The sequence below is a fragment of the Indicator indicator genome, chromosome Z (assembly GCF_027791375.1).
Source record: "Indicator indicator isolate 239-I01 chromosome Z, UM_Iind_1.1, whole genome shotgun sequence".
In the NCBI taxonomy this organism is placed as follows: domain Eukaryota; kingdom Metazoa; phylum Chordata; class Aves; order Piciformes; family Indicatoridae; genus Indicator; species Indicator indicator.
Genome location: NC_072053.1, coordinates 57,204,787 through 57,276,875, shown reverse-complemented (window position 1 = coordinate 57,276,875; position 72,089 = coordinate 57,204,787). Strand labels below are relative to the sequence as shown.

Genomic DNA, 72,089 nt, shown 5'->3' with positions numbered 1-72,089 from the left:
GGGCTCCCGGAGACAGGGAGACCGAGAGAGAGGGGAAGAGGTGACCCGGCACGACTCGGCATCTCTTGAGAGAGTGCCTGACAGGACGGTGTGGCTAGGGCAGCGTTCCTGGAGAAGCTGCAAGAGGTTCAAACACGGCAAAACCTGAGGAGGTTCTCAGACTGCGAGCTGCAGGCAACAGCCTTCTTGTCATTGGAACCCAGCGAGTGGGGCGCGGTCAGAGAGCTGGGATCAAGTGGCGATTGGTACAGGCAGGCTAACAGGCACATGGAGAGCAAATAGAGACTAAGTGTGCCCCAGGGGCTCTTTTTAAATTAGCTCAGTTAGAACCCCAGTGAGTGGGGTGTGAGGTATCCCAGGGGCTCCTTTTGAATTATCTCAGTAGTTGGCATGAGCAGGGCGAGTGGGCAGGAGAGAAGGTGCTTCAGTTTTACTGAAGGCATGATGGTGGCTACTCAGAGGAGGAAGACTGTGCCCTCTGCACCCACCAAAATGGATATTGGCCATAGGTTGTGAGGAATGCTACAGCCTTTCACAGGAAACGGGGCAACACTGACTCTGTGTGTGTGGTGTGAGCAGGTTTTTGACCTGCTCATCTGGTTGGCAGCGCTCCAGGATGAAGTGATGGAATTCAGGGAAGAGGTGAGTAGGTTAAGAAGCATGAGGGAGAGGGAAATTGATAACTTTCACAAACTGATCTTTATGAATACAGAACAGGAGTCTACTCTTAGTGGGGCAGAGGATTTGATATCCTCTCATCAGCAAGCCTCCCAGCCCTCCTGCAATAACTGTAGTAACGCACATGTGCAGGGCCAATGGGAACAGGTCGCTACCTGTAGGACCTAGTCTGGGGACTGGGTCCCCAGACACTGCTTTACTAGTAGAAGGAAATGTTTTAATTCTGGTGGGTCATAAACCCTGGGAACAGAATGCAGCTGTGTAGAAAGAAAAACACAGGTAAGTGACTCCTAAAAGTCACTGCGACCTGTGGGGTTACACAGTTACCTGATAACGGGAACTCGGCGAAATGTTAGGACAGTGAAATGCAGAGTTATAGAATCCTTTATCTCCTGTCTGGCATTTGTTTAAGCCTTGGTAAAATATATGAATTTGCGTGATACTCTTTCTCTGTAGCCAATCATGAGTTTACAACTGTCACCTGGACATACTAATGACCAATTACGAGCTGCCTTCTGTGATTATGTTAACCTATATAAAGGAAAAGCTGTATACAATAAACTGACACCTAGCTTGCATCAAGCTTTGTCCCGTCTCTGCATCGCGGTAACTACCCAATGAAACAAATTACCCAAATGGAGCAAATATGCTCCTTTAAGAAGCACACCATCCGCAGTGCCCTTGCAGAACAGGTAGGAGGCTCTGCAGGAAGAACTGGTTGTGAGCAAGGACAAGGGCTCACAAAGGTCAAAAGTGCCACAAGGGGCAGAAGTGCCACCAAGGCCAACTCGCCTCAGGCCAGCCACAAAAACTGACCCTGAAAAGAAAAATCAAAGGGTCATTGTTGTAGGTGACTCCATGCTGAGAGGAGCAGAAGGACCTGATATGCAGACCAAATTCACTTCATAGAGAGGTCTGCTGTCTCCCTGGTGCCTGGGTAAAGGATGTCATAGGTAGACTTCCCACACCTGTGAGTCCTTCAGACTATTACCCACTTCTGGTTCTTCAGGTGGGTAGTGATGATGCAGCAGTGAGAGGCTTGCACTAAATTAAAAGAGACTCCAGGACCTTGGGGCAAGTGCTAAAGGGGAAAGAGCTAATCAGGAGCTCAAGTTGTGTTCTTCTTCATCCCTCTGACATCAACAATGGATGAGGGAACATTTAGGAAGAGCCAAAGGGTAAATTCACGGGTCTGGGACTGGTGTCATTGACAGAGGTTTGGATTTTATGATCACAGCACAATTTACAGGGCACCAGAGCTGCAAGCAACCAATGGGATGCACCTGTCCCAGTGGGGGAAAAGGATTCTAGGGCAGGAGTTGGCAGGGCTCATTGATAGGGCTTTAAACTAGATTTGAAGGGGGAAGGGGTTGTTAATCTCATGCTTGCCTGTGACAAACATTGGGGCATCTCACCAGAGGCAAAGGGATGGAGTGCTAGCAAGGGCTCTCAACTTGTTGCCCTCAGGCAAGCCAAGGACAAAGCACAGGGACACTCCAAGGGAACCAAGGGGGATTCACCTAAGAGGGTGTCACAGCCAGCCCAGCTGAAGTGCCTCTATGCTAATGCACACAGCTTGGGCAACAAACAGGATGAACTAAGGGCCACTGTGCTGCTGGAATGCTATGACATAGTGGCTATTACTGAAACTTGGTAGGATGACTCCCATGACTGGAGTGCAGGGATAGATGGGTACAAGTTCTTTAGGAAAGACAGGCAGGGTAGAAGGGGAGGAGGTATTGCTCTCTATATCACTGACCAGCTGGAATCAGTGGAATTCCACCTGGGGAGGGATGGTGAGCTGATTGAGAGTATATGGGTGAAGATTAAAAGGAAGACAGGGGAAGGAGATGTTACTGTAGGGGTCTGCTACAGGCCACCTGATCAGCAGAACCTAGCAGATGAGGCCCTCCACAGGCAAATAGAAGTGGCTTCATGTTCACAAGTCCTGGTCCTCATGGGGTATTTCAACCACCCTGACATCTGCTGGAGGGATAACACAGCTAGGTAGCAGCATTCCAGGATGTTCCTGGAATGCATAGATGACAACTTCCTCCTCCAAACGGTGGAGGAACCAACAAGAAAGGTGCTATGCTGGAGCTTGTTCTCACCAAAAGAGAAGGGCTGGTGACCAATGTGAGGCTCAGGGATAACCTTGGCTGCAGTGACTATGAAGCAATAGAGTTTAAGATCCTCAGGGCAACTAGGAGGACATATCCCAGGCTTACAACCCTGGACTTTAGGCACACAGCCTTTGATCACTTCAGGGATCTGTTGGCTGAAGTACCATGGTACAAAGCCCTAGAGGGAAGAGGGGCCCAGGACAGCTGGTCAGTGTTCAAGGATCACCTTCTCCATGGCCAGGAGCAAAGTATACACAGAAAGAGGAAAGCAGGAAAGAATGCCAAGAGACCTGTCTGGATGAGCAAGGAGCCCCTGAACAACTGCCACACAAAAAGAAACTCTACAAGGAGTGGAAGAAAGGTCTTGAGAATGGGGGATATAAGGAAGCTGCCTGAGCAGCAGGAGACCTGGTTAGAAAAGCTAAAGCTCCATTAGAATTAAATCTAGCCAGGGAGATCAAGGGGAAGAGTAAAAATTTCAATAGGTATATTAATCATAAAAATAATACTAGGGAAGGTGTGTGCCCCCTCAGAAAGGAAACAGAGGAGCTGGTGACAAGTGACATGGAGAAGGATGAGGTTCTCAATGACTTCTTTACCTCAGTCTTCACTGCCAAGGGCTCCAACCACACTCCCAGAATAATGGAAGATAGTGGCAGAGACTGGAAGAAGGAACTGCCCATTGTGAGTGAAGATCAGGTTTGTGACCATCTGAAGAACGTGAAAGTGTTCAAGTCCATGGGACCTGATAAGATACACCCACGGGTGCTGAAGGAACTGGCAGATGAGGTTGATAATCTACTCTCTATTGAATCGCAAAAGTAATGGCAGTCTGGGGAAGTCCCCACTGACTGCAAAAAGGGAAACAGAACCCCCATTTTCAAAAAGGGAAAGAAGAATGACCCAGGGAACTATAGGCCTCTTTGCCTGATAAGATCATGGAGCAGATCCTCCTAGAGGCACTGCTGAGGCAGAAGAATAATGAAGAGGTGATTGGGTGTAGTCAGCACAGCTTCAGCAAGGGCAAATCCTGCCTGACAAACCTGGTGGCCTTCTATGACAAGGTCACAACATTAATAGATGAAGGCTGAGCAACTGATGTCATTTACCTGGACCTGAGCAAAGCCTTCGACACTGTCCTGCACCACATCCTGGTCTCCAAGCTGGTGCAGTCTGAGTTTGATTGATGGACCATTCAGTGGATAAAGAACTGGCTTCATGACCACACCCAAAGAGTGGCTGTCAATGGGTCCATGTCCAAGTGGAGGCCAGTGACAAGTGGAGTCTCTCAGGGATCATTCCTGGGACCAGCCTTGTTCAACATCTTTGTTGGTGACATGGACAGTGGCATTGAGTGCACCCTCAGCAAGTTTGCTGATGACACCAAGCTGTGTGGTGTAGCAGACACACTGGAGGGAAGGGATGGTAGCCAGAGGGACCTTGACAGGCTGGAGAGGTGGGCCCATGACAACCTCATGAGGTTCAACAAGACCGAGTACAAGGTCCTGCATCTGGGTTGGGGCAATCCCAAGTACTGATACAGGCTGGGCAGTGACTGGCTTGAAAGCAGCCCTGAGGAGAGGGACTTAGGGGTGCTGGTGGATGAGAAGCTCAATATGAGCCACCAGTGTGCGCTTGAGCCCAGAAAGCCAATCACATCTTGGGCTGCATCAAGAGAAGCAAAGCCAGCAGGTTGAGGGAGGTGATTCTCCCCTTCTACTTCACTCTGGTGAGACCCTGCCTGGAGTACTGCGTCCGAGTCTGGAGCCCCTATTACAGGAAGGATCTGGACATGCTGGAACTTGTTCAGAGAAGGGCCACAAGGATGATTAGAGGGCTGGAGCACCTTGCCTATGAGGACAGATTGAGAGAGTTGGGACTACTCAGTCTGGAGAAGAGAAGGCTCTGAGGAGACCTTATTGTGGCCTTCAGTATCTGAAGGGGGGCTACAAGAAAGCTGGGGAGGGACTTTTTAGGATGTCAGATAATGATAGGACTAGGGGGAATGGAACAAAAGTAGAAATGGGTAGATTCAGATTGGATATTAGGAAGATCATCTTCACCATGAGGGTGGCAAAACACAGGAACAAGTTGCCCAGGGCAGTGGTGGAAGCCCCATCCCTGAAGGTTTTTAAGGCCATGCTGGATGTGGCTCTGAGCAACCTTGGTCTAGTGTGAGGTGTCCCTGCCCATGGCAGTGAGGTTGGAAGTAGATGATCCTTGAGATCCCTTCCAACCCTAACAATTCTATGATTCTATGATACAGGATAGCATGGTAAGAAAGAGACACAAAAGAAAGAAATAAAAGCAAAAAACATTGAAACTTGCTAGCTCATGTGTAATATAATCAGTGCTCCAGGCACTGCAATTCCATACACTTCGGATGGTAGAGCAAATATTTCCATAGGATATATACAAGTTAAAGCAGCAGAAGGCTCTGAAAGCCTGTCCAGGCCATTAATTAACATACCCTTCACTTTCTCCTTTTGTATAGCTGGCTGGCACTGTTCTGGGTAGGAAAGGATGAGATCCAATAAGCATTTTCAACAAGCAATCTCTTATAACTTGCCATATAGGCATGAAGATGGATTTTTAAGTGAAAAGATATTAAATGTACAGTTTCATAGAGTTTATAAGTCTTAAGCAGTCTGTAGGAAATGCTTACCTGTACAATACAAATGACACTGACATGACACATATATGTCCAGTGAAGCCATAAGGCAAAAACAGATGAAGCTTGTTGGGATGAGGGCTTGTTGGAGGGACTTTTAAACAAGGGCTTGTAGTGATAGGACAAGGGACAATGGAGTTAATTTGGAAGATGGTAGATTTAGACTGGATATTAGGAAGAGATTCTTCACAGTGAGCCTGGTAAGACACTGGAACTGGTTGCTCAGTGAAGTTGTGGATAGTCTCTCCCTGGAAGTGTTCAAGGTCAGGTTGGATGGGGCCTTGAGCAATGTGGTCTAGGGAAAGGTGTCTCTGCCCACGGCAGCAGAGTTGGAACTAGACAATCTTTAAGGTCCCTTTCAGCCCAAAGGATTCTATGATTCTAATACTCTATGATTTGCACTGTGTATTTATTATAATCTACGTTAAAAACAGAAGAAAGAAACCTAATTAAGATAAACCTTGGTTAGGCAAAACAATATGGAATGCAATCCCTGAAGAAGTCAGATTAGAAACTGACCTTGGAGAATCCCATTGTGTGTAAATACTAGCCAGCCAGAAAAAAATCAGACCCCAAAGGAACCATCAAGGGAAAGAACGCACAGAATGAAGGAAACATATAAATGGATTATAGAGTTAAATATATTGCAATCATTGATACAACTAGATGAAATAGTTGTTACTTTATTCACTTTCACAGTACACATCAATAAATGTAAACAGGTAGATTACTTTTCACAGCATACACTGTTCCACAGTGAAAAAAGTAAAAGAAAACTTCACTTAGTCTCAACCCATACGTTAACCAATGAGCTGTGAGGAGAGACAAGTGCACAAAGAAATAATCAGACAAGACCCCACAATCCCACAATTTTACCATATGCAATCTGCCAACTAATGTAATCACTGGATATTCATAGCACTCCTTAGAGCTGCCATATTTGGTACAGAATGTGAATGTTCTTTCATGACTGTTCCTGGCTCTACCTCCTCTGCGTAATCTCCAAACACAAAACAAGTACCTATTTTCCAAGTAGGAAAATCACCAGATTGTTACAAATAATAAGTAATAATTATTATATATAACAATTTTACTAACATTTGTAACACACCCTTAGGTCCCATCTTAATATGCATTCTTGGCATAAACAAGCAATAGTATATAAGGCAAGGAGGAAAGAATGGCATTACAAAGTCTTATACATTAGGTGGATTTGAGAGATTGCAATGAATATATTTTATTTTAATCAGGAAATACTTAAACTTATTAATGTCTAACTAAGCAAGAAATCTGTTATAAAATGTGAAGTACTAGGGTTACATTCTTTGCATTGTTCCCTGGATTCAAAGTTATAGCATATACTGGAAACATAGCAAAAGTATGTAACTTTCTCCTTGCAGAACTGAAAGCCTGATCCAACCATACTTTGCATCTAACTTTATCCTGGCTACTGTGTATTGATTTGCCAGATATTTTTAGATAGTCTCAATATAAGTGCTGCAGTATTTCTGCCTTCCAGAGAGGTACAACAGGGAAGCAATTCAGACATCTAATATAGCAGCAGCATGGCAACAAGTAACAAGATTTATGCCTGCAGTACTGGAAAAATCCTGCAATAAAATTCTGCTCAAATTCACACTGTTTCCTCTTTTCTTTTTAGCTCATTGTAATTGAGTAGACTTTTTTTTTTTTTGGTGATGAGACCTCTAACTAGGTGCATCCCTTTAAAAAGGCTAGAATCATCCAACATTAGATCCTGCATTTCGGTGCCTTTGAAAAGTGTGAGGTTTGTAAGACTTCCTGCAGAATCCAATTTAGTCTTCTACTGTCACTAGCAATTACCATTAATCCTATTCATTCTCAGAGCTTTTGATGGATGAAGGAAGCTTGTCACAAGGACTCTGACACAAGGAAAGACTCTAGTTTCAGTGGTAGCTTCAGTTGCTTTAAGTAATTTTACAGGCATGTAAAAAAAAAAAAGTAGATATCCTCTGCTATAGAAACACATCCTTTTCTGGCAAAACTTGAACAGTCTTCAGTTGTGAAAAAGACAGCCTGCATCTATTCCTGCCAATCTTGTTAGCAGCCTCTATTCTAGCTAAATTGGCTTTGAATGATTTAATTAATCCAAAGATTTCAGGTTATCATTCACAATATTAATTCTGATGAGTCAAGTACAATTTTAAAGAATAAAAGGATTATATTATTTACAGGGAAATAAGAAAGGAAGTTGACACTACTGAAAAACTTGTCATGTATAATGGCATAATTCCAGCCCAATAACATGCGTTTTTCTGACTTCATCTTGAAAAGAGATACTTGGCCTATAGTTTCATTAGATTATTACACTCACTATAGATTCATAATGGGTAAGACCAACACAGAAAAAGCACACTGCCAGTACTCAGCCTTGTTTTGTATTGTGCCCCCCCATTTAATTTTCCCACTGGATACCTTTCTTCATTGACAAATAAGAAACAGGCCCTGTGGAAAAAAATGCTAAGCTGACCTGTTACCGGGCTTAAAGCTGTAACACTTTTCTGCAAATAAGCAAGCTGCCAATGCAGCTACATTTCAGCTGCTAGTAGGGGCTCCTAATACAAGTTTTGGCAGAGCACACTGATGACACTGACTCTTGTCTTAGGGGTTTGTAGATAGTCTCCAGAGAGAGTTCTCTAACCTTCTCGTTTTCATAAGGAATCTCTGGTTTTGCTGTGAGCATAAAGGAAACATTAAGATTGGAATTCACTGTTGTTTTGATATATTTTATCTAATCGCTGTAAAATCCCAAAGACATTCTCATTGCCATCATATTGACATACCCAGAATACATAACTGTCCTATGCCTTTAGTTTTATGTTAATTTTAAAACTATTAGAGAAATAATTAAAAGCTAAGACAGTTAATACACTGTTTTTTGCACTGAGAAAGAAACATCACAGAGAATTTCTGTAAGTTGAAAACTCCGGTACAAAGTGACTGTATTTTAGAACTCTGAAATTACATTTAACTTAAGAGAATGAAAGATGCCACAGTCTCAGCCTTAGTTTCTCTGCCTCATGAACTTTAGATTTTCATGTAGTCACATTATTTTCAATTACATACAAAAATATCCTAGCCAAGGAAAAAAAAAAACAACCAAGCAAAACAACAAACAAACCCCAACAAACTATACACAAGGGGTTGCTGAATAGAATAAAACCTTGTGCTGCTGTCATGCATTAACCTTGCCTGGCAGTCAGATACTCACCCTGCTATTCCCTCAGCCTCCCTCCTCAACAGAACAGGGGCAGAAAGTATGATGAAAGTTATCAGTTGAGATAAATGAAGGGAAGTTATTTACCAACTGCCATCACAAGCTAGACAGACTTGACTTTGGGACAATTCATTTATGGACAACTAATTTACTGACAAAAATAAGGTAGGATGAAGACAAAGATAAAAATCAAAAAATACCTTCCTTTTGCTCCTCTTCTTCCCAGGATTAGCTTCAATTCTGAATCTTTTACCTCCTCCACTGCAGAGCAGTGCAGGAAGCTGGGGAATGGGTGTTGTGATCAGTTCATAACACTCCAATTGCTGCTCCTTCCTTCTCACACTTTCCCCCAGCTCCAGCACAGGATTTCTCTTGGTACAGCTTTTCACAAACTGTGCCAGCAAGGACCCTTTCCACAAGATGTATTCTGTCAAGAATTGACTCCTCCAGTGTAGGCCCCACATAGGCTGCACTTACTGCCAGAAAGCCTGCTACAGCAAAGTCGTCTTCTCCCCATAGACCACAGGTCTGGTCAAGAGCCTGCTCCAGCATGAGCTCTCCATGGGCTGTAACTTCCTTCAGGGCAGGTCCACCTGCTCTGACATGGGGTCCTCCACAGGCTGCAGGTAGACATCTGCTCTACCATTTATAGGCTGCGCAGGAGCTGCTTCACTATGGTCTTTTTCACAGGCTGCAGCAGAAATCCTGCTCTGGCACCTGGAGCACCTCCTCCCTCTCCTTCACTGACCTTAGTTTCTGCAGGGCTGTTTATTTCATTCTTCTCACTCATTTCACACAGCTACTCTGCAGCATTTTGTACCCTTTCTCTAATACATTTTCCTGAAATGCCACTGACTTGGCTAATGGGCTCATCTGCGTCCTGCAGTAGGTCTGGGAGCAGCTGCTGGCCTCTTCTCACAGAGGCCACAGCGCCTACAGCCATGTCACTGCAAACAACTTCCCATGTATACCTGGTACTGCTATTTTAAATACTTGCACCCCAAGAACAACTTTACCCCAAGACTTGGTCATCTGAAACAATTCAGAAGAGGAATTATTTGAACTCAGGTTCATAGATAGAATGGTTTGGGTTGGAACGGACCTTGAGGATCATCTTGTTCCAACCCCACTGCCACAGATAAGGACACTTTCCACTAGACCAGGTGGCTCATGGCCTCATCCAGTATGGCCATGAACACCTCCAGAGAGGGGGCACCCATGACTTCCCTGGCCAACCTGTTCCAGTGTCTCACCACCCTCAGTGTAAAGAATTTCTTCCTAATATCCAGTCTAAATCTGCCCTCCACAAGCTTCTATTCCCTCTTGTCCTACCATAACAAGCCCTTGTGGAAATGTCCCTTCCCAGCTTTCTTGTTGGTCCCCTTCAGGCACTGGAAGGCTCCTATAATGTCTCCCAGGAGCTTTAGGCTGAGCAGCCCCAACTCTCACAGCCTGTGCCCATGGGGCAGGTTCTCCACCCCTCTGATCATCTTTGTGGCCCTTCTTTGGACCCGCTCCATCACCTCCATATCACTCTTATGCTGGGGGCACCAGAACTGGATGAAGTACTCAGGTACAGTCTCATGAGAGCAGAATAGTGGCACAGAATCTGCTCACTTTGTCCTGCTGGTTATACTTCTTTTGATGTGGCCCAGGACACAGTTGGCCTTCTGGGCTGCAAGCACACACTGATCATTCATTTCGAGTTTATCATTAACCAACATCTCCAAGTCCTTTCTCTTCAAGCCTGCTCTCAAGCCACTCTTCGCCCAGCCTGTATTTGTGCTTGGGGCTGCCATGACATAGGTATAGGACCTTGCACTTGGCCTTGTTAACTTCAGGAGGTTGACCTGGGCCCACCTCTCAATCCTGCCCAAGTTCCTCTGGATGGTATCCTTTCCCTCCAGTGTGTCAGCCACACCACACAGTTTGGTGTCATTTGCAAACTTGCTGAGGTTTGCTCAAGTCCCGCTGTCCATATTGCTGATGACAGCACTGGTCCCAGTGGCAACTCCTGAGGGACGCTGTTTGTCACTGCATTTGGACATTGTGCCATTAAACGCAACTTTGAGTGCAGCTATCCAAACAATTCCTTATCCAGTGGCTGGTCTACCCTCAAGGCCGTACTTTTTCAATTTGGTGATGAGGTTGTCATTCAGGACAGTATCAAACACGGTACACAAGTCCAGTTGGTCTTCCCTTATCACTGATGCTCTGTCTCAGAAAGCACCGAGTTCATCAGGCATGATTTGCCCTTGGTGAAGCCACGTTGGTTACCACCAATCACCTCTTCTTCATTTTCTGTATGCCTTAGCAAGGCCTTCAAGAGGATCTGCTTCATGATCTTGCCAGACACAGAGGTGAGACTGACTGGCCTGCAGATTCTGGGGTCTTCCTTTTTTCTCTTTTTGAAGATGGGTGTTATGTTTCTCCTTTTCCAGTCAACAGGAACATCACCACAGTGCCATGACTTCAAACTCAAACATCTTTGTCTTCTTTGTATTCAAGAAATTGGAAGGCTGTCAACACTGAAAACCTGCTGCTTCAGGGATGGTTCTGGGGCTAAGCCACAAGGACATGTCAGTGCAAATGGGACACAGTGAAGATGCAGAACGTCAGGACCAGGATGCAAGGACCTGGAAGCTCTATGGGTCTTCTGCAACTAGAAAGGCAGATTTGTTCTCTGCATAGATAAAAGGTTTAAGTTGCGAAGACGGTTCAAGGCTATATTCCATGTCCACAGTGAAACCACATCATGTACTACATCTCCAATTGGCTGTTGTACAAAGCCTTCCAATGAGCTGGACTTGAACCCTGAAAACAAGTTAACACAATGGGACACAACTAGCCCAGTAACAGAGCATCAAGACAGTCTTTCTTACCTGTTGTTCATCACCTTACAAAGGGCACCATAGCATGAGACAGGACCAACCTTCATGTAGCCCAGTGATTAAAGGATTATTGCTTAATATCCTTATGGAAGAAAGCCTAGTAAAAAGCTCAGTTGTTGCTGTGCCTTGCTGAAGCCTGCTGTCCTACTGCTATCCCCAAGAGCAGGATTTCAGTTGGTTGGCCAGGTGCCTTCTTCACTCAAGCGAACCATTTCCTCTGGCATTTATTCAGCACCTTTATCCTGTCAAGTAGCCAGTCAAGATTTGTGATGAATTCCAGTTAAAAACAATACAACACAAGCCAAAACAAACCCTGAAATGGCATTAATTACTCCTAAAATGCTTGCCAGTGATATAATCAGTTCACAGAACAGATTATCTACAGAATTCAAATTTGTCTTCAGCAGCATAATGTGTAATTTCCTTTGTCATTTATTGACACAAGTGGACAAAGTCATCAGCATCACTTGTCTTTGCAATCTCGACCCTACATTGAATGCAAAAAAAGGTTTTAACTCCACAGAGCAGCATCTCAGCACAAAGAATGAAATAAAAAATGGTTTTCAGATATGTGATCATGTGTATCACAGGCTTTCTGCATTGAGATTTTTAACACTGTTTAAGCACTTCCTTCAACACGACTATATACTATATAAGTCTCAAACAATTCATATCACCCTTTACACACTTCCAGGTTATCTGCAAGAGTATAAATGGTTGGTAATAATTAGTACCAGTTGTAGGTAGTTGTAATTTTGTAATCTGGAAGTAGTATGTGCTGAACTAAAAAGTCAGATTTTGGAGCACATATGTCAACTATGCAGTTGCCTGCATGATTTTATTATGTTGTAAATATAGGAATTTCCATGTATTAAATGAATTCTGTGGATAACAAAATGCTGTAAATCTTCCGCCATGTACACTGCTAGCCTTGTAAAAGCAGGTTAAAGATCAGGGTAATGTTTGGATGTACAGCATGAGAAAGTATTATCCATCCTAGGCAGTAACTAACCTTTTCATCTTTCTACTTCAGTAAAATCCGCTACATTATGTTTACTATAAATATTGAGCATCCTCTTGGCTAGTCTTCCACCCTTTTGAAATGAACTGCTAGTCTCAGTTCATGATCAGTAGATACTGAATCCATTTATTTTTCCCCCCTTACCATCAGAAATTCTGAATCAGTTAGATCATCTACCTCACTTTATTATTCTCTCTGCTAGCTACATGAATAGATAATACACTGAGCCTCACTAAGAATAGCAGAGAACTTTATGTCAAACAGAATGAGTATCCAGAAACAGGGAGAAAATTGTGTGAAAAAACCTGGAGATTAATAAGGCTTCCCAGTAAAACTGTTTCAACCTTCCATAATGAAACCTGCAGTCACATACCAAAAACTTGCTTTTTTACACTTTTGAACATAACCTTTGAATCATTCCTCTCCAATGCTTCTGCTGTTAGCATTGTTTTATTTTGTTCGTACAGCTTAGAAAATTATACCAATGAAGTTCACATTAGTTTTAAGTTAGACCTCTGCTTCTGCAAGTTATAAATGGCTAGGAGTTAGTAAAATGCTGTAAGATCAAATTAATTGGAGCTTTTATGAAAAGCATGACAACCAGTATACCCAGTGCATTACTCCAGTGGTAAAATAAAAATCTTTGCAAGAATTTATGAAGTCATCTCAAAGTCCATTTCAAAGGTGAGTATATACTATGTGCAGCTAGTTAGCATAGGAGGACTATAAATCAGTAGCCCAAAAACCAGCTGAGTGAAATGTGCTAGTATCTTGCTTTTTCTTTCTCAAAGGACTAGCTACCCTGTCACTAAGCTGTCTTCCACACAAAAACAAAGGAAAAAACCTCCACTCCCCTCTTGCTTCCTAGTGGTGGATATGTTTACATGCGACTGCTTTGATGAACATGAATGTGCATTTACATCAGAGTAAAGGTGCATAGATTAATTTATTAACAAAAATGTGCCTTTTAAATGTCAGGTCTGGGTGGAACATTGCAAAAGAAGTCTGCTGAAATCAAAGTAAACATGCACATGTCCACGGTCATTGCCAAAGTCAGCTTTGAATGTATCAGTCTTTAGTGCAGAAATCTGGGGCACAATGTGGCACTGAAACGCATCAAAATGTTCAAAAAAGACTGGTAAAAGTCAAGACTCCATTGAACAAAAGTTAATGTACAGATTAATTGCATGGAGGTGGGATGGATGGAACCAGTGCCAAAGCATACAACTTTTTTAACTGTCAGGCTGCAAAACCATTTATGCAATTTTTGTACAAGTTATGCAAACCACAACTGATTCCAGAAAACCAATGTGCAGAAACCTGTAATTAACAGCTGAGACTTCAGCTGCTTTCTGTTGGGCCAGTGTCTCAGTAAGCTATTAAAATGGGAAGAGCACACCCTAAAAATAAAAAATAATTTAGTAGCCTGGCAGCTTTTCTGGGCTGACAATCCTGAAATGAACTTAAATGGGTAAGGTATTGATACTGGTAGAGAAAAGAGTAAGTATTGTAATACACCACAGCAGTAACTTACTGAAAAAGAAACTACAATTAGATTGGGTGGGGAAAAAAAAAAAAGTGAAAGTATTATCCAGGGCTTGAGAATGAAAGAATCTACTTGTCATTGACCTATTCATACTTCTCCTTTTAGACTTCAATGATCTTAAATTGCAGCAGCTTAATATTCTCCAAAAATCCTAAAGCTTGTAATTTCTGAAAAAGAATGTGCAGTCCACTGAAGTCATCAACTACCTACAAAAAATTTTAAAATTATTGTAATTAAAATAGTAACTAGACCACAAAAAATTAAGAATAATATAAAAAATCAGTTTAAAAATAACTTAGTAGACAGCAGCTTTTTTTCTCTCCTGAAAATATAGCCTGTTTGTATGCACTATGAGGAACGTGACAGATGTGAACGTATTGTACATCTATTATTTAACGCTGCAGCTCCAGGTAAAACAGCTGCGCTCACCCTTCGTAATCTGTGGCACATTCCTGTCTTGATATTTGAGCTGCTTGCAAATGAGGTTATAAGTAACCAGCTTTCCAGGTAGTTTCATTATTGCAGCAATAGAAAACAAAAAAATACTTGTTTTTAGAAGGCTCCTTCCTCTAAAATGAGATGCTACAAAACTGAGGTCAATTTATCAGCTGACACTACAGAAGAGCTGCAAACATTAGTCATTAAATGTTAAATTACAGTAAAAAAAAAATAGACTAACATAGCCATACCTGCTTTTGGGATGACATTCTTGCTAAACAGTCTCTCCCTAATTGGCAGGTGTATACAACATGTATCTTCAGTGGGACTAATTTCTCAGGCAACAGGGTACAATGAACAGCACACTGAACTAATGGAACTGAAGAGGCTTGCATATTCATCCCAATTGCAGGCTGGCATGCTCCAAGATCTTCAGTATACATCTAAAGGAGTTGGTGCCAAAAAAAATGTTTTTTGGTGTACCCATATAACACTTTCCCCTTTATTATCAGAAGTATCTATTAATAAAATAGATAATAAATAATAAAATAGATAAAATAATAAAGGAAAATCTATTCTGTATTGGAAGTTTACCTCTGTAATTTAACAACAAAGTAACTACAAAGTCTTCATGCATTAACTGTAACAGGACTTAAAATGTGCAGCATGGAGATGTTATCTGTTCATCACCTCTAATTTGGATCAACTTTGCTTTTTAATCATCAGTAAAATGTGCTTGACTGAATTTTTGCATTTTATCAATTTAAAGCAAACAAATGTATCATCTAAAAACTGCCAAAGGCTTCTGCTGTCTCCACTGCTGAAATACTTCTTTCTGCTCTGGAAATAGAGACTTCTTCACAGGCCTGCACGATTCCTTGAAAGAGATTTTTTCTGTGTTTGGTAAAACCAATTTAAGCAGCACACTTTACCTTTGCCATGTTCCATCTTACAAACATTTATACTTCCTTTGAAAAAAAAATATTTGGCATTGGAAGCAAGCTAACTTCATAGGGCAAATATATACCAGCATATATGGCTCAGCATTAAAATAGTAAATCCTTTAATTAGAAAATTGAAGAAACTGCTTCTTTAATAATTTGAAATCACATCACTTCATTTTGCTCATGAGAACAAAGTTTACAGTCATAAGTTGCACATAAAGGGTTTATTTTAAATTTTTAAGGATAGAGTTACATCATAATTATAAAAAATTACTTACAGAATTAAGTAACAGATTTAAAGTGTTTATACTTCTAGATGCAGAGAACAGGGAACTGTCTACATTGTTAAAAATAAAATAAAAATAATGAAACCAAGCTCTAAAGATGAAGTCATTACCTAATTTTAAAATGTGAACACGAAGACCTTTGAATTATACACATACCAAGAACCATCCAAATTGCACTAATGATGTAAAATACAAAAAGCACAGCATTTTTAAGGAACCAGAAACTGTTTTTAACATAATTATTTTCCCTGAAGCAACTAGTTAATTCTAACTGAAGATAAAGCCTCCATTTCTAAATAATTAAAGAAGGCTTCTACCTGTTGCAACAAAAAGGGCATTCCCCATAGTCTCCTCCAACATAGTTTAGGGTTTGGCACTCAAAAGAAAGAAGAAAAATGTAGTGTTTTGCTAAACAACAGCAATTTTATTTTTTTTCTTTAACAGAATACATGGTCCCTTCAAATGCTGTATGACACATACAACTGGAAAATTACCTTCTGTTGGCACTATGCTCGCCTCACCGGTGCATTTAATCCTACTAACAACCATTAAAACAGCACAATAAGCAAATTCACAAAAAACTGAACACAAAATAAAAACAGAACAAAACAAAAACCTAAACATTTTAACATGCAACTTTAGTTTGTTACATTGAATGTTCTAACCCTCTAAGCATGCAAAAAAAGATGGTCTGCATTTAAGGTGTTATTTTTTTCCCCTTTTTGAAGTTTTACATGGCAGCCTGACATCACACACGCACACACACAATATACAACAATACTACAGCAGGTAAATGTGAAAGGCAAATAACTTTTATACAAAGATCTATGGCTTGTCCCATCACAAGCCGTCTGAGATTTTGGAAAGTAATGTTGAACCCCTATAACAAGGAACCAACATTTAGTTACCAGGGTAATGCAAGCACTGCATGCAGATCTGAAACATGAGCCTAAAACAAAGCCCAAAGCAGATGGGCAGGGAGTGGAATTAGTCTCAAGCCTCAAAAAGGTGGTTTAAGCTATCAAAAAAAGAAGAAAAAAAAAAAGGAATGAGAGAAAAAAGAAAAAGATGAAAAGAATTACCCACACAACAGACAATGGGGACATCTAAAAACAACCATAAAATTTACAGTTTATAGATTATATTCTAATTAGCAGAATACGTGGTGTATTCACGAGGCTTGCAGAAAACCCACAAATGCAAGCCTAATGCTAAAAACGTTTCAGTAGACCTAAACCTCAGATACTTCAAAACAAACTTTGTATTCCTCAGATGTATAGCCCAGAATTCAGTGTACTATGTTACTCATGTATCTTGTGTGTAATCAATACACTCACTCATTCTTGTGCCACAAATATCAACTGGGGCTCATGGAGCCAGGCTCAGCTTTGAGATTTACATGCAGGACTCTTAAGAGTCAATAGAAAACACATAACAGATCTGCAGGATGAAAACACTGTGTTGCAAATCTGCTCACTTTGTTCAAAAACACAAGGAACATTTATGACTCAGGTACTTAGAACTGCATTGAGAAGCTATTCACTGAAAGACAACAGCCTGCCTTTGGTTGCCAATGGTGAAATACTGGACATAATGCAATATAGTAGCAACAGATAAAGAATTAAGGTACCATATTTATATGGAGAGTGTTTATTACCATTCAACAGCATAATGAGGCACAAGCCTTAAGGCTAAAATATGAAATCAGTCAAACCCCCCCCCCTTACTCCACACCCTCCTCCTCCCCCCCGCTACCCCCCAAAAAAAACCCCAAAACAAAACAAACCCGAAAACAGACAGAAAGGGGCTTAAATCACTGAGTCTTCAATATCAAGAATACCCACAATAGAGGTCATCTGGACCTCTGATGTATCCTTAACAGCACCTCTCCTGCATCCTTTCACTAATGGCATAAGGTTGGATATCAGAGTGTTTGCTCCTTCCACCAAGTGTTGACTGTCTTCACATACAGTATTTCTATGAAGCAGTTATTTGAAATTTGCAGAGCTCTGCCTTAATGTAACATGACAGTTTGCTGATGTGCTGATCACTGTTGCAATTTTGATACTTTTAAAAACTGCCACACTTAAAACCCCCCTAATTTTCATTTACATCTATGTTGCAAGATTAAAACATGAAAGGATTTTGCTGTTGTGGGCTGCTATTTACATCCACAATCTAATGCAGATGACTGAACCACTGAGACTGCCTATAGCTTCCATTAGATAGTACACCACTTGCATGCAGAACTCTAGTGTTCATAGAATGAAACTCACGTTAACAGCATACCTCAAAGCAAGTACAATGTACACCACAAAACGTAACAATAGGTTTAAGCTGTAGATTTGTCTGGACACTCCTTATGTGGAAAAGCCAGAAGAAGGAATAAATTGGGGAAATGCCTTCTTGAACCAAAATGGTTAAAACACACCAAACCAACCAACCAAAAAACCCCCAAAACACACACACACAGAAAAACCCAAAACAAAACCAACCAAAAAAATCCCACCAAACAAATGAAAGGAATGCAACAGACTGAGCAGAAGGCAACAAACGCTTCTCCTTCTCCAAAGTAAGTATTCAATGTAAAAGGACAGCCCCTTCCACCCCCCCGGCATGAGACTGCATTTACCATGTGTAATACTAACAACTGTTAGGCTTCTACGTTCACATACAAACATTCAGGTTGCTAGGTTTTGAAATTCAGTGACAGACTACCAATTGCCAATGTGTAGTCTAAAATCTTCTGAAGTAGCATATATACTGTTAAAGTTGTGGCACCAAGCACTTGGGTTTTGCTAAGAACAAAGAAAGAAAGAAGTACAACATTTAGGATCAAAGGCAGCCTTGTTGCATGTATTTTACTGGTTCCTACAACTTGTAAACGTGGGCCATTAACCTGCATTTTCTACTTGCCTGGTTATATAGATGAAATATTTTTACAGTTTAAAGCCTTTTCACTGAAAGGTGCATAAGTCAAATGTTTGATAACCTACTGCCCTCTGACTAGTAAAAATGCACAAGTGTTTCCATGTACTACAAGTTCTTAGAAAGCTAAATTTGAAATAAAGTGTAGAAACACAGCAGAGTGATATTACTTGGGTTAGGCACTCCTCAATGCTGCACAAACTGTTTAAACTTTTCTGAAGAGTCACCTCTGTCCCAACCCTGAAAACAAGGGCTGCCAGTAGCCAAGAAACTAAATTTAATGTTACAAAAGAAGGCATATAAAACATCAAACTACACTTGCATGTAGCAGTTGAACAAGTGAGTGCAAGGTTGAAGAAAAAGTTAAAATCTATGAAAAAAATTTAGATTGATTACAATACTAGATCAACTTTACACAGCTTGAATTTGCAGCTGTTCTTTGCCTTTAACTCCCTCCTGCCCAAATATATTGGCTTCCTTGAAGAAAAGGAGTTCTCTTACACAAAATATGTCAATGTTTGTTTATATTATCCAAAACAAAACAGTTTTGCTGGCAGAGATTGTGGGTTCGCAGGGACATTTAAGCTTTCATTAAACTGGAAAGCAGTCAAGTCTTTGTGTCTACAAATTTTACATTTAATAGTTCCACAAATTTGGCAAAAAGTTCACAATGATGTCTAGGATGTCTTCACCAAATCGTAGACATAAATATGGAAATCATCATCAAACTTGATGAAATAGACAGATGGTTTGGCTTCAACTTGATGAATGACCATGCCAGTCCTTTTCGAGCCATCTTCTTTGGCATATTCCACTTGTTTGCCTACCAGGCTGTCCACAACTTCACCTGGTTCCCGTTCTGCAGGAGGTGAATCATCTGCAACACAAAACCAGTGTACTTTGGTAGACAGTAATGGAATTTTTCAATATGGAAGACAATGTCAGTCTTTGTCATGGTTTAAACCTGGCTGGCAGCCAACAACCACACAGCTGCTCGCTCACCTCACCCTGTCCTGGAGCATGGGGTTGAGAACTGAGAGGTGTAAAGGTGAGGAGTTTGCAAAGGTTTGAGAAAAAAAATAGTCATTTTAATAATAACCATAGAATCATTATTAATGAATACTAATAACAATACTACGAGATAATAATATAATTAATGTTATTAACAGAACATTAAAGTTTTCGATGCACAATGCAATTGTTCACCACCCCCTGACCAGTGATCAGCTGATCATCCTAGAGGAAAGAAAATCCCCAAACCAGAATCCAAGAAGACCCCTAGCTTCTTGGCTCACTCATTTATATACTGAATATGATATTGTATGACACAAAATATTCTGTTGGCCAATTTTGGTCTGTTCTTGCTGTGCTCCATCTTGGCTTCTTCTGCACACTAGCAAGACATGGGCAGGTGAAAAGCCCTCAATGTCCTAGCAACAATTTAACATTTCAGTATATTATCAGCATTATTCTCATGCCAATTCCCATCCTGAATTCAAAACATAGCACTGTTCTACCTACTACAAAGGAAAATTAGCTCTATCTTGGCTCAAACCAGGACAGTCTTTAAAAGTCATACAAGCCAATCAGTTTTAAATACAGGATACGAAGAAAATTAAGCACCTAACAACTGCCACACTTCTATAAAGTACAGTTGTTGAAAATTTTTCAAGTAATAATTTGAAAATTAAGTCTTGAGTCTTACTAAGTAAAAAACAACACTTTGATTTGTATAACAAGTCAATCTTTTGACAGGCAGGTTTATACACTACCTATAGAAGATGCCTGTGGATAAGTGAATTTAAGCCACCAGCAGAAAAAAGCACTGGATATCTTTAGCAGAATGGCAGTCAACCTAAAACTCCCTCTTCCCAAACACATTTTTCAAAGTTTCAGTGTATGCATGCCACTGCTACAAAAACATCTCTTCTAAAATGTTAGTAAATGCAAATTCCTTATTACAAGGGGCTTTTGACTCCATGTTGCTTTTTGTAAAGACTAACCATACTGCCTTCCTTTCTAGCAAAACCTAGTCAGAGATGTCCATTTATTTTAGGCAATGCCTATCCTAAATTTAAATACAAAGAGGTCTGATTTGCAGCAGGCCAGCTGCCAAGGATTTGGGTTACAAGCCAGTCATGTCACAAATGTGATAAAAATTTTAAAAAATGGACGGGAGAACTAGAAAGCTGACCACATCTTTCTCAGCCAGTCTTCTTTTTGATTAGTAAACTTGTGTTTTGTATTCCAGAGAGGAATTGTCTTACTAATGGTCACACCTGATGTGACTTTTAACTGGAAATCCTATGTGTTTAAATTAATGTCTTTGTTCCAAGTTTGCCTTAAGACAACCTTAATGATTTCACTTATTTTCTTTTCAGTTCTGTGGGTTGTGAAAGAATTCCCAAAACAAGAAGAAAACAACAGGGAATGAATACATTGGTTTGTACTTTCAAGACTTGTCTGCACACTTAAGGTTATTTCAGTTTTTGTTTCAGTTCCTCTACAAATGCACTGCAGTACATAGTTGTAATCCTCTTAATACCAGTTTTATGTACAGTCTTCCTTGGCAAACATTCAAGTTAAACTGTTCCTTTTTCTTAGAAGGAATTTTGAGCTCTTGACAAATTTTAGTATCAGAACCAGGAATACATTCTCCCCTCACCAAAAACAAGCTTAGAAGAAATATAAATGTTGCTGTCCTCACATATGTAAACCCTGTCTTTGAGAAAATAGAGCTCCCCAGAAATTTTAGTTACAACACCGTTCCATCAAATTTAAAGACACAATTCCAGGTATTCTAAAATCTTATTTGGAAAAGATTACTCTTAACATCTCAAATAATTTACTTAAGGACACAATTTCAAAAGATCTGGGAAGCACTCCAATTCATGGAAGGTAGCAACTACTTAGAAATGTTTTGGCAAAAAGGGAAACAGTTGCATGATGAGCATGAAGGAAAAACTGCACAACTGGCTAGTTCTTAAATGGAAAGAAAGCAAACAAACTCTACCACTACACTAACCCCAAAGGTGGAAGAAAGCAAAGCAGACTTAAAATACATCCAAGTCATTTTAATAGTTAAAACAGTAACTAGTCTACTTACTTGAATCAGGCATAATGCGAAGGTCACCTTCTTTATAATCATCTAAAAGCTGGTACATGTACAAGACAGGATCTTTCTCATAGGTAATATAAAACCATGTGTTCATAATAGGAGCTCGAGCCAAAACCATCCCCCTCCATTCATCTTTTGAGCCATCCTCTGTCTCAAACATATGTTCCACAGCTTTACCAATCATTGTGTCTGCCAGGTGGGCATCACTAATTCGAGACGAAGCTGAAATGACAGCATTTCTTAAATTAATTTAAAAGCATAGATATATGTCTTTTCGAAAAATAATCTTTACCCTGATTCATAAATGAAGTTGATTGGAAGTTAGTCAGTTCATACTCAAAACAGTGTCCATTTGAGATGGTTCACTAATGATGAAACATAGAAATTCAGAATGTTGTCAAAACATATATCATCATACTCCTTATGATTAAAACAATTATAATGCAAGGTAAAAAGAGACCAATCAAGGTCACAGTAACAAGGACTCTATTAGTGAAACACTGGACAGAGAGAAACAGGCAGCAGAGGACAATGGAACAAAACAACGCTATGATGTTATTAATTAAACTTTTGAGTTTGGTTCTCCATAAAGCCACTCTAGAGACTGCTACCAATTGCATTGTTGTCAGAAGATGCAACAGCTTGCTCTGTTTTTAAACTAGTTATTACTTGGGTAAACACTGAACCTTGTAGTTTGAGAAACCTGCAGTTTAACAATTCAGTGCTAATTCTGAAAAATCAAAAAGCCTTGTTACTGATTAAGTTATTGTACTTAGAAAATGCCTTTCACCCCCATTATGAAAATCACCCTGGGAAAGTACATAACCAAAAATGTGATGTTACTACTGTTAGACAACACAACCTCAATAGGTTAGTTTAAATTTTAACAGACATATCAATGTTAACTTCACATGTTGTTCTTAAGGACAAGACTACACAAAAACTACAGAATGTCCTGCATACTGCTTGAAGGCAGAAGACAGCACTGCACTCACTAATACCATGAAACCTTTGTGGAATCAAGAATATTTAAATAGAGCATATTACATTACCTGCCATGTGACAAAAATGAAATTGACTGATAACATTTAAGCAATCAGATACTATCTTGGGCAAGTCTGCAGAGATTAGTGCAGAACATTTAATAAAAATGACAGCTTATACACATGTGAATTTCGGAAGAAAATCAAAACACTTACCAACTCTATCTGGAAGAACTTCAAGTGCTGAAACTCTTTCATCTTTGTGCAATTCTAGTCCATACACACAGTCAAATCCATCATACTTTATAAGATAGAGAGAGGGATTTACAGGGACTTGATCAAGAACTGTGCCCTTCCACTGTGTCACAGGTCCACTCCCTTCTTTCCATCCATGCTGTATTCTGCAGCCTACAATATTTCTTCGTGGCTGAGAAATAGGTTTGCTTGGTCCCACATTGTTTCTATGCTTTCTGCACACAGATACAAACATAGTATTAAAACAAATGCACACATATTGGAAATTCTACTCCAGACAAGAGCTGTATGCTTTAAGAGAGCAATATATTTTTATATTTTAGTGTATCTTATTCAAATTTGGGTATAAAACATTAAAAGAAACTGTTTTGGTGTGTTTTATAAAGTGCATTTCCTAAAAGTGATTTCTAAAAGTAGTCTGGTTAAGCAAAAAAAACTACATAAACTCTTGCTATGTTGAACACCAAAGTAAAACTCACCTGATAGGTCTCAAAGCACAAGGTTACCTGGCAGTATTATTACTATCTTGCTGCTTTCTGCAGAACAGTAAACAAGTTCTGTCCCAGGAGGAGGAAATCAGTGGAAACATTACCAGAGGCTGACTAAAATTCTTCCAGGGCATTTGTTTTCCTTAACCTGTGTTCTCATTGGAAGGAGATTTACTTTCCTTCTCCACTTCCATTTTTACCTCAGAAGTATTTTTAAAGACATATCACAGCAACAACATTTCTCTAGCATTTCTTTTTAGTATAGCGAAACAAAAATCCTAAGTAATGGTAATGGCAATAGAAGGCCATATCCCCTAATTTGGAAAATAGATTAAATATACTTTTTTGTCCTTCCCCTATTTTGATGGAAGTTGCACAGAAATCCCCTCTCACTAATTAACAGTTGTTTTGATCAACAGTCACATAATCTATTTGGCAGGTTGTGGCAGTTTAGGCTGGGTGCCCCCTGCCACTGCCGCATGAGATACACCTCTGGTGTCCTGGGTGCCCACCCACAGGAGTGGACACAGGAAACGACGTATTTCTACCCATAAGTCCTGCACCCTATAAGGCCATCTGCAAAGTCATTCTCTTCCTCTTTCTTCCCTCTCTGCTCCCATGGGAGATGTCCTCTCTTATCGGGTAATGCCGGGGGAGTATCCTCAAGGCCTCCTAGGCCTGTCTAGGCCTAATGCCAGGAGGAGAATGGGGGGAGGGGGCAGTGTCAAACCTGGCCAGCCTGAGACTTGCCTAGCAGCGGGAGGGGGAAGAAAGAGCCCTGGGGGGTTTGGGTTTACCCTCAGGTGGGAAGAAGGGAAGGATTGGGAAGCTTTGGGAATTCTGTGAGGGGTTCTGTACGCTTTGGGATACTCTTTGTCACTATGCTTTGTAGTTTGTAGTTTTTTTGTAGCTTCACCAATAGCTTTTCCATTTAAACTTTCCATCACTCTCCAATCCGTTTGTGTGAGTCTCATTCTTTTGTCCCTTTCAGGGCAAGAGACGATCTGTCTGGCCCCAAACCAGCACAGATTTTTGGTAGCAGAGGATGGTTCCTGTGCTGAACTCTGCAAATTGGATTGGAGAAGAGCAGGGGTGGAAAAGTTAAAATGGTATCTGGGCGTTGTTGGTTTTTGGTGGCTGGGCTCAAGGTTTTGTGCTGGGGCGACCGTGTGGGCGTTTTATGGGTTCCGAGGGGACACCCTGGTGCGTAGCCGTGGCGTGGAATCCCTCCTGCTGTTCCGAAGCGGCAGCGGCGATTCTATAGCTGCAGGCACTGGGGGAAAGCTTAAGAATGCGGTGCCTGCCCCTTTCCCTTTTGTTCCCCGCGGCGCCAGCGGCGAGCAGAGCGGCGCGGAGCCGAGGAAGGGGGAGGGACAGTCGGAAGCAGACCAGGGTCGGCTTGTCCCGCGGCGGTGGGGCTAGCCGCAGCGGGGCGGTGAGCGGTGGCTCCCGCAAGTCGAGAAGGCGGGCGGTGGCTCCAGTTCAAAAGCTGCTTCCGAGGACCCAGGGAGCGAGTATAGCTTTGGCTGGAAAAGCCGCTCTTGTGGCCCGAGGGGTGGCGGCGGTTTTGATCTGTACCGCGGCTGCAAAGGTGACGGCGGCTCTCGCTGTTATCTCTCCCCTGATTTTCGGACGCGCTCCGAAAATGGCGCCTAGCACCTGGCTCCGCCTCTCTTCTCGGCGGGTTGCAGTGCAGCCACTCCCTCTCCGGGGGAGGGCTGTGTAGCCGGATGCCTCCATGCCTTGGCATGCGTATGCTCAGGGGGAGCGGTGTGCCTGTGCGTGGTGTGCATCCGTATTAGCCTCGGGCCGCGGCTGGAAGCGGTCAGCACTGGGCTTGGGAAAGGTCCGTGCAGCTTTGGAAAGTCTCAGCGTGCTGTTGCCTGCAAGGGGTGGAAGGAGTCGAGTTGAGGAGCCTGATTGCTCAGACTCGATTGCCCCAAGGGGTGGAAACATGCCGCTTGAGTGGATGGAGAAACGTTTGATTGAGAAGTTATGAGGTTGTTTCCAGGTGGCCAGGATGCTCCATCGGATCCATGAAGAGTTCACCATGCAGAAGAATGAACTCTGCGTCGCTGGGAGGTTCCACAGGATGAGGGAGAAGAGCTGGACTGAACTGTGACCTGAGCCCGAGGGAGAGACTCTTTGGAAGGACGCCCAGATGGAGACTTGGACTTTGCCAGACATGTCATCTGAAAGTTGTTGCTGATTTGATGATATGTTTTGGGTGCAGGAATTATGGGTATGAAATAAGGGGTGGGATGTGGCAGTTTGGGCTGGGTGCCCCCTGCCACTGCCGCATGAGATACACCTCTGGTGTCCTGGGTGCCCACCCACAGGGGTGGACACAGGAAACGACGTATTTCTACCCATAAATCCTGCACCCTATAAGGCCATCTGCAAAGTCATTCTCTTCCTCTTTCTTCCCTCTCTGCTCCCACGGGAGATGTCCTCTCTTATCGGGTAATGCCGGGGGAGTATCCTCAAGGCCTCTTAGGCCTGTCTAGGCCTAATGCCAGGAGGAGAATGGGGGGAGGGGGCAGTCTCAGACCTGGCCAGCCTGAGACTTGCCTAGCAGCGGGAGGGGGAAGAAAGAGCCCTGGGGGGTTTGGGTTTACCCTCAGGTGGGAAGAAGGGAAGGATTGGGAAGCTTTGGGAATTCTGTGAGGGGTTCTGTATGCTTTGGGATACTCTTTGTCACTATGCTTTGTAGTTTGTAGCTTTTTGTAGCTTCACCAATTGCTTTTCCATTTAAACTTTCCATCACTCTCCAATCCGTTTGTGTGAGTCTCATTCTTTTGTCCCTTTCGGGGCAAGAGACGATCTGTCTGGCCTCAAACCAGCACACAGGTGTAAAACACTTCCAATGATTTTTTAAAAAGTTTGGTTACATCCGGTTATTTAAGCCACAAAACAACAAACAAATTGTAGATCTGAATACGAATGGAAACACACACTATTAACACTGTGACAATACATTGGTGATAAGAAATTAATATTAAGTCTATGTCAGCATGTTAAAATGTACATTTTCATTTCTAAAAATATTTACCTCATCAAAATTCTCATGAATATCAACTAGTTGTAAAAATATGACTTTACTATGTGTGGTACCCTTCACTTCAATGGCAGTAAAATATGCACATCAGCATGTTTAAAGCAAGATCTGGAAGACTGTATTGGTTGCAGACATCAATACTTTTCCTTAGTCTGCTAAAGACTGTGAGAAACAGAAAGGTCTCCAGGATGTTTATCAGAGAAATGCTCTCAGAAATGCACTCAGAGAAGTCTGTGTATGATCCAAAGAGTTAACAACCATACTACTGAAATCCTACAGTCTTTCAGAATAATGCACTCACTACATGACACTGCAATGCTTAATACTGATTATACAATCGTGACTATTGAAAACAAAGCTTACAACTCTTTCAGCAGCTTGTTCCGCCTCTATACTTCTATTGAACATGAAGGTCTTTGTACTGGGTTTTGCCTAATATCAGTTTTGTTATCATTTGAGCTTATCAGCAAGATGAAACTGCAGTTTTTTGTATTCCTAACTTTGATAACACATTATTACTGGAACTACAACCTCTTCCAGTTAAGATAAACTCTCCCTCAAAGCTGGTTATAACTTTATGCACAAACCAGAACACATTTTCAAACTTTAATTCATGCTCAAGTGTATACTTTTAATATATATATGCATTATTTAAAATTATAATGGTTTACTACTACAAAACTAGATCAGAAATGTAATTCTCAGCATAATAAAAATGAATTTGTTCTGCATGCAGTTTATTTATGAAGACTAAAAAAGTTCAAATAGGTAAAACCATATCAGTTTTAAGCATTCACTCTCTATTGCAGGGGTTCATACTGTAAGAAACTAGTAAGACTAGTAAATTACCAAGGAATTCTTGCATCTGAGCATGTGGTAAGAAATCAAGCATAGGTTACTAGCTACCAGTAAATAAATGTATTTCACGTAAGACAACCAAGTAACCACGTCAAACCTTTCCCTCTCGTCAACAGTACTATTTCTATGATACACCAAGTAACACAAATGTGCATAACCTTCTATTACACTTTAACCAGAAGGCCCCACACAATTTCTTTCTTGAAGACTGGGTAAAAATTTTCTGAGGCACGTAAAACATGGAGCCAGGAAAATGAGAAAACAGTAAGTTCTGGAAAGTTCTTGACATCAGATATATCCTTGTTGTAAATGTCCCTTCAATCCCCAAAGGTTTCAGATCCTCTTCCTTATCTTGAAGGCAGTAAGCTAGTGAAACCCATTTCTGTAACAATTGTTTCATTATCAGAATCAGACACCTTAGAAACTTTGTAAAGACTACAGAGGTAGAAAGAAATCTTCCCAGATTTTAAAATTGTATTTATATGGTCCTCACATACAATTCTTTGTCGGCTGCTACCAGGGAAACCAGTGTAGTGCAGAACTGCACAGGACTGATACTAGATAAATAAAGTAACCACTTCTTCAAGGTTGAGTTTAGAAGACAAACTAGCATTTATAAAAAGGAGAGCAGTAATTCCTTTTCACCCATTTACATCCAGTTGCTGATTGTTTGGCTTTTTTGGTTACTACCTCTCCCCTTTTTTTTCCCCACTTCTGATCACGTCACTTCAGAAAAACACTATAGGGTAGAACTAAGGAGAAAACAGAAAATAAAGCCAGAAGAGTGAGAGAAAAAACCTCAGATGTGCGAAAAAATCCACAACTGAAAAACATGAAGGAAAACTGTAAAGTCAGTACAGCAGAAACGATCAGTACAAGTTCAAGTCTTTCATGGTTCTAGCAAAAGTTATTAAAATCAGAACTCAAAACTTATTAAAATTGTGATCTTATTACAGACTATTATTAATACAGAATAGTGATGAGAGAATTCTATTCTCTAGGGCGTAGATATTCTATAAGGCGTATCAGTGAAGGCAAAAGTTTTAGTTTTTTGTACTCAGTCAAAGCTATCAGTTGCAGGTTACATCTTTAGATGCTGTGGGAAACCGGAATATGAGTTACCTTCAAGTAGAATCAGAATTTCAAAATGTTTAAGTTCACTTATAGTTAAAGTTGCAGGTATAACGTACACCTTGAATTACCAAGTCCTTGAATTACAATAAATCTGAAGAGCCTATGAAGAAAGAATTGTTTTATACTGCTTTTTGTACTCTATGTGCCATGGGTGGAAAGAATGAGATCTGGGAGATTACTGACTGACCTGATACCAGGGAGGTCAGCTTCCTATTGGCTGAGATCACCACTACCCATACACAGAGCACTTGGAAGAACTGCCCTATAAGCACAGGAATAATTTCCAAAATGCCCAATGGTTGACTACTGTTTAGCAAAGAAGAGTTCAGAAGGCTCATCCACACTGCTCATTCTATCACATCCTCAATTACTGTAGCATGCTCTGTTCCATTGCCTGGCTCTACTCCTCTGTTACAGATGTTTTAAAGCTAATTTAAAATCTTCTTCTTGATGGCCTTCAAATGCCAGTAGGCTTATTCCTTTTTTTAATTTTTTTCCCCTCAAATGAAGAGCCAACTTATTAACTAACTACATCAGTATTCATTACTAACTCATGGTCTACTGCAACAGCTCAGAGTAGTATCAGCATATATTATTATGTGGTCATTCATAGCCTACTCATCTATGGTAAACTACAAAAATAAACAATCCTCTACTAGTCTGCCTCATTCTCAGCCAATTTGTGAAGAGTGCACACAAAATTAATCTTGGTTTGGTAAAAACAAACAAAAACAACCACTTAAATAATAAACAACTGAAATAACCTGTATTAGTATAAACCAAAGCTAGATGCTTAAGTCAAGTGCCTCAAAATCATGTCACTTAGGCTCAAAACTTCTTATATCCCATAAAAGCCTTTATGCTAACAAATTTACTGCCTACTTATGTATTTAAATGAAGTGTATGTCAACACAATAATTAAGACAAATCTAGCCACCCTCAAGTACAAAAGGCAACCCACCTCTGATAGTCTTCCCATCATACACTCCTTTCTCCGAGCGGTTGAAAAAGAACAAGAGAAATTAAGTTTTAACCAACTCTACCTGCCACTAGACAAGTAAACGTTTCTCTTTGCCTTCAATGTAGATGTAGAAGAATGGGTAATGATGAGCTGGTGAAAGGGACTGGAGTAATTTCGCATCAGGTCTTGTCTCTGCTAAATAGTTAACACTGTTAGCAGTAATTAACTATGTTAATTGTAGAATATACACCTGCCCGAACAAATTGTTTTGTTTTTGTCACACCATTATATGACTTTGCAATTGAAATACAACTATTAACATTTCAGCAAACTTCACACTTATCCAGATTAGATTTCTCCCACCTGAGATGCAGCCAGATACAGTACTTTGCTGTTTGACACCATGACCAATTATGCCCAGAACATTACCTGTATTTCACACAATTACTCACCAATGTTTAGCTGCTACTATTTTAAAAGGTTATAGAGGGAAAAATATGTGCCTTGAATGTGTAGGATAAGCAGGTATCCTTCACACACAAATAGCAGCATCCTTACAGAAGTGTACTAGTATATTCTTCACTTAGGAAAGTGAGAAACCCTTTTCAAAACTGCATTTATAGTGAACACAAGGTTAGGCATTTCTAGATTACTTCCAGATTGGGTTATCAGCAAGCATGCTTTACAGGCCTTACTGACATAGTGACAATGTAAACTCTGTGCCAGAGAACAGAGCTCCTACAGCACACTCGACTGATTTCCAGCTTGTAACTCCTCTCTAAATTCCAGAAAGAATTACAAAATTGTATTCAAGAATAATTTCATATTAACAGTTAAAATTATGTTTAAAACTTTGTATGACATTCTTTCACACCATCCTTCTGAAAGTTAAAAGTCTGACACACACACAGGCTGAGTATAGTTCCACATGATTTTCAAAAACAGAGTGTGGAACAACACACAAATTTCTACAACAGTGTTTCCAGCTACTAGGAGTTATACTTCTGTAAAAATATTAGTAACTTACTTGTGGGAAGTTCTTTTCTTCATCATGCTGGCAGACACTCCTGCATGACCTGAAACATAAATGGTGCTGGATTATTGAAAAACAAGGGTGTATACAATGCCACAAATGTCACCTTATACTAAATTCTTCCTTTGAATGTCAAAATGTAAAGAATCCCAACACTTCGTGTTTAGACTGATCACTAAACTGCTACAATGGAGAAAGGCTCTTTGCAGAAACAGATGAAGGCTACACACTCATGAAGCTGTGGTGGATTGAACTTGGCTGGATGCCAGGTGCTTATTAGCTAGACAGAAAATAAAAGGAAGGCTCATGGATCAATATAAGGACAGGAAGGTAACTCAATGATTATTATGACCATCTAAACATTTGACTTGAGGAAAATAATTTATTAACAATTACATCAGATTAGAATAATGAGAAAGAAACCTCCGCACATCTTAAAACACCTTCTCCTCACCCCTCCCTTTTTCCTAGGCCTAAGTTCACTCTTGAATTCCCTGTCTCCTCCCTGCCAGCGCCACAAGGGGATGCTAACAAGATATACTCAAATAGTATATCCATAACCCTTGCAATCTTCAGCATGGGTTTTGAAATCAAGATAATTAAAGAAGCCAACTTAAGCAGCTCATGCACACTTAACAGTAAAACAGTTTTAGCAGATGCATTATTAAACACACACATGCATCTTCCCTCAGCACATCACCAAATCGGACTGCCTGATCCCCTTTCAGTTATCAAAAAACGATGATGTCCAGATAACACAGTAGAAGTATTTAAAAATGCTTTTTCTTCCATTTATTATCAAAAGCATCTAAAACAAAATAATGCTTTAAAGTAACTGCTAGAACAATTGTGTATATTATTTATTTTTAAAAAATTAATAAAGATCCAAGCAAATGCCAGTTTTATACCTTAGGAAACTAGTTTGCTATCTGAATATTATATACTACATAATGTTGTAACCCTCAAAATTACATCAATAAGATGTACACACTTCTGTTTAACAGCAGCATGTGAAAGACCATTTCCATAATAGGAGCTTACACTGAAGTCCAAAGATGGCATGTTCCAACAGACAAAAGTACCAGTAGTAAAAGTATAAAAAAGTATGCTGAAGAGCCTGTCATACAGAGGAGTAGCTATGGAGTGCCCCAAAAGTAGATGATTTTTTCCTTGCAAAGTATCATCTAACCCAGGCCAAGATAAAACACTTATTTCAAGCAGCTAACATAAGGTAGCTGTTCAATATCTGCAAAAACTATTCCTTTGAAGTGATAAAGCTAGTTATAAACAATTTACAATACAAAGAAATAAGAGTTCAATTTTTCTTTTTTTTTTTTTTTGCTACAGGAGTGTCGTAGCTTAGAGCAGGACAGATTGCTCTATTGCTCCAAAAGGGGAAAAAGAGTAACAGTCACACAAATAGAATAGATAGTAATGGAAAGTTTAAATCAAAAAAGCAATTCATATACTACAAAAATACAAAAACTACAAAGCGTAGTGGTAAGCATAGGAAAGCATATAAAGTTCAAAGAAATCCCCAGTCTATTCTTAACACAAAAGTTCCTTTACACCAGACCAAAACCCCAATGCTGCCCTTCTCCCCACCTGGGGTTCACCAAAAAGCCCTGGGCTCTTTCTTCCCCCCACTGCAAGGCTGATTTCAGGCTGGCCAGGCCTCAACTGCCTCCACTTTTAACCCTGGCATTAGGCCTAAACAGGCCAAGATTGCACAGAAAAAAAAAAGTTACCTAGGCTAAAGAGGTCTGTGATACTCCCCCACTGTTACCAGATAAGAGAGCATCTCTCTCCCATGGGATCAGAGAGGGAAGAAAAAGAGAGACAGATTCATAAGGGTGCGGGATTTATGGGTAGAAATACATTATTTCCTGCGTCCACCTACTGGGCTGGACACGTTAGACACTGGAGGTCTCAACTCTGGCTTTTTTTTTTTTCTGAGATACACAGCCTAAAAGGCCACAAGGAATTAAGAAGTGAACTGAAAATGTGAAAATTCTTCTCATGTGTGAGGATATCTTAAGTCCTGTGCATCCTGCTTTTTTGCAAGATTAAAAGAAGCAAATCTGCCTCATAATAAAACAGACAGGAAAGTTATCTCTATATGGGAAGAAATCAGCTCTGCAGAAGACTACTCTTTCCCAGTTTAAGATTGCCAAGAGCCTGTAGAGTTTCCTTACAGAGATATATTTATAGATAAAATCGTAATACATTAATGACTGATGGCAGTGTATTGTTTGAAGAAAAAAACCACAGCGTATACATATATTGCCAACCCTCTCCTTCAGATAACAGTTGTGGAACACAAGGCACTAACCTGGCTGATATAAAGTCTTCTGAAACCTCCATCACTATCAAAACATCTTGGGATAGAAGCATAACTAGCATTAGTCATTCTCCGTCATGTGCCCAGTTCAAAGCAGAAAACACGTTTTTAAAACTGCTAGACATTTCAAGGCCAGCATCTTCATGCAAATCTTTCAAGAGGTAAAAAACCACCTGTGTTTCAAGTGTTCTGGAGTCAAGCACAGTTTAATCACAAGAAACTTCAAAGATGTCAATACTAATCAGAGATCAATGAAGAATTATTATATTCTATACAGCACTAATACTACTGAGTCAATGGGTTTAAATCATGGTTTAAAACTGTAAAATTCAGTATTTTAGAGACACTTAAAATACTCTACAACTAAGTTGCCCTGAACACAAAAATTTAAAAGTCAATACTGAGCACAAAGTGAATTAGTTCTACTTCTTTGTAGTAAGGAGGTTTTTTTTTTCCTTCCTTTCTCAGATTCAACAACCTCTCAGTCACCTATATAAGAGCAACAAAACCCCTTTCTGTAATAGAAAGTGAACGCAAACTTCAACACCCAATTAAGAGCAATGCTATTAAGTTGGTCTGTATGATTTTGAGTCTCAGTAAATTCTCACACTAGATTCTTAAAATCCAAAATTAAAACCAGAATCTTGTTCTGAATGCTTCTGCTTTATTCTAGACAGAGATATCACCAATATCCTACTTCTCTGAATATTCCATTTTCAAAATGGGCAGCAAAAACTGGATGTTTTTAAGATGTATTTCAGTATCTTTTAGGAATAGCAATCAACAATCACATAGGAATTGTTCTGTATCTGGAAGCTATTTCAGTTACTTTCAGGCACTTAAAAATACTTTGACATGCTTTCTAACACTTAGTATTGCCAAATCTCAACTTAAAAATTGGTGAGAGAAAAGACTACTTTTAATCAAAGTAGCCAGAAGTACAGAGATAAAATGAGTTCTGACTGCCAGAAGACTCACTGCAATCCTAAGCAAGTCACATCCAGGAGTGTAATCTCTTTTCATAGTTTGCAAGGACAGTACAAAGACAATTTTTAAGTCCTTCTAAACGACAATAAAACTACAAAAGCTCATGTAACACAGTGTTTCTTAGTTCTTTTCTATACTAAGAAATTACTTTATGCTGTCAAAACATCCAATAGAGATACTATGACTGTTTCTGACCAGTTTGGTGGGAGCTTGTACCTCAGAGCCAGCTCCCAGGAAGGACTCTAGAGGACAAAGCCTTTCACTTATACAGCAAGAAACAGGTCATTACTAGGCTAGAAAAGGTCTGATTGTAGCAGTTTAGGCTGGGTGCTCCCTGGCCTGCCACTTAAGTTGAAACTTTGGCGTCCACCCAGTAGACATTCACACCTTATAAATCTGTCTGCGATGTCACTCTCTTCCTCTTTCTTCCCCCTCTGCTCCCGTGGGAGATGCTTCCCTATAGGGTAAATGGTGGGGGAGTATCTCAAGGCCTGTTTAGGCCTAATATCAGGAGAAGAAAGTGGCAGCAGGGGACAGTCTCAGGCCTGGCTAGCCTGGGACCAGCCTAGCAGTAGCGGGGGAGGGGAAGAGGCCTGGAGGTTTTGGGTGTACCCTCAAGCAGGGAGAAGGGAAGTGCTGGGGGCTTTTGAGGTGTGGTGCAAGGGAACTCTCTATGTTTTAGGATCTCTCTGTCACTATGTTCTGTAGTTTTGTAGAACATCAATTGCTTTTCCGTTTAAATTTTCCACCACTATCCACTTGTGTGAATGTCATTCTTTTTCCCTTCTTAAGGGCAACAGGGCACCTGTCCCACTCTAAACCAGTACACTAATATAAACTGTCAACACTAGGGTAATCCCAAATTTTTTACAGTCAATTATAATTTTAATTTAAAATAAATACATCCATATTCCCCTATATTGGAGGCAGCCATACTAGTGTATTAGAGCATAGGAGCAGCTGGCTGATCTACTGATACTATACCCTGAGAAGCAGCTCCATACTTTTACAAGCTCAGATGATGTACTGTGCAGCTGTATGAAAAGAAAAAAAAGTTTTGCTTTTCTATTCTCCATCTTCAGTCTTATCTTTTATTTCTCAAGATGGAACTACAAAGTATGCTTTCATATAGAGGGATTTTGAAAGCCTAGGTATATTAATCAAACGCATCTCTTCCTTTACACCTATACTTCACAGTAAATAAAGATTTTTTTTTTTGTAGGCACATAGACAAAACAAACCAAAATAGTTGGGTTTTGGTTATTTTTGATTGTGGGTTTTTTTTTGTTTGTTGTTCTCCCCCCCCTTCCCCCACCCACCTCCCAAAAACACTGCACTAGTAATTTCACTGATTAATGTCTCTACAACAGGATGAAATCAAAGTCAGCTGTAAAAAACTTTGCTAATGCATTGAATATTGATGTCTGACCTAACCACTAGTTTATCTGTAACTCCACATAGTTTTTTGTGGCCTGTATATAATCTAGTATTCTCCAAGAATACCACAATTTTATGATTTTACATAACTAACAGATTGAATACAAAGTTGGAAGACTACTTCCATGCTTTCAAGATATCTTGTAATGAGGAAATAAACCAAATACTAGAATGATTGTACTAACACTGTATTATCTACTCCCAGATAACAGGGAGTATTTTCCACCTGGAAGTATCTAGCTGTTCTTGAACATCCATGTTCGTATAGTTTCTTCGAAGTATCAATCATCTTTAAAAAAGACAAGTAATAAATCTTTGTCAGAGCTGAATTGAATCTGCTGGTGAATATTCAATACCATGCTAAGTCAGGAAAGATTCGAAATGAAAGCACCGACTGGAGCAAAGTATCATGGGGCTTCAAGTTCATATTGCAACACGACAGGCTTCCTGTTCCTGGCTGCAGTTTCGATGTTTGGGGTGTTGGTCTTTTCCACTGGCCTGGCTGCTGTATGCTTCAGTGGGGGAACTGTTTCATCACTGGCTTCTGCTGAAGGGATTCCTGAAAGCATTTATAAAGTGTCTTCACAAGATACAAGTGATTCCAGTCAGAATTAGAGGGGCTTTGCTTCCAACCAGATGGAGGAGAGAGACTACTGGGTTTATTGAACAGTATGGAGCGATGGAGCATCCACAACTTCTTTTGGTGACACGTTTCAGTGTCTCTGGAACCCTCATTATAAAAAATTAGATTCATATTAACTATAAGAATGAGAAAGTGAAAGCACTTTAGAACCATTGCTTCTCGTCCTGTAAGTACAGGCTGCAATACAGTCTCACCAAAGCCTCCTCTTTTCCAGGCTGAACAACCCCCAGTTGTCTCAGGCTTTCTTCACAAGACTTGTGTTCCAGCCCTCTGATCAATTTTGTGACCCTACTCTGAACTGTCTCAAACAAGCTATCATGGATTGAGTTGAAATCTGCTGCTGTTTTTCAAAACTATCCTTCTGTCATGCTAGCTTCAAAATGAAACGGCTGGAGCAAAGTATTATGGAGCTTGAAGTTCAGATTGTAACATCAGAGGCCTCCTGATCCAGTTGCTGCTTTTGGGATTCCAGGTTTTGGGCACCGGCTTTTCTTTTCCATGGGGATGGTGGTGGGATGGGTGGGAGTTGGCTTAGGATTTAGTTCGCTGGCTTCTGCTTGCTGCTGCTTTCTGCATCTTGCTGTGCTTTTTCTGCAAATAGGCTAAGATAATTGTGCATTGTATCATCTCATTTATATTGAGCACTATCTCAACTCTTGATCTCAACCTGGAGCTTCTTTGTGTGTTACTTTCCCTCACTTCTGTGTTGGAGGGGAACAGGCTGTTTAACTCATTACACAAGGCCATGTCTTTCACAAAATCACAGAATGTTAGGGGGTTGGAAGGGACCTCCAGAGACCATTGAGTCCAACCCCTTGTCAAAGGATGATCACCTAGGGCGACCACACAGGAATGCATCTAGGTGGGTTTTGAAAATCTCCAGAGGAGGATACTCCACTACCTTTCTGGACAACCTTCTTCTAGTGATCCATCACCCTCACTAGAAGGAAGCGCCTTTTCATGTTGAGGCAGAACTCCTGTATTCTAGCTTGCACCCATTGTTCCTTGTCCTGTCACTGGCCACCACTGAAAAGAGACTAGCACCTTCATCTTGACACACAGCCCTCACATTTACAGATGTTGGTAAGATCCCTTCTCAGCCTTCTCTTCTCAGGACTAAACAGGCCCAGGTCTCTTAGCCTTTCTGCATAGGAGAGATGTTCCAGTCCCACAATCACCTTTCTAGCTCTCCACTAGGATCTCTCCAGCAGATCCCCGTAACTCTTGATTTGGGGAACCCAAAAATGGATGCAATATTCCAGGTGTGGTCCCATCATGCAGAGTGGAGGGGGAGGAGAACCTCCCTAGACCTGCTGGACACACTTTTCTTAATGCATCCCAGGATGCTGCTGGCCCTCTTGACCACAAGGGCACATTGCTGTCCCATGGAGAATGTGCTGTCCTGTCCACTAGGATCCCAAGGTCTATCTCCATGAAGCTGCTTTCCAGCAGGATGACCCCTGGTTTTCACTGGTGCCTGGTGTTATTCCTCCACAGTCTCTGCACTTGTCCTTATTGAAATCCATGAAGTTTGCCTTTGCTGAGCCTGTCCAGATCTCACTGGATGGCAGTACAGCCTCCCAGCCTGTCAGCCACCCCTGCTCCAGTTTCACATCACCGGTGAACTTGCTGAGGGTACATTCAATCCCCTCATCCAAATCACTGATGAAGGTATTCAACAAAACTGGACCAAATACTAACCCCTGGGGAACACCACTAACAGGCTTCCAACTGAACTTGTCTCCACTGCTCACAACTTTCTTTCATGTGGTTAAAGATGTGGAACAAGCTGCTCCATCATCCATGGAGGTGAGGCTGGCTGCTCTGTAATTGCCTGTCACCCTTCTTGTCCTTTTTGAAGACTGGAGTGACATGGGCTGTCTTCCAGTCCTCACACAACTCTACGATCTTCCAAAAATGATGGAGACTGGTACAGCAACAGCAGCCAGCTCTCCAGCACTCACAGACGCATCCCATCACAGCCTATGCATTCGTGCATTTTTATTCCATCCAAGTAATCTCTAACCCAATCCACACCAAGCAGTGGAGAGTCTTCCTCCCTCCCCATTTTTCCCCCAAGGGTATACATTTTAATTAAGCTTGGAGAAGGTGGTATTTGAATGTCAACCAGTTCTCTTGGACCCCCTTACTCTCTAGAGCCCTAGCCCACAGGATACTTTTAAGTCATTCTTTGAATAGGACAAAGTTAGCCCTCTTAAAGTCCAGGGCAAAGGTTTTACTATTTGGCCTGCTTCTTTCCATAACAACACTAAACTCTGTCATTTCATAGTCACTACACCCAAGGCTTCCTCCTACCTTAACATTCTTTAAGAGATCATCTTTGTTTGTTAATACAAGGTCCAGCATCAGCCCTCTGCTCATTGGTTCTTCAACCACCAGCCACTGATGCACTATAAGAACTTTTGGATTAAGAATGCCTTGTTGCGTGATCCTTCCAACTAGTGTCAGGGTGACTGAAGTCACCCATGCATACCGGGGTATGTATGTAATCTTGAGACTACTGCCAGCTGCATATAAAAGGCCTCACTGACAACTTCTTCCTTTGGTGGTCTGTAGTAGATACCCGCAACAGTGTCACCCACATCTGAACGTCCTTTACCTCTTACCCACAAGCTTTCAAAACTTTCTTCAACTCGCCATGGGTTAAGTGCATGCACTGTAGCTGCTTAGTCAGAGAGCAATTCCATTGCCTTGCCTTGTTTGTCTGCCCTTCCTAAAAAGTACAGTCATCCATGGGTGCTACCCCCCCCACGTTCAATTGCAATCTCAAGGAGGAGCAATAACAGAAAAAGTCATTAGCTGTCTTCCTCAAGTATGTAACAACCAGAGGCTGAAAGCCAGCAACGCAAGTTTAGGCCACAAGTATGTCAAGAGTTGAGGCAAGCCAAATGTGTATGACTTGGGTTCTATTTAAAAGACAATGATAGTACAAATGAAATTTGTATGTTAAGGAATTCCCAGTTTTAAAGCTACTCGGAAAAAGACATTTTAACTGTTACATTAAAAAGCAAAAATGGCATCTAATGAAACGTGTATGTCAATGTTTATGACTATTTAGCATGACAGCACAATTACAGGACAAATTACAATGAACAAATAACAGAAAATCTGCCTCTTCAAAAGAAGCCTATGAATTCTCCATGCTCTAGCTTAACTTTTTTAGTTTTTAGAAGAAAAATATTCAGCCACATAATCACTCTCTATATGCTTCATGTTATGACACTTCAAATCTGTTTCATTGTTTATCATGTCACCTTTGAAATCCTTAAGATAAAATTCTTCCAAGAGTAGCTGTAAAAATTTTCAGTCTGAGTTCTCTCAGCCTGGGCATGGTGCCCAGTTAATGGTTAGACATCAACAAGATTGGAGTTAAACATCGTTCAAAGCCTGCTCTCCTTTTCTCTTACAAATATAATTCTATTCCCACAGGTACTCTGCTATTGTCAAGAGGTAGGATGACTCAATTTGATGGAATGAAAATCACTGAGCCAAATGCTAGAGACTTGGTCTCTCCTTTGAAACAATTTATTAAAAATATTTGCCAAAGGTACCTTTGAAATGAAGAGATCATTCAAATGAGTGACAGCAAATTAACATTCATGTAAATTTGTGGCACTGTTTTGGAAGCTTTAAGGATTTGACAGAAATTTTCCACTATAAATTGCTGCGGTTTTCAATGAACTGATGAGTACTGGATGAGACTGATGAGATCAGGATGGACTACTGCTTGTGTATTTTAAAAGTCAAATGAACTCTCCCAAGTATACTTGACAATTACTTGGCTTCTTGAGACTTTTAGAAAAATCACCACAACAGATTATATTACCTACATAAGACAATTAAAAAGCAAATAATTAAACATAGTAATTAAGAACATCCACCTGCAACCTTTTCACTCTCAGTCGACCTAGTAAATTCTTAACTTTTAAGTGGTAACTTCTGGTCCCAGTCCCACACTAGTCAAAGCAGAATGAACAGCTAAAGCAAAGACTAGATTCTTCTACAGAAAAATTCTTTATTTGCCACTTGATGCCTTTTTTTTTTTTTTTTTTCATCCCTGCTCCATACTATAGAGCACACAAGACTGAGATTCACTGGTCTTTAAAGCTGCGAACTCTGAATAAGCCTAGTCATGGAAGTACTCATATTGGCATTTCTTTGAATAAAAAAATTGCTTTAAAATACTTTGATGAAACTATTTCAGCTTAGAGAGCACATGCAGTAGCAACACAACATCTGTGGTTTTGCAGTGTTTTTGAAAGACTCTTTCGCAATTAACTGGAGAGAATATATAAACCCATGAAGTTTTACTCTAAATTTTAAGTACATGGTGAATAAATCTGTTACAGCACTTCCAAGATGAAAAAGTGAAAAATCTCCCTCAGTATGTCAGTGTAACGCTAGAACATTGATTATAAGAATTTTATATAACTTACAGTTGTAATAAAACTTCGCTACTGAGACTGTATTAAACACTTATGTTTGTACTACTAAATTGAATTTATGTGTGCCTTTTCAATTCATCTGCTTCTGTAGCAAAAGTAAATGTTCTTTTAAGACAGGAATGTCAGTACCTTCATAAAACCATTAGCACATTAAAAATAATAAATCTATCAAAACCACTTTTTACCTGTTAAACCCAAAGACAATTACAAGAATACCACCTCACCTGCATCAGCTCTGGACCGCTGACCTGGTGATTTTCCAAATGGGGTCTTCATTCATCTGTGTTTAAGTGAGCAGCAAAGCTGCTGGACTAGGGTGAAAATCCAGTTCTTCCCAACTTTGTGGCTATCTTCTTTGACTTGGAATAAGTTAGCTACTTATTAGTCCACCATTCATTCATGAGTTTGTCCTTCCTCAAGTGTAAGATGTGTACTTTCAATTACAGTACTCTGAAAAACAAAGCAGGTAAAGTGTCAGTGTTTCAATTTGAGACTTGGTTAAAGCTAAGCAGTAACTGACTTGGGCAAGACAAAAATATCGCCTCACTATAATGCTCATTTTCTTACTCATTAGAAAGTTTCTTATATTCTTACTTTGAAAATATTTAGCAAACAAAGGAGGCTGAAAGCTTATGGGTAGGCACTAGGGATCAGGACAAGGGAAGCCTTGTGGTAGGAGTCTATTGCAGACTGCCTGACCAAGTGGAGCTTATCGATGAAGCTGCCTTACTCCAGCTTGAGTAGGCATCACGATCACAGGCTCTCACCCTGACATCTGTTGGAAAAACAACACAGCTGGCTGCAAATGGAATCGAGGAAGCTCCCAGAGTGCCTAGATGACAATTTCATAAGACAAGAAATTAACAGTACTGCTTGAGGAGATGTCTTCTTGGACCTGTTGGTCACAAATGCAAGTGAAGTCATCAGGGATGTCAAAGGCAGTCGGGGCTGCAGCAATCATGCACTAATGCAGTTGACTGTCTTAAGCGGTATGAAGCCTGTAAGAAACATAGTTAGGACTAAATTTTAGGAAAGCAAACTTCCATCTTTTCAAGGAGTTAATAAATAGGATCCCAAGGGAAACAACTCTCAAGGACAAGGGAGCAGAACATAGTTGGCAAATCTTTAAGGATGCTCTCTACAGATCACAAAAGATCTCAATCCCCACATATAAGAAATTGGGCAAAGAGGGCAAGAGACCACCACGGTTAAGCCATGACCTGCTGGTCAAACTAAAGGGCAAATTGAGGCTACACAGGAAATGGAAGGAGGGACAAGAATCCTGGAAAAAGTATAGGGATGTTGATCAACTGTGTAGGGAGGAGGTCAAGAAGACCAAGGTACAGCTGGAACTGAACTTTGCACGGGATGCAAAGAAAAACAGGAAAGGCTTCTACAGGTACATTAACCAGAAAAGGAAGACAAAGAAAATGTCCTCTCCCCCACCCCTGATGAGCAACAGTGGGGAACTTTTATCAACAGACAAGGAGAAGACTGAGATTCTCAAGAACTTCTTTGCCTCGGTGTTCACTGGCATCCCCTCTCCTCATTGCTCTCATGTTGATGGACCACAAGTTGGAGACCAGGGTGGGACACTTCCTCTCACTGTAAGTGAAGACAAGGTGAGTGATCAGCTGAGGAACCTGAAAATATACACGTCCATGGGGCCTGATGAAATGCAACCCAGAGTCCTGAGAGAATTGGCTGATGTAGTTGCCAGGCCACTCTTCATGATATTTGAGAAGTCCTGGCAGTCAGGTGAAGTCCCTGGGGACTGTAAGAAAGGAAACATCACACCCATTTTTAAAAGTAGAAAGGAGGACCCTGGGAACTACTGACCTGTCAGCCTCACTTCTGTGCCTAGGAATATCATGGAACAGATTCTCCTGGGTGCCATGCTGAAGCACATGCAGGACAGGGAGGTGATTCAAGACAGCCAGCATGGCTTTACTAGGGGCAGGCCCTGCCTGACCCAACCTAGTGACTTTCTATGATAAAGTGACTATGTCAGTAGATAAGGGATGACCTGTGGATGTGAACTACCTGGACTTCTGCAAGGCCTCTGACACGGTCCCCTACAACATCCTCCTCACTAAGTTGGAGAGATACAGATTTCATGGGTGAACTGCTCAGTGGATAATGAATTGGCTGGATGATGCTTAATGGCTTAATATCCAGATGAAATGCAGTGACAAACAGTGTCCCTCAGGGGTCTGTACTGGGACCTGTTTAATATTTTTATCAATGACATCATAAGATTGAATGCACTATCAGCAAACTGGCAGATTTCAGTAAGCTGAGTGGTGTTGTCAATACACCAGAGGGACAGGATGTCATCCAGAGGGACCTGGACAAGCTGGAAAGGTGGGCCCCATGAAGTTCAACAAGAGCAAGTGCAAGGTTCTGCACCCAGGCCAGAATAATCCTCACTATCAACACAGAGTGGGGGATGAAGTGTTAGAAAGCAGCCCTGTGGAAAAGGACTTGGGGTGCTAATGGACAAGAAGCTGGCAGTATGCACTTGCAGCCCAGAAGGCCAATCACATCCTGAGCTGCATCAAAAGATGTGCTGCCAGCAGATCCAGAGAAGTGATTCTACCACTTTACTCTGCTCTGGTGAGACCTCACCTGGAGTACTGCATACAGGTCTGGAGCCCTCAATATAGGAAGGATATGGACCTGATGGAGAGGGTCCAGAGGAGGGCCACAAAAAATGATCAGGGGGTTGGAGCACCTCTGCTACAAGGACAGGCTGAGGGAGCTGGGGTTGTTCAGCCTGGAGAAGTAGAGGTTCTGGTGAGACATGATAGCAGACTTCCAGTACCTGAGGGGAGAGACTGTGTACAAGGGCCTGCAGTGACAGGACAAGGGGCAAAGGCTTCAAACTAGAGAAGGGCGGATTTAGATTGGGTATCAGGAAGAAGTTCTTCACTGTGAGCATGATGGAACACTGGAACCGGTTGCCCAGGGAGGTGTTTGAGGCCCATTCCCTCGAGACGCTCAAGGTCAGACTCGATGAAGCCCTGGGCAACCTGGTCTAGTTGGGGATGTCCTTGCTGACTGTGGGGAGGTTGGACTAGATGACCTTTGGAGGTCCCTTCCAGCTTGGACTGTTCTGTTTCTATGACGTGTATGCAAGAATACAGCAAAACAAGTACTAGGGCTGCTACTTTCCCATCATATTCACAAGCAAGTTCCACATAGCAAAGTCACCGACCTGAATAAAAGCTTCTTAAAAACCACTGCCCTTAGTATAAGGAAAAATGACTACTAGGTGAAAAGAATTTGCACTACCTTCACCAGAGGTAAAACACAAATTATGTATTTCCACAGCAGCAGATAGAGCAAAATCAACATAAGTAGCTTTTTTAGATTCAAAGTGACACATCCAAAACAAATTATACTTGTCTTCACAGACTGCAAGTAACTTAGAAGTGTTACTGCCCAACAGTCAGGCACATATTTCCATAACACCAGCCAGCACAGGTCATCAGCAGTGCAGCTGTAGTTTTCACAAAGACAGGCATTCCTATGATTTGTCATTACCTGACAATACTCACCAGTGCAAGCGTATTGCCTGTTTGCTCTTATAAGCCTTCCTAGGCTGCAGCACGCTTATAGCAATGTGGGAATCAGAGGACTGCTTTGATAGTGTTCTAATTATTGTGGCATGTTTCACAGAAGATGGGTAGCTTAAAAATGCACACCCTATAAAATGTCAGTCATACTGGTTTTAATAAGAGTAGTACAATCATTCTCTTAAGGAGGAAGATGCCGTATTAATACAGAAAAATTCTAGCTGTAATAATTTAATTTTGAAGTACAAAGGCAAAAGGAAAAACTAGCATGCAGAGACAGCGCAGCTTTCACTGCAAACCAGCTTATCCCCCTCTACAAGCTTAACATTTTTATAAGCTTTTCCCCCATAACATAAGCATAACCCCCTTAATGCAATTCTCTAGCTTAACTTGACGTTAACAATCATGCTTGTCTTTCCACCAAAATTATATGCATTTGACTGCAACACACAGCAGAATGTTATTTACTACATTCTAGTGAAAACTTCATGGCCCTACTACCTATGGCACTTCAGGAGCACAGAAAGGTAGCAATTGTAGTAATTAATGGCACCAAAACCAGAAAGTTCAGTGCTTCACTCCTACACAACATACCTAAATGTCACCATAATGAACAAAGAAATAGTACCATAACATTTGCTGAAGCATTGCTTTAAGGGTAAAAGTTTGGAAGGAGAAGGAGGTGTTAAGCAATAGTGTGCCTTAGGAACAGACCTGCACATTCAGAGTATACAGCCTCTGACATTAATTCCAGGTTTGCATCTCCTCAGGTGTGGCTACCATTGAGCACCACCTGGTGGGCTCCCACGTTGTCACTTCGGTATCTAATATACGCTATTGCATGCAACCCCCCAGCTCCAAGTTTGCATTAGTAACTGCTGCTCAATGCAGGACCAGCATCTTACAAGACTGTTCTGTGGAAGGAGCCATTCTAAAATGAAACGCATTGGCTGAAGAGATGCCTCTGTAAGTAATATTTTGATTTCCGTATCTCAGCTTGGTGCATGTTTCAGTTGAAGTAGTACCATAGGTGTAACATTAACACGTTGTACAAAGCACATAGGTTGCTTAGGTTCCATAATTCTTATCATATGAACAGAAGCGATCACTCTATACAAGCCCTCCACATGCTGCTCCCCAAAGGCAATCTTCATGGCAAAATCTCATAAATAACATGGGGAATAAAAATAAATGCCTATTTTGTGTTACTTTTTAAAAATCGCAAATAAAATAAAAACAAGCAAACAACAAAACCAACCAAACACAAAATAATAAAAAAATCTCCAAACAAACAAAACATTACCAAAACAAACTAAAACTAAAGACTCCAAATACTTTCCTGTGGTGCCAGAATTCAACTCCTTAAGTTCCATATTCGCTTTCAAGTATCCTAAAGGCTCAACTGGCATACTGGTTATTAAGAACTTTATCCTATCACTAGGATTTTCGGTGGGTAGTAACAGCTGATTTCTGAAAAAGAACATTACAACACATGAACTCTGAACATGAAAGACATTTACAGGTGACAACTAGGAAAAGCAATACATTTCAGCTACAGATTTATGAGCTGAAAGACCTCCAGTTAAGTACTACTATCCCTTCCCTTACAACAGCCTTCACGTCGTTCTTCTACCCATGTATTGTTTGTCTGCAGTTGTGTAGAAACAAGCAGCACTGTCATGCAGCTGTAAGCATATGGACACATACCTACATAAATGCAACCTGATCTAGTGAAAGATGTCCCCTGCTGGTGGCAGGGGGTTGAGCTAGATAATTTTTAAAGGTCCCTTCCAACAAAACCATTTTGATTATTCAGCAGAAGGCTGGAAGAATTTCATATTTGTGCAAACGACCTCTTGTTCACTCAACAGGATTTCAGTTTACAGAAAATATTGAAGAGCTTCTGTTAAAGAGTAAGCACCACACGTCTGCACTTGAATTCTAAGAATCAGACTACAATGCTTTATAATGATTTTTGGAGTCAAATAAAAACATTTATCCTTTTAGCGAACTCTTGCATTTTAACTTTGTGTTAACTATACAGAGAGAGATAAAAATAGAAACCACAGTGTGCTAAGTAATTACCTAATAAAATATTTTAACAAACAAATGGACAGATGATACCATACTACAGAGCAAAGGGTTTGCTGTCAAATCCTGAAAACATGAAATTCATAGTATAGCATAAAACCAGGGAAGCTGACAATTTAGGAAACCCAAAAAACTGAAGACACTGTAGTAGAAGAAAAACTACTATTCTCTCTAAAGCTGCCTATCTCCGGCAACAGTATTTAGGGCAAAACATGGACTATTTATCTAATTAGCTTGAAGCATTTATATAGTTAGTTCTAGAGGAACATATGCAAGTGTTAGCTCTCAAAGACTGCATTCAGTTCACACAAGGGAGAAAAACAAAAACAAACAAAAAACCAAAAACCAACCAAAACAAACCCTAAAAAAGAACAGCCAGAGAGAAAACCTGAAAGTTTAACTTTCAGTGTTTCCTACCCATATTTTGCAGACAAAGCAGTCTGTCTCACTAAATAGTGCTTAGGAACTCTTATTTTTGCAATAGACACAATTTGAAATAAACTCTGACAGTGTATAATACAGCCACTTAAAGGCAGCAGTAAGAACTTTATTACAGCCAGTATTATAAGCCAGTATTTAAACATATTTGCCTGTCTTTAATTTCAGGGACTTCATGACCATCCTTTCAGCAATGGAGTATCATCTTGCAATATTAATTTTCAGAACTCCCACATGACAGTTCTAAATTGTAATACAAGCACAATAAAAAGAGCAGAGAGAACAGGACTCTCAGCCCCCATGGCTGAATGCATCCACTTCTGATTTTTAAAGAATTTGTTGTAAGTTAAATGCTAAAATATACATTTTTTTTTTCCTGCAAAAGCTTACCACCTTTACACTTACAGAAATCATTAAAGTTTAAACGTAATCTTCTCTGCCTTAGAACACCCATCCAGCAATAGCCTGGAACACAAAAAACCCCAAAGTAGTACTTTTCACTTTCTATGGAAAAATATCAGACAAAACCAAAAACAAACACCCCCCCCCACACACAAAACAACAAAGAAAAAAAAAAAACCAAAAAACAAAACCTCCCACCAAATCTGAACAATCATATAAGACACTACAGTGGTGGACAACTACTCTAAATTACAGGAAGAACACAGTATATCACATTTGGACATATTTTGCAGCATTTGGTCCTTGAAAATGCTTGGACTGCTAAGAGATCAATTTCAGTACGTTAGTTCTAAGCAGTCTACAATGAAGCGTCAGGTGTTTGTCTTCAGCATGCACAGAAGTACATAGAATGCTTGTGCAGTATGCTTATGTATTGTTTTCTTGGAATCCATAGGTGAAAAACAACTCTAAATGTGAGATTTCCCAAGTGTTTTTCAGCCCAAGACAACAGCCAATGGATCTGATTAGCGCCACATCAATGTGATCGATTACTGAAGTTTATCTGTCTAGAAAGTAAGACCTGAAGGTGGCAAAATCTCTCCAGATAGTAACAAAATACTTCTTTAAAAATTTACGTATCTAGAATCAAACTCCTACATCTTGGAAACAAAAAGAGGGAACTTTCTGAAATGCTTCCAATTCTGGCTGCGATTAAAGGATTATTTCATACTTTCCAGTCAACTACAAGTTCTGATGTCACCTCACTCTGACTGGCTTGATGCTAGCTCTCAGCACATAGTACAAATTCCATATTCAACACAAATGTGGTTCTCAAAAAGTGACAGTCTCCTTAAATAGCATACCATAAACATTGTTCCAAGGGAATACCCATGAAATGCATTGCAAAGATTTTACCCACTGGACACAAGTGGAGGCAGAGACTTAACAGTAAATTGCCCAAGATAAATTGCACAAAGATCACTCAACTAGCAGGCCAATTGCTAGCCTGGCAAATCCTAAGAGCTATCTGACAAAGAGCTACCAGAATATCTGTATAGAGAAAACAGAGAAAGTACCTCAATTGTATTTCAATTTACCTTCTCTTTTTTTCCAATCTAGATTAAAGCTACTGCAAACAGCAGTACCTTTGGACCATAACAGCAGTCAAAAATTAGGTGCATGTACTGTAGTGCACCCTGTCAACCCTTTGTATTCAGCCTGTCAACCCTCCGTATTATTTCTTTCCTTCCTGCTCACTCTGTTCCTTCCCACCAGTCTTCATACAGTATTTATCTGTTAGCAAAATACCATTGTTTTCATCTGCCATTCAGGTAACCCTTAGAGTATCTGGCTTTCTTACTTTGCAGAAGCTTTCATGTGGGTGACAGCATTCTGAGCTTACTCAAACATATGACTTTGTATTCCACATACATATTAACATGTCATAAGAGAACTGGTAACCCTCAGCATTACAAAGCCACAGATTGTACCAGGCTAGGCTTATCTATTCCTCAGTAGGGCAGGGAAAAGAGCCCTTAGAACAAAACTGAAATAAAATTGAGACCAGGAAGTAATTTCTTGCATATAAAATCAGATAGGAATCTCAACATAACCTGCAGCAACTTCCATTACTGACCCTCCAGTATCTAAGAAGCTGACAAAACCCTGCTTCACAATATGCATAGTATAATTATGAGACAGTTTCCCCTTGTCTTATTTCAGCAAATTCTGTGCTGCTAAGAATGCTCCAAAACACAGCCTACAATCGAATTACAGAGATGCCCTAAAAACCATTGCAGTCAAGGCTTTTGAAATTCCAGGATAACAATGTAGCTTAAGTTAAAATTTTAGATTTTGTATTTCAGAGCAATTAAAAAAAAAAAATCTACTCAAAGAATATGCAAACTAAACACAAAGCAAAGAAACCGCATATAATACAATACATTCAGAAAACAATTTTAAATACTTGAGTGTTACCTAATAATTATTAAAAAAAAAATCAAAGTCTGAAAATACTGAATTCCACCTTTTTTGCTTTTATTTTTTTTTTCCCATACAGATGCTTCCTGCTTTTTGAGACTTACTCTAGAGAGCTCTGGGAAATTTTTCTCTTACTCTAAAGAAACCATTATGGACTTTTTTTTCACTTTGGAATTTAACACAGAACATTGCCATTTGAGTTGACAAATTCTAAAAGCAAAATCACCCACCAGTTATATTTGTTTCACTCTAATCATATGTGGGTTTCTTTAGGAAAGCACAATTATTTCTGTGTTCTTCATTTCCATTCTTCTCACATTTCAACACATTAAGTAGGTAATTAACTGTTTTAGAGGTGAGATAGCCTTATAAAAGCACACAATAGAAGTACTATTAGAAGAGCTTCCATCGAGGTTTTCAGGTTAAGAAGCCTGTGCCACTGTCACTACCTGGCTTGCCTGGCTCTGCACACGTTTGGTACACACCAGTTACTTTTTCCAGACTGGCTAAGTCTCTTTACTTGTCAAAGTCACTTGTGATTTTACCTTTGTTTCTGAAGCCATCTGCCACTCCAAAACACTGAATTAAAGCAAATCCAAGAACTCTTTCACTTCTTTCTAATCTTTAAGATCATACTTCCCAACCATTGCCTTGCATTTTCTGCATTACCCTTCTGACTTCAGCCTCCAGGCTTTCTCGCACTTCTGCAATTCATTTTAGCAAAGCTTTAGATAAAATCTTCTCCAGTCATCTGACAAAGACCAGTTCAATAAGCTGCTCCATTTATTTATTTATTTTACATAGTTCCTCATACCTCACTGCAGCATCTTTTTCTGTCCTAGTTTGCAAACTTATACGTAGTACATGCTTCACTGTGGTATCTGGTTTAATACTGAAGACGACTTTTCACAAATAAAGCTTCTAGCCATCACCTCTGAAAAACTCCGCATTTCAGTAAGTAAAAAAAAAAAAAAAATAAATCAATAACAAGGCATGAAGTAGAACACAGAATGCAAACAGAAAAGGTCTCACTGGTTGTCTTCAGCAGCACAAAGAACACACTTTCAAATTATGGTTACAACCCAATCCAGCCTACACAATGCTGGATACAAAGAAAACAAATGATGGGACTTTGGAAGCTCTGCTGCCAAACCCCAGTGGATCTTTGCCAAGTGTGGATAAACAAGAATTGCTCAGTGCTTATTTGTTCAGAGCTGAAGCTTTTCATTAGTTTCTTTTTCTTTTTTTTAGTAAAAACATGCTATATCCTTACATATACATACATACATGTATATATGTATACGTAAATATGATGTAAGAGTATAAAGAAAATGTTTTTTATATATATACACACACACATATATATACTTTATACTCTTCAGTTTTACCTCTCTGTCCTAAAAGTTGCAAGTTTGAAGTACTGGAAGCAAGAAAGCTGCAGTTTCTTGCTACAGAAAAAGTTAAAACTTTTTCCTAGTTGCATCATCATGGAAAGAATGAAGAATTTTTGATTGAAGTTTTATTAGAAGTTCAATTTAAACAGCTTAAAGATACATCCAGAATACGAGATGCAAGTCTTAATGACATAAAAAGTAACCACAAAAAAGCTTCTCCAAACATGAGTATGAAGTAGCTTCCACCTCAAAAATAACCACGGTAAGACTCACAATACCACAGTCCCAGAAAATTCTCATGTGTTCTTTAGAAACATTTCACAACACACTAGCATCCCACCAGCCCAAAATGCAAAAAAGCACCATTTTTAATCCTTAATCTTACACCAACATTATTTTGATGAGCTTCCACATATTGTTCTTAACCTAATCTTTTTAGATGATAGCTCCTCAAGGTTTTAGAAAGTTGGAAGCATTTTAACATTTCCTTCCAGTTTAAAATAATTAATTTCACAAATTCTGCAAAATGATGAAAAAATAATACTGTTAAGAAGCAAAGTCCTGCCCAACACTTCCCTCATCCTAACTTCACCAGCCTCTGTCCCTTATTGAGTGAGTATGCAACTGAAAACAGTTGATTTCCCTCAGCATTCAGCAGCAAACATTTAGGAAGACAGCTAATGAAAACAGGTACTGGTCAGAATGCATTTCAAATACATGTATCCATGGATGCACTATTTTTAAAAGTCCAGCAAGAACTACAATGTTTTATTCGAAGTTACTTTTGCACCTTATGCATTTAGAAGACAGAACAACTTTGAATCCATGAAGAACCTGACCTACTATAGGTGAACATGAAGCATTTACCACATGAAGGTAAGCAAGGACACAATCAGTGGACTGGAGCACCTCTCCTATGAAGACAGAGAGAGAGTTGGGGCTATTCAGTCTGGAGAAGGCTCTGAGGAGACCTTATTGTGGTCTTCAAGTATCTTAAGGGGGCCTACAAGAAAGCTGGGGAGGGTCTTTTTAAGGTGTCAGGTAGTGGTAGGACTAGAGGGAATGGAGCAAAACTAGAAATGGGTATGTTCAGATTGGATGTTAGGAAGAAATTCTTCACCATGAGGATGGTGAGATACTGGAGGAGGTTGTACAAGAAGGTGGTAGAAGCCCCATCCCTAGAGGTTTTTAAGGCTATACTGGATATGGCTCTGAGCAACCTAATCTAGTGTGAGGTGTTCCTGTCTGTGGCGGGGGGGGTTGGAACTGGATGATCCTTGAGGTCCCTTCCCTAACAATTCTATGATTCTCTAAGTACATTGCATACGTTAAGCAAGGGACGGTCCTGAGGCAGAGAGTAAGATAACCAACATTTCTGAAGAGCAGAATGTTTTCCTATTTTGTTGTTAAATAAAAAAATAAGGTTATCAGTTGTAGCCTTTTAGCTATCAGTTGTAGATGTACAGGAAATCTATTCCTGTTCCATGTATGCAGAGGACGGTTTCCATTTCACAGGAGGCAATCACATAAATTGTTCTTTCTGACCTGCCTACTATTCATTGGTTTTCTGAAACAATATAATGTCTAAGTATATGGCTACTGATTATACAGGAGTTTCTTCCATGTTTTCTGCAGTTAAAGAAGCTTTCAGAACAGAAATGGTTTTCATTTATTTTCATTCATTTTTTTTCCCCAATAGTATATTTTATCACAATTAAGACAAGATTTTCTCTACTCTACATGGCATATGTAACCTGCAACAGCACGAACTACTTGTATTAGAAATGCTTCAGGCACTGTCAACAACCTTTTAGTAGTCAAATATTCCAGTTGTGAACAGAGCACTGAACACATGGTTCAGTGAATCCGACTATTAAAAAACCATCTGGAGCTTCTCTACAAATACAGCTGTTTCTAGAAGGCCTTTAGAAGAAGTATTCTTCATGGTAGCTAGTCCTACTAGCAATGCAGTGCATTGCTTTTTTTTTTTTTTTTAAATAAAGTCACTGTAATTCAGCCTTAAGCATGTCAGTTGCACCTCCTCCCGATATAGCATACATAAGGACAGGTCTTGTTAGTGCTGTAGAAAAAAAAACAACTAACTTTTCTAGGTATAAATGTCAAAGCCAAAAGGTTATCCAGATCACCTGTTTCAACATCCAGTTTATGCAAACTTGTAAACTGGAAGTTGTAAGACACATCGTATTCAACATCTGTCCACCACCTGTAAAGCTGGCTAGAACCAAGTTCCTCTGCTGTGGTCTCCCACTAATCCAGTACAATGCTTTGAATAGGAAAAGGTTAGAGCAAGATTTAATGTGATCTTGTTTCTGTGAAAAGTATTACAAAGGGGTGCTTTTCTGCAATGGTAGAGTTGAGGACTGAGCTAATGTCTCTGCTGCAAATAAGATCTGACAAATAGAAGCCTTTCTCTTACCTTAATTCCCTAGGGCACTGGCAACTAAATTACAACTTTGCTGACAAGTTGATGAATTTTACTTTTTGTATTACAAGCTTTAACACTTAATTTTACTAATACACAGGTAGTCCAGTCACCTAATAGAGTATGATAATCCTGGCTCTCAAAGAAAGATTGATTTATTACACTGTACAATTCTCTTCATATAGCTTAAGAAAAACATTATTCTAGGGTTTTTTTGAGAACAGTGGAAGAAAGCAATTTATTTCCTCAATGGCAGACAACATGGTACATAAAGCCTCACACCATAAAATTATCATGCAAGAAAAATCCCCCAAATGAACAAACCCCTCCTAAATTAACTAAACTGAACTCTCAAATTGTTTGAGTTTTATTAGCATTTTCTTTTACTAGCTTAAAAACCACCAAAACCCACACTAACACAGAATTGTTACCAAGTTATAAAAACTGAAGCAACTGTTTTCCTGCAAATATCTACATTATTCATCTGTAGCTTTTGCAGCTACTCCTGAACTATTCTGTATTCTGAAGGCTTCAAAGACAGCTAAGTGCTTTCCCCATCTCTTGAACATATTTAATAAAACAGCACCTTAGAACAGTAGGCTTTAAAAAGTCCTCAAACTCATAGTCTATTATTTGAAGGTGCTTCCTTGATGGAGAGCTTAAGCTGATTTCAGCTAATGCATATTCTCCAAGTCTTGTATTTCCCATTTATTACAGCTCTATAATGTTCATTTATACTGTTAATATGCTGCTAAAACTTCTTCTCAGATTTTGTAACCATGCTTTCATTTATCTTTCCAATCACTGATGGAACCTGAATGAAAAACTAATCTAATTTCTATCTGCAAGGATCTTCCACATCTGAAGAAACTAACTTTCCTAATACAAACTACATCTCCGTGCACACCTCCAACGTATTTCTTATACTTACAGCCCCCATAAGTAGGTTGAATTAAGTAGGATAGATGTTTTCATCTAAATAAGGCTAGCTGACTGACAAAAGGAATGTGTCCTCATACTATTCTCTCAACACTTCACTGTATTCAAGAAAAGCACCGCCCCTCTAAAGAGATGACACCTCCCCCCACCCCTCAAAATCTACAAAAGTTCTTGTAACCACTGTTACAGATTCTTATGGGGCAAAAATAGAGACTTTAAAACAAAACAAAAAAACCCCAAGTAAATAATGCTGAGGTAATGACAAATTTCCAGACAAGCAACTCACCACATATTACAAGTGTCTTTAAGTATACCTTAATACCTGCATCATGAAGGCCAACAAAAAAAGGTTAAACTGATGTACTTGAACAGCAAGAACTGATCGTTTTGGCTCTCACAAGCCTTTAAGAGTAGTGATTATTCGGACACCTTTCAACCCCTGGACAGGCAATGAAATATGGCTTATGAGCAGTAATGACCAAAACAATCCAAGACATGGACATTCATGATCAGTTTTTAAAACCAGTTTCCTACAGAGCAGTAAGAGATTGGCAAACAATTACTTGAAGGTAATGTGAGCTCAACAGAAAATAAGAAATCCCTGTAACTGTAGACAAATTTACATCATTCCAGCCCCTTCGCGGCTGACGACTGTTTAAATTGTACAAAGAACTCTGAACTAGCAGAATAAATCACACTTCTGTATGACAGAAAATTGTGGAAATAATCAGAAATACCATGCTTCAATAAAATGTGTGAACATTTAATTGCCCAGAAATTCTTCTAGTACAGCTCCACAACAACTTTTCAACTTGCAGCCTCATTTACGTTTCAGCAATAGAATTCAAAGTGAAAGCAAGTAAACCTCCACTTTCATACTTAGTTGTGTGTTAGGTATAGCTACCACATTACACAGTTCTCTGTACTTTAGGAATTTGCACAGCATGCAACCTCTGTGGGACCACATGTACATGATACACTGAGTGTTCCTGGCAATAGTACTGGAAGTGCAGATACACAAAACTGATTCCCCTTCCCCAGGCTACCCAAACAAGCTAACCAGAGGCCAAGTGGGTTTGCCATTTGCAGAATTAAAGGAGACTGGCACAGGCCATAACTAAAACTTTGCTTTCATCAGATGGGCATACCTTTGCAATTCTTTGGTTTTCATCCTTTATTTTTCGTATCAAAGGCAGCAAGAAGTTTTATTAGTGAACTTCATTTAGATCAGTACTGTTGTGTAGGAATTTGCTCACTTCAGTCCACGTTTCTTAAGCTTGTTATCTTTGATAAATAGACAAGAGTGCCTGAAAGAAATTACTGTCTTGGATGGTCCAGCTCAATAGTTTACAAATCAAGACCAAGGAACTGTACATCAGTGGTTATTGAACTTATATCCAAAAAGCACTAATCTTTGAATGCTAAACCTCAAGTCGTATGGGCTGACTAGAAGAAAGTGACAGCAATAACACTACATGTTCGCTAAATGAAAGAAGTTACAAACACATCAGCCTGGGGCTAGTTGAGTTTTACCTGAAAAGGACAAGAGGTAGTGACAAAATAATTAAAATTATATTCGTGAGCTAAAACAGGTTGTGAATCAGAAATGACAAGTCATATCCGAAATACAACAAAACCAAACAACCCCCCAACAACAACAAAATACACACACAACCTCCCCCAAACACCCCCCCCCAAAAAAAACCCAAACCAGCAAACAAACAAAAAAACACCACAAAACCCCCCCAAACAAACAACAACCCCAAAGCTCTTTTTAATTGCAGGTTTGAAGTTTTGTCTCATTAAATACAATTAGCCTTCTGAAATTCCCTCCAGGTCTCAGGGGAAAATGGACAACTAGATGGCTGCCATTTTAAGAGCACATAAATGAATAACCCAGAAAACAAAAGAAATTCTCCAAAGGTGTATTCCAAAAAGCCTTGCAAAAGTTTAGTCTGTTTTTAGGGCTCATCAGCAATAAGGCTAGAATTACACTTTTGTCTAAAATGAACTGATTTAAATCCAATTGTTTCTTATTTGATCTGCTTCCTACTCCAGCAATCTCAGAAGCAGATTCAGTAACAGTTGACTAAGGGATTAAAGGATCTCCAAAAAATTTGTTAACCAAGTTAGTCCCAAAAGTACATATCAAAATTTGAATAAAAATTTAAAAAAACCTTTGAATCTGAAATTTGGCACTAAACTATACTACAGACCATCCTACAGAGTAAGAAAAAAGCTTAAGAAGGAATAACTACTGCCAAATGAACTTGCAACAGCTTCATTTAAAAAAAAACAAAAACCAAAAAAACCCCGAATGTGGTTTGTCAACATCAAATTTTAAGTTCCATGTTAATTCATATACACATTTTATAGTAAAAGGCATATTTCAATTTCAGTAGTCTGTCCTTTGTATTACAGAACTATCAAACAGCTATGGGAGTTTAGGCAAAAAGCTTTAGCAACAGTGGTAAAGTTTATCACTTCCTTAGCAATAGTAAGATAAAACGTTCTTTCTTTTCACCATGTTATAATTCTTCCTTTGGCTTTACACAATATACCAGGACTCTGACGCACACTTAGATTTTTAAAGCATCTACGTCAATTCCACTTAAAAGCAATACAAAATGACTTGATGCATTTTGCAGCCACACAAGTCCTGTGGAGGTGGTCAGAGAGCTGGCTGGGATGCAGGAGTCCCTGTCAGGATGCAAAAACCCACAAGAAAGGAGTTTTGTCCATGTTCTTTTTTTTTATTTAACATATGTATATATATGCATACGTGTCTGCACGTATGTGTATACCTAGAAACTACTTGGTGTCTGCACTATTTCATTCTTTGAGTCATGACCCTTAACAGGGGAAGCCCGAATACAGGCAACTTTTTTTTAAAAACTTTATTTTGTATGCTGATAAAACTGGACTACAAAAAACTAGCTAGTTACAGCATTCGAGGCATGTGGGGGGACACAGGGCATGGTCCTGGCTTACAGTTCATCAGCCAACTCCCAATGGTTTAATACGCAAGATCCCTTCTTGGCAGCCTGTCCCAGGCTGCAGTAGAGAGGTTCAAATAGCAGTTAACCACTATAGTTTTGTGTAAAAAGTGTGTGGATTTTGGACTTCTAATTAATTTTTTTTATGATTTTAGGTTGTGGGTATTTTTTTCCCCCACTCACATGCATCATCATCTTCATCCCCATCTCACATCTTTGGCTGCATGGCTGAGTAGGAGGCAGACGGTGAAGGCAACCAGTGCTGGACTGGATGGATTGGAGGCGGGCAGCCCCTTTACTTTCACCCTTCTATTGGCTTTTTCCAAGCCCTTCAAGTAGGAGATACCCCCACAGATGGGAGCAGAAAGGCTTGGAAAGAAACGACTGCTTTTCCCAGACGGTTTGGGCCAGACAATCCTTGATGTCGCTTCCAACCTGTGTTCGAGGGTTCTACAGATTCTATGACTAAACCTTAACATATGTTGCAACTTACTGGCTGATAACTTAATAAAGGAACAGCCCTCCATGCTTAAAGAAATTTTACAAGATAATGCTTTTATAAATCTGAATTCAAGATCTGGTATTTATTCAACTTTTCCTGCATCTATCAAATGTGAGTTTTAACTGTTTGATCTCCTGCAAGCTACTTGTATTTAACTACAGGGCAAGAACATGAACAGATACCAGGGTAATGAGTTCTAACAGATTAATGTAATTGCTTTAAGTTGCATCATGGCAAACGTAAAACAGCTTAGCTTCTCCTAGCTATTCTCATCATCTGAGTCAAAAAAAAACTAAGTACAAAAACAGAGAGAGGGAAATGTCTAATTGGGAAGACATTGTTTTCTCCTTCAGCGTCTCCTCATAGGGGATACTACAGAATCAGGCCTTTGTTTAAAGACTAGGTTTAATTTGTATTGTGTTAGTCTGAGAAACATGATTCCAACATCACCCAAAAGGATCACCCAAACATTCTTGAAGAGAAAGGCCCAGGCAAACATATCTAACCCTGCTGTTAGAAGGTAATGGAATGCTAAGTTACTGTTGGCTTAACTAATCATAGCAAATCAAACTCTTGGGTTCACATCTCTTTAAAAGGCTGGCTGATCTTTCCAACTGACATTTTAAATGCACAATCATTAGTTCCCAACAATACAGGCTAAAATCACTTGTACACACACCTTCAACATTTTAAAGACGAGGTGAATAAAAATCTGCTAATTGAAATGTTACTTTCAAGTTTTTTAGCTCACAAGTAGCCAGTGGACTGGAAATAACAAATTATCCTTGGACATCCATTCTGAGACCTTGGACTCCAGTACACAGAGTAGATGCCAACCCAAAATTAGATTGAAAAATAAGCATAATTAAGAGATGTTCCTAAGCCAAGCTTAATGTGTGACATCAAGTTACTTTCACAGGAGTAAATATGTGATATACTTGAAAAAAAAATTTTATCACAGGCTTTTACATTTTGTGTTCATGAAGGCCCACTGTAAAGAATGTATTTTGTTTCTTATACTCAGAGGCAATAGTTCTGGCTGTAACAATCACTGATTCTTACAGTTTACATCCAACTTCTGCAATTGTTCTGTAACTTACTCATGACATAATGACTATTTGTCTCTAAGATGAAGAACAGCATGCCACCAATTTGGGGCAGAAGGCCAGAAGACACCAAAGGGGGAAGTAAGCCAATACAGATCAATACTTAAGATACTTAAGACCTGTGATAAGGCAAATAGCTGTTTTAAAATCCAACACAAGCACCCAAAATTCTTACCAGCACAAGCCATTACAGCATTGATTGGAAAGTAAAAATGTAATTGTTATGACCCCCAACCTCAGTATAAGGATATTGACAGAGAAGTAATTCACCACTTCAAGCAAACCACCTCACCCCAAAAAAAACCCCACAAACATAAAACAGAAACAAAACAACACCACCACACCACACCTATAAAACCAAACAATCACCCCAAGAAAACACAACACCAACCAAACAAGAAAACTTAACCAACAAAACCACAAAACCCCACAAAAAAAATCAGGGTCACAAAATACTTAAGAGGGACCAGCTTAGAAAAATACAGTTACCCACATTATCTCTGTATACAACCAAGACCGTGACAAGCTGTAGTATCCATACATTCATGGATTTGAGACACTTGCCTAAGCTTCTCTTGTAACATCACAGTAACTACAATCCTAACAGTGTTCAATAAATCAGAGGTCTTGAAATAGAAATCTGAGTCTCTTAGATACAAATACTGATTGCCTCAAGTCTCGTAAAAATATAGCTCTCTTAAGTTAGCTGGGAGCAGGCGAAGGAATTAAGAGTGAAGATACTGGGTAAATTAAGGCTTCCTCTAGTCACAAGAAAACCGACAAATAATTTTGTTAGGAATTACTGCAATGAAAGAGTAAACATTTTGTGAAATGAAACATGATCACACTAACAAAGACCTTAAGCCCATACCCAAAACATGAAAGAAAATCTCCCTACACAACTGATTTACAACAAACAAAACCTTGGAGCCATGATCATTGAATTTAAATCAGTATTAATTTTCATCCTATCTTTGCAATGATGAGGGGAAAAAACAGCCCTCACAAAATAAAAGAACTACTTCAGGAATACCAGTTCCCTTTAAACTACACCTTGAAAAAAATTGATACAATCAGTCATGAACTGACTGTTCCTGTTTTCTTGACCTTCAGGCATCTCAGCTTAAAGCAGTTCTTGAACAAAAGCATTCAAGTTACTATTTACACTGGAAACATATTACTTAAGTGAAAGCATATGCTGTTAAGAATAGCAAGTGTGAGCTTCATTTTTCCCAGACCAACTGCAGAATATCTACTCACCGTCTACAATGCTAACATACATCTCAGCCTAAACAGATTATCAGCTTTTAATAGTGAACAGCTGCAAGAGATGTTAAAGTTGTAATATGCAGTAACAGCAAGGCACTGAAAACAAAATTCAGTGTTGTGTTAAAAAGGTCTAGCTAAGTATGCTCTTTTTTGATAAATCTGGAGGCAGAGAAAGAGCAGTACTTAAATTGTTATTTATGGAAGAGTACTATCACTTGTAAAGAAAAAACATCAGCCTTTTGAGGCAATTTAAATAATGCAGTCAACACTGGATTCAGCAGCAAGGAAAACTTATTCAGCTGATAATCGTACCTTCACATAAAAGATGAGAACTATCAGCACTGTGACATTACATGGCAGTTTCTTTGCCCATACACAGGTCTTTTCAGATTTTTGGTGGAAAACACAACATATTCCTGTGTAAATTGAGGTGGTGGAGTGCAGAAGGACAACAGGGAGAGCTAAACCAAGCTGTGAAAGCAGTGACTTTCCTCAAAAGCACTGGAGACATCAAAACAAACCAATCTTCATATTACTGGTGCTTTTAAAACACGGAAGAAAAACGCTCAAAGTACTAGTCCTGAAACTAGTATGGTACCTGCATACTCACAAAACTAGAAGACCCTGAAGCACTTAAGAGGATAAAGAGCTGTTTCAAGTTACTCTGAAAAGTTTTTTACTGGACTGTGAAAAGCATAGAGAGGACTTCCATGGTTTTGAGGATACAGCAATTTTTGCTCAGAAACCGCTGCCTTAGAACAATGAATTCCTCTTGTCACGTGTTTGTAGCAGCAGACATGTGACAAAGCCATGACAAGAAAGTGAAGACTTCAAGACTGAGGACTGCCTTGAAATCACTCCTCAAACCTTGCCCATGCCACAGAAAATACACTTTCCTTTTGAACTCTGATAAAATGCTCTGATCAAAGCCCTGCTCTGAAATTACCTTCACTGTGCATGAAGCACAAATGAAAATGAGGAAAGTAAACCAATAAAGGCAGTATTTCAGAGAGAATTTGCCACCACAGTTAGACTTTTTTTAGCATCATAATCTAATTTTCTTTCCATAGAGCTTTGCATCTGATTGGAACTAGATTTACTAACATACGCATTCAGTTGTATTTGCTGAGGCTTTGCAATCTAGGTATTGGTATCCCCTCCACTACTTCATCCCCTTTTCCTTTTGCGAGAGCACATAATTACTTACAGAGAGGAATTACTTGAAACAAGGTTGAGTCTACTCAACTGAGGAGCAGAGGAGGGGAGAAATAAACTCAGAAACGGTGAGGTATCTTCCAATGGAAACAGGATCTCAAAAGGCAAGTTACTCTTCCCTCTAAAGCCAAGGGAGGTTTTCTAGAAGTCTGTTCTACAGATGAACAGAGCCCAAACAACATACAAATATGCTTCATATTTAACCTTGCACAACCACCATGGAGTCTTCTAGAAATATAGAGGCCGAAATGTGACTGAAAATTGGAATGTTTATTCATAGCAAGAGTCATCCCTTCCACGCTTTTCCTCCTTCGATTAGTTTTATACATAAGAAAAAATGAAGGAAAAACCTCACCTCAAATAAATTCACATAAATTTCATTCTTCAAGTACCTAGCCTACATCTATCTGTAACACAACGCCTTCTTCACCCCTGGTTCCCCAACAAGGTGATAGCAAGATACTAACATTTGGAAATTTCATCTATACTAATAGAGTTATGCTCACAGTGATAAAAAACCAACATAAATTTCTCTTGTCTCTCTCCATGCAAGCCACAGGTACACACATACGTAAGTGAGGGTAGGAGTGAATTTCTCTTTCACAACCTGAGCAGTTAAGAAAGCACATGAACCAGAAAATTTCCACCCTTATTCACTCCTAGAGAAGCCTTTTTTCCTACCTTCAGCAGTACAGAGAAATGACCCTGAGAACAGTCACTATCAATGCTCCCTCCCCACTACCAACCGGGGATCAATCACAGTAATTACACAACAACCTGGAGTTTCCAAGTATATAAAACACCTGCATATTCCTTAACCCTAAAATCACTTAAGAGTTAGATTTCTATTAAGTCACATGAAAGGTAGAACTTACTGTTAAGCTATTTTTAAAATATGCTTGTGTCAGAGCATGGATTTTATCCAATCAGCTCTCAAAACTGCAGTTCCACTGATGGCAAAACAATCATTAACATATTTGAGTCCTCTTTTACCATTAAGACAAAACTTCTGAAGGTGACTAATGAAGAAAAAAGCAATTATGTCCATTTAATAAAGCACTCTGCAAGCGGAAGTTTTTAAGAAAGGAAGTAGTAAAAATTGATCTCTAATGCTTACTCCCATTTTGATGTTAAGATCATTGCCTAAAACACACATTGTTATGAAACAGGACAGGCAAGCAACTGTCCAGAAGCATACAGACATAGCCAACTGTCTTTCAAGTATAATTATGAATTACACAACCTACAGTCTCCAAGCATTTTTAAAAAAAAAATCAGCATTTATATACAACTGAATAAAGAAAATCTAATCTGCAAACATTTTACAGTTCAAGTTGAAGACCAGAGACAACTTACAAGACATGTAAGAACACACACATTATTTGCCAGTACACGATAGGTACATTAGCTTTTGCATATTAGAAGCCTAAGCAAGGTACTGAATTTTATTGGACATTGTTTGTGAAAGCATTTGGAAAACATTACCAGGGAACTATTTTAGATAATGCTTTTTCCTATGCTACTCAGCTCATAACACTTGCAGCAAATCTAGAAAATGGGAAATTTCTGTATTTAAAAATCTCAAGTTCATAGAGAAATTTTTTTTTTAAAAAAGTGTCAAGTTAAAGTCTAAATAGGTGAAGTATTACTGGACTCACCATGACAAGCACACACCAGCTACAACATTTACTATGCTTTAGAAGTCAGAAAACTGTTACTGGCAAGAAAGTCCAGCTTTTTACTTTTCTTTCATTCTATACGTGACTGGCCATGTGTAGGTATAATAGTATCACTCTAAGCACCAATGGTGGATGTTAAATTGCCCAGTAACATTACATTTTACAGCCTAGTAAATATAGTATTCTTAAGAGACCAAACTTAAACATACCCTGTATTTACTAATAGTTCTGTTCCAACATGAATCTAGGAGAAAAAACCCACAATGTATGGGGGGAAGGAGGGGAAAAACCCACACCACTCTGAGGTACACATTCATAAGGAACTATAATCTTAACAGGCTACTCCCAAAGTTAAGTAGCTGCCAAATTTGGATCTCAGGGTTCAAGACTACCTCTGAACTACCAGGAAGACTCCTGAAAACAAAAGGAAGTAAGACCCATCAATGAGCTTAAAGAAAATACATTTTATTTGAGCACTTCAATTCTGAAACACTTCTAACCTTGCAAATAAAAGCAGTCCTAGACTTTACCAGGCAAAGTCCCCCAACCCTGACAGAAAAACAATTCTGGAAACCAGCATTAAGGATAGTTAGGTTACCACACACTACCAATCACTCAAGAGCAACTGTAATGACTGGACTCAAGTCCCTTTAGCTGAGGCAGCTGGCACGATTAGAAAGGAACTACCAGCTACAACACAGTCAGAACAGGACCGGCATACTGTGAGGCCAGAAGTGGAAGCGAAAAATGAATATACGACTTCAAAGGTGGCAAGTAGACTCAATAGCCAGTCACCATGACAAAAATGTTGTTAGGCCATCATAAGTCAGCAGTGTAAGAACAACTTGAAAACCAATGGAAAACACAACAACAAATAAAATTATACAATTGTTTTGGTCAAATTATGGTATGGAACTGAAGGTCTAAAGCTAACTTACACAGAATGACTGCTTACGTGTTTACTGAATCACTCAAATCCACGGAATTACTCTTGAAAAAAGTACGTACTCTTAACAGTAGCGGTACATGCAGACTTTCAATATCATATTGGAACATTCAAAAACAGCATTTTCAAGAAAAAAAAATAAGGAAAAAAACACAACAAACCAACTACACACACAAAAAGGTAAACTAAGAGCTAATCAGCTCATAGAGGGTTATAAGCTCTATAAGCCTTACCAAAGAGGCTATAAAGATCTGCTTGTATTAAAGTATATGGTTAGTAACTCCTATTCTACAAGCAGATCTCAAAAAGAAAAAAAGGCATTGGAAGATATTTCAATAACATCTCAACCACCTTGCAATGTGATTACATAATAGTTAAGGCTAGTAGTCATCACAGGTAATGACAGCTATTTCTATATATTTCAGCATTTTGTGGGACCATTTCAATAGTTTCCAAGTTAGCAAGTCAAACAAGACCTCACAAGAGTATAGATCTAGAGCAGTTCAGAAAAGAAACAAAGTTAACCTGGACTTGCAGAGCATCTCTCCATATCTGAATCAATTCACCTCCTGAACTCCACATACCATCAGCAAATTCACATTTTACACTAAAACAAAGTGAACTGCACCCACCACATGGTGAAGCAGTAATGTGTAATTCAATTACTTCACTATTGTTTGAAATTAATCCATGATGAAGCCCCTTTGTCTCTAGAATCACCAATTCAAGTACAAACCGCTTAACTACATTGTTTCAAGGAACTTCACACTCAGCCATGACCTAGGGATGTGAACGGACACAGTGCACATTTACACAAGGTAAGTCACATTTCACATTCTTTTAAATCAGCATACCTTTTAAGGTAATTATCTGTATAGTAAGTGGGACATGTCTTGACACAGAGAAAATACTCTGTAAGAAAACCAGTGTCAAGAAAGATTAGGATTTGCTTTCCTGTCATAAAACCAAACAATTCTAATAGTAAGAGAAGGAAAATGAGAAGAATAACCAAAAGTTCTATCATATTTGGTATGAGAAACAAGCTAATGGCATAACAGGAAACAACTTTCTGTAATAGTGATTTTCTCTCCTGGTTCAACTTCAGTGAACTCCTACTGAAAAATGTTTTTTAAACCACTTTGTTGAATCACTTGTAGTCATCAATAAAATAAAATAAAAAAAATTCTCATGCCATACCATCAATAAGCCAACTGTCATCCTTCTAGTAGCTGGGAAAAGAAAGAAGCAAGGAAAACCAGAAAACAAGCATGAGAAGTTTACAGCTCAAGGCTTCATGCTAAAAAATGTTTGGCATCCATCATTAATGCATTAAAAACAAACAAAACAAACAAACAAAAACCCCACACAACAAAACAAACACTTTAAAACAGCTATTGCATCAGCTATGTGTTTACAGGTGTGAACACGTTCAAGAGTGCAGCCTGGCAACAGATAGCAAGGAAAGAAATAGACTAAGTTGTCAAAGGAAGACTACTACTCAGACTGAGAAAATATTAAAAAACTGTTGAAGAATCAGAGAAAAAGTGTTAACTAACTTTGGGGCTGCATATTTAAATTGGTAATTTCATAAATATTTAGAACTACACTGAATCATTATTTACTTGAAAGATTTACTGAAAAGTATGTCCTGTTAAATTGGTTTACTTCTAGTATTTTCCTGCACACTGGTTAAGACTGCATTTATTGTGGACTTCCTTTTCCTCAGTCTCACTTCCCAATGCGAAAAAGTAAACAGTTTTGGAAAAGATTTTAGTAGTAACAGATTTTTAATTTGGTTAAATACAGCCTAGCATTACCTACGAAGACAAAAACACTGGAACGTCTTCACTTAGTGGTACCAAAGACAACAAAGAATTTGGCAAGTCCTTCAACCAGATCAGCTTCTCACTGGATATGAACACCCACAAAACTGATTTGACCAAACTGACAAAACCTTTAAGGCAGAAAAAAAAAAAAATAAAATGTATGTGTCACAGAAGACAATTGCAAATATGCTACAGACAAGAAACTTCAAAGCTAATGATGCAGAGCTGAATTTTACAAAATACAGTTCAGTTCTAGCAATGAAGCTACAATGTACCACAGTTAACAAACATGAATATTTAAGTGATCTGTTATTTAAAGGTATGTTGTGGATGGCCTATTTTTATTTTATTTTGCTCTGCAACTGGAGAATCAGTTTAAATATCCAAAGGCCTATGTCACTTTCAGTCAGAGTGAAGAAGCTTCAAAATTTGATAGCTATCATAATGAATGACTAATTAGCTACAACCAGTAAATTATTCTAGTGACTTTACTACAATTGTGTTCAGGTTGTAAAGTTAAAAAAAAAACAAAAACAAAAACACACACACACACAAAACAAACAAACACAAACACAAAAAACCCCATCCACAACCAAATTAGCACTGTTGCAGGAATCTAATGATACATCAAGTTACAGACTTTTGCTTGGACTTTTCCATCCAGAAGTAGCACAGTTGGCTCTTTACCTATGACATAAATAAACGTTCCACAATGATCCTGTAATTTGGATGACTCCACTTAAGCTTTATGCTGTTGTAAACTCATTATTATATATTATTTTCTCCTCATCTCCAGTTATCAGCACCTCTTAATGGGGACAGAAAAAGCAGCAGAGAAGAAAATATTGATATACGATACTTGATACCATCATTGAAGTGTAGTATTTGTTTCTTTCTCAGTAACAGCTGCATAATTATGCCATGCCAGTTCTTCTCCACTAGAAGATTCCAAAGCAAAGTAGACAAAGACAGCAAAGCTAGGACATTCGTTACGTTAGGACAATGTTCGGACAATAACAGAAGCTTTATTGACGTGCATATGACTGAAGTCATTCCTTTAAATACAGTGTTTGAAAAATGAAACATCTACTATGACTTATAGTAATGCATCTAGAAAGCAACATGTGCATTATGTCTTTTCACCCTCAGTATCCACCCTTAGTTACAACCTAGGAATAGATCTGTTCGACAGATCACTTCAGATATGCTGAACAAACTACCGTTAAAGGTTATTTTGGGTTTACGTCATAAGAAGAAAAAAAAAAAACACACCACAAACCAAAAAACCCCCACCAACCCCAAAGCCCAGCAACCCAACGACAACAAAAAAAACCAACCCAACCAACAAAACCCATATTCACCGAAGCCAGAAGGGGGTGCTCTGAATAACTGAGGTGGGGGTAATGAATAGAGCATTTGCCTTGTGTTAGGAGAGGCCAGAAGCATGTTGTGTTGTTTAGGAGCTCACCTAAGTACACGGTGCCATGTCTTTAAAAACAAAAAAGGCATCTGAAATGCAGGAGCAGTCCTTTTAGCAATAAGTAAATTATTCGTTTTGTGCTATTGTCATCACAAGGGCAAACTAATCTGCGACAGAAAACTAGGAGCACAAAAACCTGACGAGTATTTCTACTCCATGTTATGTATTTCATGATTTGCAAGCTGTTTAAGATACCGAAAAGGAGATACAGGGAATGCAATGAAATGCAAAAAGCCTATGTTAAGGTTTTTACCTACACAATGCCTATTTTGACATAACTAGTTCAGGTCTTTATACTGTGATTACGCCGACTTGATACCTTATATCGAACTGTGTTGTAAAATGGAAAAAATGGCCCTGGATCATTCCGCAAGTGTAATACAGTATTTCATCTCTGCCAGTACTTCGGTGCATCAGCCTCCCCCAAACCAAAAAGAGAAAAAGACAAGCACATTCCAATCAAGCCTCTCTCAGCGGGGCTCGCCCAGTTCCCCCTTCCCTCCCTTCCTCCCTCGCACAGGCCTTGCCAGGTTCCCGAATCCCCTTTGATTTTAAGGTTTCATTTTGTTGTAAACAGCAAAAAAAGCTTCCAAAGCGAGGATCCTTACCCTTAAAATCCCGCCATGCGCGCAATAAAGAGGGTGAATTGTTTTTCCTCCTTTTTTTGGATGGGAGATGAAGGGGGAGGGGGAAGAAACAAAAGCCTAACCGGAGGAGAGGCTAAGCGCTGGAGACAGAGAGAGAAGGCGGAGACCCTGGTGGAGGAGCAGGGCGAGCGTCAGCCATGTTGTGTGTGTTGGTCCAGTATTTACAAACCTGCAGCTGCTGCAGCGCTTGGAGTCTGGGAGAGGGGAACCAAGCGGGGGGGAAACGGAGGGAGCGAGAAAGGCGACGAAGGAGGAGAGGCAGGCACAGGGAGAAGTAACAGAGAGCAGGGAGGGAGAAAAGGAAGGGAGGAGGGGAAAGCTGCGGCAGCAGACAAAGGATCCCCGCGCAGCCCGCGCATACAGGCGCGCTCGGGGCGCCTCACACAGCGGCAGCGCTCCCGCAGCCCCGCTGCTGCCAACCTGCCGCAGCTCGGCTCCGCCAACGTCGCACCGAAGCCCCTTTCGCCCAGCTTTTCCGCGGCGGGCGGGGGACGAAAACACACATACGCTTCCCCCGCCTCCGCCCTCCCCTGCATGCGCTATAGAAAGGGAAGCTTATCTGGCGGCAACCCTTCGGCGGGCCCCAACCCAAATATAATAGCTCCGGGTGGGTTGGAAGGGGTGGCTCCCACCCCTCCCCTCTCGCCAGGAGAGGGGCCCGTGCTAGGGAGGAGCGGCAGGCCCCCGAAGCCTGACAGGGTGGGGGTTGTCAGGTAGCCAGGCCGCTACAGGGAAAGGGAGTGCAAAGACAGCAATAGGAGCGTGGAGCTCCCATGGCCTCGTTGCTGTCCGCCTTCCCTGGCTTCGGGGCAAACCGCTGAGGCAGGCGGCGGGGGTGACGCACGGTGGAAGACGGACCAGGGCGCAGAAAGGGCCTGGAATGTACTCATAATGTCAGCCCTGGGGGAGGGGAGACAAGGCTGAGTTGGGTTGGCATCTCCTGCTCCGACTCCTTCCACAGCGACTCCCTCCGGCTCTGCCCGGTACTGGGCCGAGCCAGGCCAAGGGCGGCGCGACGGGCTGTGCTCTTCCCCCCCACCTCCCCCACCCTCCACTCGCCGCCTCTCCTCCCCCGCCCTCCCCACTCGCTCACCTGCCGGCGGGACGGGCGGCCCGGGGTGCCAGGCGGGCGGCCCGGGGGTGCCAGCGCTGCAGCCGCAGCCCCCTGCCTTGCCGGGCCGCTCAGCTCCTCCGCGGCGGCAGCGGGGACGGCCGCTCCCCTTGTCTCGTTTGCCCCCCTCCGCCGCCGCTGCCTCCTGCTCGCCTCTGCCACATTTGGATCCTCCTCTCCTTACGCGAGCTCTACCGCCAGGATGGAGGCCTTCTCACCTTCCTGCCAAATAGTGAGCCACCCGCATCCAGCCCTTCAAAACACAGGGCCGGGCCCCGCCCTTCTCCTCCCCCGCTTCGCCCCCTCCCCCCCCCATTCCTTCCCTCCCTTCCTTTCCCCCCCCCCACCCCACCCCCCCCCGGCGGCCGGCGCGCAGGCGCACTACGGCTCACAAACTGCGACAGGAGCATAAGCAAGACTTTTCCTGCCCCGCCCGCCGTCGCCAATGCCAGCGTTCCAGTGCGGCCGTAGCAGCTTCCTGTAGCTCTTGGGCTGCCGCTTAAACCTGCCTGCTACTTACTATCATGGTGGTGCTGCGGCCCGTTTCTGAAGCCTTCTTTTGCGCGGCCGTCCGGCTGCTGGGCCGTCCCGAAATACGGCCGGCGCTACCCTGGGGCGACTGATGCCCCTGGCCCTTTCCTCTTCGCAGCACGCCCAGCGCCGCCTCACGGGCGGGCCGCAGTGGTCTGTGGCAGCGGTGCCGCTCACCAGCAGCGGCTCCTCCCCAGGCAGACCTTGGGGCTGCATCCTAGCTGGGGCCCAGGGCCATGACTAGCAGCTTCACGGGTTTTCATGGTGCCCATCGTTTTCCAGTGCTTTCCTGCGATGTATCTGGTTGTCATCCAGCTCTCAAACAATGTTAAGGGGATCTGGGAAAGTGCTGGTGGTCGTGTTTGTACAGAAAAGCCCAACAGTGTCTTGAGTACCTGAAAGCTGACTAGGCAAATTGATTGTATGTAATAAAGGCCGACAACACTGTGATGTCAGAAAATCAAAAGACTACGTTTTGCACTAAGGTGAGCGGCAACATTATTGTGATAAGGAGTACCTTAAACGCATTAATTTTAAAATGTGGCCTTGTCATCTACAGAGCAGGGGGTAAAAATGGGATGGGGTAGCACTTCAAAAATCCCAGATGAACAAAACCACTGGTTACACATGTTTTACATAGTCTTGATGGACTCTCTCAGCTTCCATTGGGGTGACAAGGCCTGAGAGGGCAGTTGATGGAAAACCTGCAAGTAGTTAAGACTTGTTCAGCAGTTGCCGGACCACATACAAGTGGCATCTTCTGAATGTTTTTAACATTACTGTTACATCCCAGAACATTTTAAAAGATGCAACAAGCTTCTTAACTGACTTGGAGATCATTATCTGCTTAATGAAATGTGGATGGTCTAGATGGGAGCTGAACAAAGGAGACATACAAGACACAAGACATACAAGATACTTTCAGATGAAACTCTGTAATCCTTTACTCATAGAAAATTAAACAAAATTTATCTGTTTTGATGAAAGTATGAAAATAATGTCATCAAATCCTAGTCCATCAGCTTGGTACCTCATTCAAGCATAGACTTCTAAGAGCCATTCATAGCTTCAGACTGAAAACATCAGAAAATATCAGGAAACATCAGGAAGTAAGATAATACTCTGAAAAAATAGGTAATTTTGTCAAACAATGAAAACAGCTGAACAGCTGGATTCTGGTTTGTATTAGCAAATCAGATAGGCCTTTTTTTTTTCTCAGTAGAGCTTGTCAAGTTTATTGTGACCTGATGCAACTTCTGCTACAACAACCTAAGAACTTCGGTTAAGTGAGTCTGCAGCCTGTGTTGATAGTGGCCAGACCCAGACATGGGATCTTACACGTGGCCTGGCTGAACCTCATGAAGTTCAGATGGGTCCACTTCTCAAGCTTCTACAGAGAAATGAGAGTATGAGTAAAAGCAGGTATGACCCACAAGCAGCCTGCACCAACATAAACTAAAAAGGAGTTTTTCTTGACTGAATCAAATGAAGGAAAAATCATTGGGGTATGGTGAAAACCAAGGATTATGTCTCTCTAACCTTTGATTTGTGTTTTTGACAACTTTCAACATACACAGTTTTAAAGCTGTTTCTCTCTTGGTATCCTAGTGGTTCATCTCCCTAGAATACATTACTAAATCCCACTTTGCTGGCAAACCCAAGTGTATCACAGGATAGGCATTTCAACATGAATGTCAGCACCTGAAGTTAGGGTTATGAGAAATTATCCTTGATTGGAAGATAAGTAGCATGTACCAGTTTTCTGCATTCAGTTAGAGAAATTTCATTCATTGTTAGTGGAGCTTTGACCAATGACACTACCTCTGTAAGACTGTTACCTATTCTAGCTTGTCTAATCATGTCAATGATTATAGTCTGTAATACATTCTGATCTTGCATATATACTATAGCCATAGATATGCTATTTTTCTAATTCAAAATGCTGAATACCTCTGAGCATGAGCTTTTAATCATTTTCCTACATGGGAAGACCTTTAATTATATCTTGCTGTCTTTGCCTGGTTGCTCAAAAGAATTGCCTTGGGGTACCTCCAGTTTTCATGTGTCTCGATTCTGTAACATTAAGAGGAGACAAGCCTACTCTATTAGGATCTATCTAGACCTTCTAACCTCATTTAAATTTGGGTTTTCATGTTTCTTAATGCTTTGGGTAGGTCCACTTCATCTGTCCCTGATGGCTTGTTTTTGAGTAGAAAGCACTCTGTGGTATGGTTATGCAGATGTTCGAGTCATCTAATTGCACCTAGACTTCTTAAAGAGAAGTTACTGATTTTTTGCTAAGGGTTTTAGCAAATTGATCTAGTTTTTAGTATGTGAGGACCAATAGTGGAATATTTTAAGTCATAGAGGAACATTTCATTAATGATGAACATGCATTTTTCGTAAAGCCAATGTATATTTCCCATTCAGATACTCCCTAACATTAAATGACACTTTCCCAGAGTTTTTGAAGTGAATAACTGAGATAGCTTTGCTGGATGTGGTTCCATTCAGTGGGATGAGACAGTTCGGACCTTTCTTACTCAAGTCTGGAGCTTTAGTTATCCAGTTGTAGGGAGTTCATTCTTCAATCACTTTTGTGGCCTTCAAACTAGTGAAATAGATCAAACCAAGCTGATTGCTTGGCTGTTTTAATGCTTGAGACCCTGTTACAATAGCAAGACTAAAAGGAGAATTTGGAAACTAGACAACCACTGACAGCACCACCTCACAAGTCTCAATATAAACTTCACAAGTGATGCTGGCACCTGGATATTTCCCTGCATAACTGAAAGCCACAATAGTTCCCTTTTGATCTCTTGCTAAAGGATATGTGCTATAACAAAACTATAGTAAATCTCCAGAGTGAGGCTGAATGGTTTTTAGTCTGTCTCAGTGTATGGAGAACAAGGGAGCATTGGTATGTTTCACTCTTGCGATCACTGAACCATTGCATATGACAGTCCAACAC

At 40.3% G+C, this 72,089-nt stretch overlaps 1 protein-coding gene across 2 annotated transcripts; it reads right to left on the bottom strand.

The window, feature by feature from the left end:
• Positions 1-17,630: 17,630 nt before the first annotated feature.
• On the bottom strand, positions 17,631-67,459 carry SPIN1 (spindlin 1). Of its 2 annotated transcripts, XM_054397408.1 has the most exons (7): positions 67,438-67,459; positions 40,770-40,995; positions 30,666-30,714; positions 23,101-23,354; positions 21,890-22,123; positions 21,342-21,344; positions 17,631-19,660 (listed from the first exon to the last, which is right to left on the bottom strand). In XM_054397408.1, exons 2-7 carry the CDS (start codon positions 40,819-40,821, stop codon positions 19,461-19,463), a joined length of 792 nt encoding a protein of 263 aa, XP_054253383.1. In that variant the 5' UTR covers positions 40,822-40,995; positions 67,438-67,459; the 3' UTR covers positions 17,631-19,460. The 2 variants fall into 2 exon arrangements, with proteins under 2 accessions (XP_054253383.1, XP_054253382.1); XM_054397407.1 differs by lacking the exon at positions 21,342-21,344.
• Positions 67,460-72,089: the final 4,630 nt, after the last annotated feature.

Coding starts and splice junctions, on each gene's coding strand:
- SPIN1 (XM_054397408.1), bottom strand. CDS start 40,821: ATGAAGACCCCATTTGGAAAATCACCAGGTCAGCGGTCCAGAGCTGAT. Junction 30,715..40,769: donor GCGGTCCAGAGCTGATGCAG/GTGAGGTGGTAT, acceptor TTTATGTTTCAG/GTCATGCAGGAGTGTCTGCC. Junction 22,124..23,100: donor AGTTCTTCCAGATAGAGTTG/GTAAGTGTTTTG, acceptor CTGTCATTTCAG/CTTCGTCTCGAATTAGTGAT.